The sequence below is a fragment of the Quercus lobata genome, chromosome 4 (genome assembly GCF_001633185.2).
Source record: "Quercus lobata isolate SW786 chromosome 4, ValleyOak3.0 Primary Assembly, whole genome shotgun sequence".
Lineage (NCBI taxonomy): Eukaryota > Viridiplantae > Streptophyta > Magnoliopsida > Fagales > Fagaceae > Quercus > Quercus lobata.
In genome coordinates, this window is record NC_044907.1 from 31,338,365 (window position 1) to 31,410,453 (window position 72,089).

General features: G+C 35.0%; 4 protein-coding genes and 2 long non-coding RNA genes across 20 annotated transcripts in view; 4 read left to right on the top strand and 2 right to left on the bottom strand.

Moving 5' to 3' along the window:
* LOC115987668 overlaps positions 1-7,218 on the top strand; it is a 10,684-nt gene extending 3,466 nt beyond the window's left edge. For both annotated transcript variants that reach the window (XR_004091182.1, XR_004091181.1), the window contains one exon: positions 6,002-7,218. This is a non-coding gene — a long non-coding RNA (uncharacterized LOC115987668). The remainder of the gene's footprint in view (positions 1-6,001) is intronic.
* Positions 7,219-20,439: 13,221 nt separating this feature from the next.
* On the top strand, positions 20,440-31,584 carry LOC115983821. 14 transcript variants are annotated; one of them, XR_004090254.1, is made up of 11 exons: positions 20,441-20,697; positions 20,813-20,893; positions 20,977-21,050; positions 21,158-21,231; positions 23,520-23,591; positions 23,719-23,772; positions 23,861-24,153; positions 25,753-25,829; positions 27,326-27,449; positions 29,333-29,399; positions 31,211-31,584. XR_004090254.1 is itself a non-coding variant. In XM_031106645.1 (5 exons), the coding sequence occupies exons 1-5, from the start codon at positions 20,647-20,649 to the stop codon at positions 22,407-22,409; spliced, it is 312 nt and encodes a 103-aa protein (XP_030962505.1). In that variant the 5' UTR covers positions 20,461-20,646; the 3' UTR covers positions 22,410-22,659. The 14 variants fall into 14 exon arrangements, 1 of the variants encoding a protein (XP_030962505.1); XR_004090251.1 differs by having other exon boundaries at positions 20,442-20,893; positions 23,861-23,968; positions 24,047-24,153; XR_004090257.1 differs by having other exon boundaries at positions 20,442-20,893; positions 23,861-23,906; positions 24,047-24,153.
* A 4,940-nt stretch (positions 31,585-36,524) lies between these two features.
* On the top strand, positions 36,525-38,847 carry LOC115985028 (UPF0481 protein At3g47200-like). The gene is made up of 2 exons (XM_031108005.1): positions 36,525-37,724; positions 38,791-38,847. Exons 1-2 carry the CDS (start codon positions 36,525-36,527, stop codon positions 38,845-38,847), a joined length of 1,257 nt encoding a protein of 418 aa, XP_030963865.1.
* Positions 38,122-55,179, top strand: LOC115987651. Its single transcript, XM_031111241.1, has 3 exons — positions 38,122-38,241; positions 38,848-38,901; positions 53,897-55,179. Exon 3 carries the CDS (start codon positions 53,957-53,959, stop codon positions 54,953-54,955), a length of 999 nt encoding a protein of 332 aa, XP_030967101.1. The 5' UTR covers positions 38,122-38,241; positions 38,848-38,901; positions 53,897-53,956; the 3' UTR covers positions 54,956-55,179.
* An 8,551-nt stretch (positions 55,180-63,730) lies between these two features.
* On the bottom strand, positions 63,731-65,609 carry LOC115987309. Its single transcript, XR_004091044.1, has 2 exons — positions 65,438-65,609; positions 63,731-63,911 (listed from the first exon to the last, which is right to left on the bottom strand). It is a non-coding gene; the product is annotated as an uncharacterized LOC115987309 (long non-coding RNA).
* A 1,620-nt stretch (positions 65,610-67,229) lies between these two features.
* On the bottom strand, positions 67,230-71,622 carry LOC115984223 (putative UPF0481 protein At3g02645). Its single transcript, XM_031107196.1, has 2 exons — positions 71,459-71,622; positions 67,230-68,801 (listed from the first exon to the last, which is right to left on the bottom strand). The coding sequence occupies exon 2, from the start codon at positions 68,702-68,704 to the stop codon at positions 67,310-67,312; it is 1,395 nt and encodes a 464-aa protein (XP_030963056.1). The 5' UTR covers positions 68,705-68,801; positions 71,459-71,622; the 3' UTR covers positions 67,230-67,309.
* Positions 71,623-72,089: the final 467 nt, after the last annotated feature.

Consider the following 72,089-nt stretch of genomic DNA (forward strand, 5'->3'; position numbering starts at 1 on the left):
AAAGTGGTTGATGTGGTATGACTAGCCTCATATTACACTATAAACAAATGCAAGTATACTATTTCATTTATTAATCCAACAAGACCAATACTAAATAAACTGATCAAATTAGGATTGATTTTCCTTAAATAAATTTTAAGTAAATTAGGTAAGTTATTTTTACAAGTAATCCAATTTCACAACTAGCCTGTGCATTGCACAGGTTAGCGACTAGTAAAATTTAAATAATGATTCTCATATATCATTATTAAAATTATGAGGGATTATCAAAATTTTGGGGGTTGAAGGTGATAATTTTAAACAGTCTAAACCCTTATATCAAATTATTAAAGAATATATATTTAAATTTTTATATATAAGATTGATAATAATAAATTTTTTATATGTTCTATATAAGGAAGTGTGTTCCAACCTTTGATTAGACTATTTCGCTTCATGTATTTAATTTTTACCAGCATCTCATTTTGAATTGATAATATGATTAATCAATTTAATATTTCTCATGAAATTGATGGTCTTGGGTAGGATGTATTAATTTTAATTTTGAAAATTTTCTTTATGTGTGGAAACAATTGTAACTATTGGACCATGAGCTGTGCCATTACACCTCAAAACCAATTGGTGATGAAGAAGACACACTCAAATATTTTATGACCTTCAAAATCACAACACGCGGGCTTGTATTTAGCAAAGTTTAGGGACCAAAATAGTATTTTACCATTTTTATCTCATCACTTTTCTCATCAAATTCCTATCTCTATTACTCTCTCTCACTTTATGAAGATAAGAAAGTATGAGAAATGATTATTTAAAAAAAAAAAAATAGAATGTAGAATAGATAATCTAATGTGAGTATTTTTGAAAAATAGTTATGTAAAATAGAAATAGTCAGTTCTTATACTAAAATAGAAAAAAAAAAATTGCACAAGTTAATGCAAATGCTCTTATGTTTAAGTAGTTAGTGTTAGAAACTGAATATAATATGGACAAACATCCAAATTGAGCATGTCCCTCTGTTTGCCTCAGAATGATTGTAACATCCAGGAGTTATAGAGTAATGGTATTGGACTGTTACTTTACTCCACTAAGTCCACTATGCCACCCAATATTAATGGAGTGGTGTGTATATAAACACCAAGAATGGTACCCATTGAATAGTGAATGAATTCTGCATTTCTCAAAATGTTTACATAGTGTTGTGAGGCTCTTAGGTTGTGGGTTATGTTTGCATCACTCTTGTAGTGTACAACACCATCAAAGAAACGTTTTTGGTTTGTGGGTTACACAAACTGGAATTCAAAATGTGTTTGGATAGCTGGTCTACGTGGAGGTTGGTTTTAGACAGCATAGAACAACCTCAAAACTCCTGTGTGATCATCGGTTTAGGTCAAGAGAGGTATGCCCAAAAACCGATTACTTATATTCCACTGCAAGTTTCTATTTCTTACATTGGTATCAGAGCATTTATAGGTTGTTCTCGATGTCATATGCATATATGATTAGTTCTTAATGCGTTTTATGCTTCTAAGATATGTTATGAATTTCTATGCACCTCACATGGCCTTCAATGGTAAGTTTTGATTCTGAGCATTTCATGCCTTCAAATTAATATATGTTGTTTATATTACATGTATTAATATCTTCCCTAAGTTTCGTAGCAAATCTCTAAGTGTGCCATGAGATATAGTTTAACAAAACTTAGAACACCGAAACTTTAAGGACAAAACTGCTCTTATATGATTTCTGTTTACAAAATATGATTTCTTATTATGAATCTATATGTTATAAGCTTTAAATCGGTATATGGCACATTAAAAATGGACTTGAAATGAAGAAGATATAAAACTTTGAAGCTCATGTCTGAAATATGTTTTTTTTTTGCTGAAAAAAATTTGAGAGGAGCGGATGAAGGTTAAGACAACCTACACATCACGTGTATCACTTGCCAAAAGGGCTAGAAAAAAAAAAAAAAAAAGGGGTCCCACAAATAGTGTTTTTTTTCCTCAATATTTTTTGTACTCAGGTAACTTTTAGCATGTACACAGTGGGCCCTTGTGCCACATTTAGGATCCTTGTTTCCTATGAGATTCTTTTGTTTTATGCATATTAAGCCTATTGCATTTGTTTCACCATTATTTAAAAAGGCGTAATTGCATAAGTACATAACCAACTCTATATAATGGCAAGTGATATATTTGCAATAATTTCTTTGGATTAAAACTATATTAAATCCATCCAATTATTTCATTGAAATGTATACTATATAAGTCTAATATTTATTTCTCATGAAACGTAAAAGATATATGCATAAATGATATGGAATTAATTTAATTTTGTAAATTATTTAATTCCATTATTATTTCTTATTGAAACATGGTATATTTACACAACGTTAAATATTATATTTAACGCGACAGAGAAATAATTATTTCTTAGTAAAATAATGAGATGCCTATATGAATTGTTCTCATGAGTTTAAATTGTGATAGCATGTTTGGCTTAATAGTTAATTGATAAAATTGGTGAATTGTTTTTAATACATATTTTTTGTAAATATGAAATATAGAATAGTGGGAGTATGGTTGAGTTGCGTTATCTCCCATACATAATTTTGCACGAATATATTAAAATTAAGCTTAGTAATAAACACTAATGGTGAAAGAGATGATTAAAAAGCTTAGCAAAATTTTCGATCTTGCGACATGTGTTGATTATCTAAGTTTATTTTAGATTGAACGTAAAAAAATTTTGAAATGTATGTGTAATGTCCCATTTGTGAAATTTTGTAGCGAAATGGCTTCCAAAAGTATAGTTGCTGATCTCAATAAATGAGAGAAACTGGATGGTGAAAATTACAATATTTAGCACCGCAAAATCCAGTTTGTGCTGAATGAGCAAGAAGTCCTAGAGACTCTAACTCATTCGTTAAGTAAACCCGATGAGGGAAGCACTGAGCAATACCAACGTGATCTTGCTGCCTATGAAAGTTGGTGCAAAAAGGATTTGTGTGCACGCTTTACAATGTTAAGCAGCATGCATGATGACTTGATTGGTGAATTTGAGCAATATACAATTGCACAAGACATGTGGAAAGCTCTAAAGTTAAGATATGGAGGGACATTAGCTACTAGACTGCATGGCTTAACTATGAAATTTGATTCATATAAGATGCGCTCTGAACATACGATGAAGTAGCATCTTAGGACAATGTCCTCCATGATTCGAGAGCTCAAATCAGCTGGAAACAATCTTACTAACGAACAACAAGTCCAGGCAGTGATTCGTTCACTACCAAGTTCATGGGAGACGATGTGTCAAAACTTGACACATAATGAGAACATCAAAACATTTGATGATGTGACTCGTCACTTGGAACTTGAAGCTGAGCACCTTGAAGCAACCAAGCTGATTAGTTCTGTGCATATGGTTGAAACTAGCTTGCGTAAGGCATCTAGGCCTAAACGCAAGCAACTTGATTATGCTCTTGGACAGGAGAGACCTAATGGGCCACCATCTAAGAAGGCTAAGTTTGTCAAGTGCAATACTAGAGGAAAGCGTGCAAAGAAAGACAAGTCTAAGTTGACTTGTTATAATTGCAGAAAGAAAGGACATTTGCTTGTGATTGCACTGAGCCAGAAAAGACTTATCAGCAACAGAGCATGTAGCGAGAGATAGAGTGAGATTTGTGGAGTACCGCCGGATTCCTGTTGGGAGTAGAGACATCAAGGTGGGAAACGAAGCTAGCGTGGAGGTACTTGGAATTGGTACCTACAAGCTAGAGTTGCTAGGTGGTCGCACACTGTTACTCCATGACGTATTGTATGCTCCAGAGATCCGAAGGAACTTACTTTACATAGTTACTTTGTTAAGACTTGGTTTCCAGTTTATTTTTTAGAATAATTATGTTTTATTGCATTTAGGAATAGTTTATCATGGCCATGGTTTTATTTCAAATGGTTTTTTAAATTTGGATATTGAATATCTAATACTATATATAATAGCAGAAGCCTTTAAGGAGGTGCTGCTACGTTAGGAAAAAAGTCCCCTTAAAATACTGCCACGTATAAGTTAAAAAGCGATAAATTATATTGGTTAGCAATTTTCACACCGTTTAAAAGCTCCTCATTATAAATAACAAAAAAAATAACCGGTTAAAATGAAAGGACACACGGAAATAGAAATAGAGAGGCGATGAAAAAGAGAGAGAGAGGTGACGAGGAAACGAGGAAAGAAGTAGAGGAGAAAAAAAAAAAAAAGAGAAAAAAGCTTGCGATACAGAGATGAGAAGGAGACAGAGTTTGTACGGTCGGGAGGCAATGAGGCCTGGGACACGGAGAGAGAAACAGAGAAGAGAAAGAGGCAGAACGGTAATGAGGACATCGATTCGGCATAAGAAATCAAAACACAATTACTGTCAGTTTTTCCACCGCCATTCGTTCCCTTACCAAACTCAGAACACCGGAACCGCAGGCACACACAAGAATTGATATTGAGGGAGAGAAATCTAAGTGCCATTAACTCCGTTGATCAGATCACCGAAACTGCCATCGGTTATTTTTTTTTTTTCCCTTTCTTATATCTGGGTATTTAATATGACTTAGTTTTTGGGTATTTTGGTTGGATAGGTATAGATTTAGATATTTTCTTTGATATTTTGGGATTTTCTATTGCGGTTTGTAGATTTCAGATTTTGATGTTGTTTGTTTGGTTCTTTCCTTCTTGCCCTAACTCACTTTTTCTCTCTTGCTTTCCATCTCTGTTTCTTTCCCAAGAAAGTTTTGATTATATATGCTTTGTTATTTGTTTCTGGCTCTGTCACTCAAAACACAAATCTTTAATAATCAAAACCAAACCAAAGTTTTATTTTAAAATTTTATTTCTTTTCGGTCTGTTGTTTTTGAATGGTCCCTTTTTAAAAGCCAATGGAAATCTACGGTGAAATTTTATACAAATTAGATTTACTATGATTGCCCTGTTTTTTAAATTCCTCTCACTTGGATATCCCTGCCAACAAAACAAAAAAAAAAGTAGTATCAGTGTATGTTCTATTAGTCCTCTCAATTGTGTTCTTTGTGTAGGGTATGTTAGTGCTCGCAATTATGTTATGAAACTAGAATCATAACAGATTGCAATATAGAAAACCAGAAAACCATAATTTCACTTAGAAAACATCATAAATTATTATACACTCTAAACTTTCAGATTTTAGAAAATAATGTTGCAGAGAAGAGACGGGGCAGAGTAGCAAAGCAGTATATCATTATTCTTTCATTGTATGTTGTTCTTAATTATCTTAAGAGTTATATCTTTTTTATTGTTTGATTGGAGGAATTTGAATGTTAACGTTGATTATAATTTCCCAGTACTGATTCTGATGTTGGGTTTCTCCCAATTATGAATATTCATTGGTTAGAAAAGTAAGTGAACATGACTGGAAACGTTTTTGGCATATATCACTAAATCAGTTATATTAGTTTTGTAAATGGAGGATCTTGGTCCATTAAATGTAGTACACAGTAGCTCAAAAAGCACTTTTTGGATTTCTTAGCTTTCTTTTAGTTTGAATTTTTAAGCATGGATTGAGGTTGCAAATTCTTTTTAGTTAGATTGCTTTATGGTAATTACCTCTTTCTAAAAAGCTTCTCTCAAATAAAGAATAAGATATTAGGGGTGAGAAAATTGGATGGGTTAGATTTTTTGTAGGTCATGTGACCAAAGTTTTTGGAGATTGTAGAAGAATTAAGAGTATTTAAATTGATTAGGTGACTGTATGCATTTAAGAACATGATTTATATCAATAGGTTACCTATTTGGATAATCTTAATTTTTTGGCAAGTTTTTAAATTCTTGCTAATTCATGTTGACAATGACACTTATTTTGGATTTTTCCTCATTTAATTAGATGCTAATATGATCCTATCTTAGCAGCTCAATTCATGATTCTTATGGTCTTAAAAATAGAAAAATGACTTATTTAATTCTGTTTATGCTCCCCATACAGGGTCAAAACTTTTTAGAATTATGGTTAATGAATGGTGGTGTGTTGGTGATGAAGATGCCTATGTGAGTCAGTAAGGAGTTCAATAGGCCCATTTGATTGGTGAGAAAATTTGGAGACTATTTTGTTTTATGGCCATGACAGTGAAATCTAATACCGTAATTTATCTATACTGACTCAACTTTTAAGGTATCTTGCAATGAGTTATAGAATGAGCAATGGGTTATAGAGTTAATGAGATTTCATTCATTAGTATCTTTATGAGACAGTGTTTTGAGGAAGATCAAATTTAACAATGGTGGATGATATTTGTTACTTTTTGAGGAAGTTAATAAGAATGCGTCATATCTTCCTTATTCTCCTGAAACGATGACACCCATGGTCATGGACGTATATAGAGTTTGAATTGTGAGACTAAGATTCAAGGCCAGATTGTTGGATGAACTGGTCATCCTAATTTAAATGTACATGGTATTAGATAGAGCAATCTACTCTAATGAATTCAATTTTCTCTATACTCTCAGACTGCTAAAAGCTAAAGCCTGATGAATAATAAGAGGACAGTGAAGTTCTAAGATTGTAATTATTGTAATTCATTTTTTGCCTTTGTGTTTGTTGTGGAAGACTTGAAGCCATTTGATGCGATTATATATGTATGGTTAGGATGGTCCTTATTCATAAGGCACTACAATCATGTGGCTAATATACTCCAAATTAGGTTCCAGACTATGACTAATGTACATTTGCAGAAATTGTTGTAATGTATAAACGTGTTCCTTTTTTAATATTATTTTATTCACATTTAAGCCTCAAAGTTGGATGCTGATATTACTTATATATAAAAAAAAATGTTGTATGCTGATATTGATTTTGCTACTTCATACAGGTACTAGAAATAGCGTTAATTGTGTTGATGGCTCTATAGTTAAAGACATCGAATGCTCTAATTTAGCTGGTGTTACTCTTGAAAGGTCTTTTGATGGTTCACAAGATAATGAATCTTCTAAGTGCTTCAAATGCCCTCTACAGAAGGCAATTCTTTCATTCCTTTGGCTTAGAGCGTCTATAAAGATGTGCATCATTGTGGTTTCTAGCAACTCCAGTATGTAAATGATCTTAAAACTTTCAATAGTATCAAGTTTTCAACATAGTGGTTCACCAAGTAATATTGCTACAATAATTTGATGCTTTTTAGCTATTAATTTTTAAATTCTAAAGGATACGACTAACTAAATCTTCTAAAAATATCATAACTCTTTCACATATTGGCTCTCCTTTTTTTAGTAACTATGACAGCCAAAATCGAATCAGTATTTGACCTTGGCAAACATAGATCAAATGTTATTACTTTATTACTGCTGAAAGGTCTAAATTGTTTTTTAATATACTTTCAGGTTTTTAATTTTGACCTTCACAATGACTTCCACTCATGATTTGCATGTTCTAAAATCTAAATTGCAAGGGATGATGAAGTCTTTGATGTATACTGTGTTGCTTTTGAAATGGTGTGCTTAATGGCGCTATGCATGCTTCTTACATGGAGTTTAATGTACAATCTCTGTTTCAGTATAGGATTACTGTATGTGAAGTCTTAGGTTGTCTTAAACGATTCGCAAGTCACATTCTAATTAAATGAAATCATATTGAGGTCAAGCCTGAGGCTGAGCTGGTATAGTATGAAAATTGAGGAAGAAAAATAGAAGATTGTGTGTGACTAAAATAATCTTCTAACTCATAAATTCTCAATAAATACCATTATCATTTTGTTAAAAAAAAAAAAAAAAAGATTTGCAAAAGACTAATGTTTAAAATTTTTAGGGGATATTAGATACTATGTGCTTAAATATACTAAATTATGTAGGTTTGAATGAACATAGTGGAAGTATGAGAACTAAGTTTATGTTGGATGCAAAGATCATTAATATGTAAAATGATCCCGCGCATTGCGTGGGTTAAAATCTAGTTATAATAATGATAGTTCAGTTTTTTTGACTTCATCTGATAATGCTTCTGATAATTCAATTATATGGCATGCTAGGCTTGGCCATATAGGGCAAGAGAGGATGACTAGGTTAATTAAAGAAGGCCTTATGGGCAATCTCGTTAAGGTCACTTTGTCCACATGTGAACATTGTCTTGTGGCAAAGTAAAAAAGAAAGCCGTTTGGAAAAGCCACAAGGGCGTCTTTTCCATTGCAATTAATCCATTCTGATATATGTGGTCCAATGAATGTGAGGGCAAGGCATAGAGGTTTTTACTTCATCACATTTATAGATGACTATACACATTACGGTCATGTCTATTTGATTTCTCATAAGTTGGAGGCTTTAGATTGCTTTAGACGATACATGAGATTGGTTGAGAATCAATTAGACCAGAGCATTAAGGCTCTCAGAACTGATCGTGGGCATAAGTATTGTAAGGTTGAATTTATTCAACCATTTAATTGGCTTTATTCCGTGCCAAATTTGCTTGTAATTCAGCATTTAGTAACCCTGTATTTAGGTGGGTTTGATGTAAGGGTAGTGAGTGAGATAGAGTGAAGTTTGCTCAAGAGTGTGCAAGAAAACAGAGACTCGCGGCTGGGACTCGCGGGTGACTCGCGGGTGACTCGCGGCTGCAAGCCGCCAGAAGCAGCACACGTGCCAAGCATGCTAGAAGATGAACAGTCATGCTAGCTGGAGCACTACAGGACAAAACAGGACAACTGGCCATACGGTTATCTCGCGACTGGATCTCGCGACTTAGTCAAGCCGCGAGGTCAAGCCGCGAGCCACCCCTATTTTGTAAAACCTGACGTTTCACATTCCTCTCCCACTCTAGTATAAATACCCTTATTACCCACGATTGAAAGAGAGCTTCCAGAGAGAATTTTGAGAGAGAAACCTTAAAGAAAAACCAGATTGTTTCACCCACAATCTCTACCTTAGAGTCTCTTCAAATTCCTCAACTCTCTCCCTCTCCATTGTCAAAACCTTGAGAGGCATTATACCAAACCAGGTTCTCACCATCATCATCATTGTGAGACTGCTGTTTGGATTTCTGGGAAGCAGTTAGGAAGGAACCAATCTTCATTGGTTGATACTACGGTCTAGTAGCGGAATCCGGGAAGCTAGAAAAGAAAAAGGTTCGGCGCAATCTCGTTGGAGCAAGAAGCTTGGAGGGCTTAGGTGCACTGGGTAGATTAGGCTTGGAGGGTCTATTGCTGTCCTTGTATCCCAACTGTATTTTCTAGTGGATTGTTTACCGCTTGGAGGGCGGTGGAGAGGTTTTACGCCGAGGGCTTCGGTTTCCTCTTCGATAACACATCGCGTGTTGTCTTTGTGTTTGCATCTTCCTTCCTCTCTATCTTTGTCTTTTTATTATCTGCTGTGGTTTTATTCTGTTATGGCTTAGATAGTTTTTAACCAATTTCGTATTATAGCATATGTTAAGTTTCCGCACACTAGTTGTTTGACATATTGCTTGAATTGGTTAAGTTGTATTTTGGGGGTCTAAACGTTCAAAGGTGTTTTGTACACGTTTTTGAACTTTCAAGTATCTATCTGAGCAATTTAAGGAGCTCTATGATGAAAAAGGAATTGTAAGGCAGTTATCGATGCCTTATACACTGCAACAAAATGGTGTGGCGGAAAGGAGAAATCGAACACTGCTAGAGATGATTAGGTCAATGATGGCGCAAGCTAACCTACTGATTTCATATTAGGGGGATGCACTTTTGACTGTAGCCTATATACATAACCTAGTGCCCTCTAAATCAGTATCTTCCACACCTTATGAACTATGGACCAGCAAGAAACCTGACTTGAATGACTTGCGGCCATGGGGTTCAACAGGTTATGTTCACAATACTTCTCATAGATATGGGAAGTTAGGGCCTAGAGGAAAGAAGTATATCTTTATAAGATATTCTGAGAATTCCAAAGGCTATGTGTTGATAAGTGAACAACCAGATGGAAGTGTGATTGAATTGAAGTCATGTGATGTTGATTTCATTGAAAGTGAATTCCCTAACATAGGTGAGGTTGAAAAGAACTTAACTCTTTATGAAATCATGGATCAAGAAGGAGGCGCCCCAAGTAGACTAGTAGAGGACGAGGAAAAAATTCCTGAAACTCCTAGCGACAGTGGGAGCGACTCATAACCTAGTGGGAACACACCACTAGAAGTTGATCCATAACAACCTCAGCCACATAGAAGCAACCGTGGTAATGTTCCTCGTCGTCATTTTGAGATTGAGGGGGAAGCTTTCATGATTGCTTCACAGGATGATGATGAGCCAAGAACTGTGCAAGAGGCTCTTTAATCTCTTGTTAGTGATGAGTGGATGAAAGCAATGAATGATAAAATGGAGTATATGAGGACTAATCAAGTCTGAGATTTGGTAGACCTACCGTCAGGGCATAAAGCAATTGAGAACAAATGGATTCTTAAAATCAAACGCAGGGCAGATGGGTCAATAGAAAGGTATAAAGCTTGATTAGTGGCAAAAGGATACACTAAAAAAAAGGGTGTTGACTACAAGGAAACCTTTTCTCCAGTTGTGAGGTTTGCCTCTGTTCGACTCATTCTGGCCATTGTTGTAAACTTGAATTTGGAATTATACCAAACGGACGTTAAGATGGCCTTGCTCAATAGAGAACTAGATGAAGAAATCTATACGGATCAACCTATTGGCTATTTGACCAAAGGTCAAAAGCACAAAATGGAAACTTAAGCAATCCATATATGGTTTAAAGCAGCATCTAGACAGTGGTATCTGAGATTTCATCGAGCCGTTCTATCAAATGGGTTTACAATGATCGAAGAAGATCATTGTGTCTACGTAAAATGATCCAAGGGAAGTTTTATTATTTTGTCATTGTATGTTGATGACATATTATTGGCTGGTAATGACATGGAGATGATTATCACCACAAAAGGGTGGTTATCCTCTAACTTTGAGATGAAAGACATGGGTGAGGCAGATTATATTCTGGGGGTTAAAATCCTCAGGGATCGCTCAAAGAAACTTTTAGGTTTATCACAACAAACTTACATTAAGAAAGTTCTTGAGCGTTTCCAAATGCATAATTGCAAACCCATACTCTAGTTGCAAAAAAAATGAGAGCTTAAGCCTTGATATGTGTCCTAAGACTCAATTTGAAAAAGAAAAGATGGTTTGTGTTCCTTATGCTAATGCAATTGGAATCTTGATGTATGCAATGATGTGTACTCAGCCTGATATATGTTATGCTGTTAGATTAGTTAGCAGATTTCAATCTAATCTAGGACTTGCTCATTGGAAAGCTGTCAAGATGATATTAAGGTATCTTAAAGGGATAGTGGACTACATCCTTTGTTATCAGGGTTCAGATTTGCGTATGATTGGCTATAGTGATGTTGATTGGGGTAGTGACCTAAATGAACGCAAATCTACATCTGGATATGCTTTCTTGCTAAATAATGGTGTCATCACTTGGAGTAGCAAGAAACAACCCTGTATAGCATTATCAACTATGGAAGCAGAATATGTAGTATGTTCAGCAATTGTTCATGAAGCAGTTTGGTTGAGGAGGTTCTTTCAGAATCTTGAGGTTGTCAAGGATGCCTCAGATCCCGTTACGGTACATTGTGATAGCATGACAACACTTGCCTATGCTAAAGACTCTAAGTATCATGGTAGAACCAAACACATTGATATACGATATCACTACATTCGAGACATGGTTGCTCACAATGAAGTGGTTCTAAAACACATTTCTACAAGTCTTTCAGGCTCATGTTAGGAGTTTAGGGCTACATAGAATATGATGATATGTTGTTTTTAGTTACCATTTATTGTACTCTTTTGGGATATTTTGTTTTAAATGCATATGATGTTATTCAGTTAATAATATGTATGTTTACACACACATATACCATATGATGAGTTCTATGGTATGAAAGGTATGTCGGCAAACTTAGGTTGGCTCACTTACACGAGCGATCATCTCTGGCACTTAAGTAGTGAGCAAAGATGAGACATTGTGTCATTTAATGCTTATGTAGCATATATAGATGGTTGACACAAACGAATGTCACCATAGTTGGAACTAAGATGAGGTATATAATATATTTATCTTAATTAGACCGTACATGGATAGCCCATGATCCATGTAGCCTGTGGTTAGCCAGATGTGAGACCTTAATTTGACGCCTGAGGTGGCAAGCAAATAAAGGACTCGAGTTAGGCACTTGAGTAGCGACAAGACTAAGATTTGTATGGTATATTGAGTTAAGACATACGCTCTTACTTTAGAGAACTCCACCGTAGCATGTATTTCATACTACATGTGCTTGCTTGACCAAAAGCGAAGGTGAGAGAATAAATCCTTGCTTCTTCACCATGTGAGTCCCTTGGATCTTTCATTAAGATCCTACTTATGCCCTTATTACTTTTGACTATGTCATGAAGCTGAGATTTTGATGTCTACTACTTTGGCATGTACCTATGGCCATGTTGGATTCGGTCTAAGGGACATTGCTGGGAAAGTGATTGAACCAAAGTTAAAGGACATGAGTGCAAAGGGAAGACTATTTTTGTAACACATCCTCATATTTATACTCATTGTCGATAGGTTATAAAGCTTATGGTAGCGAAATAATTGTGAGTACATCTAATAGTTATGATGGATCAAGCATAAGTTTGAGTATTAAACTCAAGAAGGGTTAGAGATGCTTGATTCGATGTGTTAATATATGTCTAGGGCATAAAAAGACACTTTAGGGATGTTGCTATGTTGGTCTTGGCATGAGATTTAGTATAGTGCTCCCAAATATGTTTTTCAAGTGTGCTCGGCAGTCGCACAACCTATACGCACTGAGAAACACATTGAGAGATGGATAATAGGGCCATGCCCACAGTGGATGAGTGGGAGATGTTAGAAACTGAAAAGAATATAGACAAACACCCAAAGTGAGCATGTCTCTTTGTTTGCCTCAGAATGATTGTAACATCCAGGAGTTATGGAGTAATGGTATTGGACCGTTACTCTACACCACTAAGTCCACTATGCCACTCAATATTAATGGAGTGGTGTGTATATAAACAACAAGAATGGTACCCATTGAATAGTGAACGAATTCTGCATTTCTCAAAGTGTTTACATAATGTTGTGAGGCTCTTAGGTTGTGGGTTATGTTTGCATCACTCTAGTAGTGTCCAACACCATCGGAAAAATGTTTTTGGTTTGTGGGTTACACAAACTGGAATTCAAAATGTGTTTGGATAGCTAGTCTACGTGGAGGCTGGCTCTAGACAGCGTAAAACAATCTCAAAGCTCCTGCGTGATCATCGGCTTAGGCTAAGAGTGGTATGTTGAAAAACCGATCACTTATATTCCGCTGCAAGTTTCTATTTCTTATAGGTAGGTTTGTAGATCTTATAAAAATCGTAATACCTTTATATTGATGACTAAAACATATTATTTTTTTGTTTCTATTATTCTTATATCTTATGTGACTCATTAAATTAACATGAATTCAAAGTATATTTTTCTAAAAATGGATAAGTTTACATAAATGATTAATACATCATTTTTTCCCCCTTATTATTCTTATACCATAGGTAACTCATTAAACCAAAACATATTTAAAATATGTGTTCTTAGAAATAGGTAACTCTTTTTATTTCAAGCATATATTCTTTGTTTCCAAAAGCAAACCTCTTTATTTTATTTTGCACTTGAAAAATTAGAGATATCGGCACCATGTTTTTATTCTTTATTTTATATTTAGAAGAAAATAAAATTGAGAATTTGTGGTTAGAAGTTAGATATTTTTATTGTATATTAATAAATGAAAAATAAGATTTTACTTTTTGTTTTTATTACGTGTATATGTATATTTAGGCATGTTACATTGACATTTATTATCTAGATTATATATAAAGTCGATTACATTTTATATATTTCATAATTCTTAAATCTATTAATTAGTATCTTCGGATTGTGTGATCTCTAAATTATTCAACAACAAAAATTATAATCTAAGACGTTTAAAAAATTGAGTTTGACTTACCTCCAGTACTTTTTTTAATTGGATTTTTTCTTTAATTTTAAATAACAATGGCAAGTGGTAGTGCGTTTTAATCTCTATCTTTTATTTAGTTAATGGGTGGCAGTTTTTTATTAAAACAAAAGGAGATTCCAGTTGAAAAAGTACTGGAGGTAAGTTAAACCTTAAAAAATTAATGGTTCTCAATATGATTTAAAAGTTAGTTCATAGTTTATAAAATCACTAGATGAAAAAAGAAACTATTTGGAGTTATGTAAAAGCTAATTGAATGTTAATTATTTTTTATACATGAGAAAATAATATATGATAAATCATATTACATAAATACTTTATATATATAAGTAGCATATATGATTAACAAGTTATTCCTAAATTTTTGTAAGTGTGTAAAGCATAGTTATTTGTAACAGCCTAGCCTAATAGATTTAAAAAAGAAAAAAAAAGGGAAGTTAGATTTTTTTTAGGCCCACACGTGCCCTACCTAACCCATCCTCCCCCACCCTCCCCCACCACATATCTCACAATTCTCTCTTTTCTCTATTTGGCCAACACTCTCATTCTTGTCCTTAGGGGTGTCCAGACCCGACCCACACCCGCTGGACTGACCAAACTGCCCGATCTCCACCTGATTTCAGCCTGAACTGACGCTCCTGTCCGTTGGTTACGGGTTTCCGCACCCAAGACCCGACGCTAGTGGGTCGAGTGGCAGTTTTCTTCTCCAAAACCTGAGCCACCCGACCCAACCAATGTTATATACAAATCTGGCCAACTCCGACGAGATCAAGCTTAGATTCGGGGAGATCTGGTGAGATCTCAACCGTATTTGGTAAGATCGAGCTTAGATTCGAGGAGATCCGGCAATATCAAGCTTAGATTCAAGGGGATTTGGCGATATCAAGCTTAGATTCGAGTAGATTCGACGAGGTCAAGCTTAGATTTGAGGAGATTCGGCCAAATTCCCACAATTTTTAGCCAAAAAATGCAGAATCAGGCGAGAAAATGGAAAATCCGGCGAATGTTTCCAGAATCTGGCGAGTTTTTCCAGATTCCGGCGAGTTTTTTATTATTTTTTATTTTTTATAGATTTTGATGCTTTCTTTATTCCGACGACCTGCCCGACCTGACCGACGTTCACCCCCACTCGAAACTGACTCGACCAATTTCCGGCAGGTCGAGTCTGGGTTCCTCCACCCTCCACTCGATGCCGGCAGGTCGAGTCCGGGTTGGGTCCAAAACCGACCCGACCCGTGGACAGCCCTACTTGTCCTTCTTTTCTTTTTCATTTTCACTCAACACAACACACATACACACACTCCTCTCCCTCACTCTCCCACCGGTACACTCCTCATCACCTCCACCATTTTTCTGGCAAGATCACTAGAAAAGCCTTAAGAACATCACACCTTCACATAAGTTATTTGAGGTAAAAGTTCTAATCTTTTTTTGATGGGTATTATGTTCTTGTTTGAGGTTATTTTACCCAAGCTTTAATAATGATGTTCTTGAGATTTATGAGCTTCTTGGGTGATAGTCTTGTAATTTTGTATATGGATTTTTGATTTGGTGGACTAATTGATGAGTGAGTTTATGGTTTTACTAGTGGTGGCTAACTAAGGTTTTATGAATGGTGGAAATTTAGGGGTTTTGAGGTATATCAAGTGAAATAAATGGTGAATGTAATTTTTATGGTTTATTTGGAACTAGTAAATATTTAAACTATTTGTTTTGAAGGATATTGTGATTTTGGTGTCATGGGTCTCTTGATGATATTGTGAAAATCTTGTGGAAACTACTCATAAATTATTGAGGTTTTGATGTTAGAGATAATGCCTTGAATGATTCATAAGTATAACGAGAGTCTATGCCTTGTAAAGTAATTGGTTGAGAAACTTTGGAAGTGGAAAATATTATTTGTGAGGCTAAATCTAGCCTTGCCTAATTTAGTGCTTATTTGGCAATTCCTAATATGTAACTAGATACAATTTCAAGCTTTATGCTTATTGTGATAGGTTTGCTTGGTATTGTTTAGGTTTTAGCTAATCTTATTTGGAGCTTGGAAAATTAGGCATTTTTGCGGGTTATAAGGTAAGTAGCTTTTTAATGGGATTTTTTGAAAAATAATCATGTTGCATAAATGTTGTTTTTGGGTCAAACACAGTTTGGGAAATTATATATATGGATCTACATTTCCTTAAAAGTGTTGTATTGTGACCCTATTATATATTATTATATATATATAATACATCATATTTGGTATTGCATTTGGGAAAATGCATGGATTGTTGACATGGAAAATATGAGCAACTTTGACTTAATCCTATGATAAGGAATTCATGGACTTTATGGTATATTGGAAATTTAAAGGTGCTTATTTATCTTATCTTGTATTATTTGGGAAATGTTGATGCAAAACATTTTTTACAAGAAATACTTTTGAGAATATTGTGGATATTTGGTTGTTGTAATACCTTATGAAACTACTTGGAAGTAAACGATGTATTTTGAATGCATTGAACTTGTGAGCTTTTGATGTGGCTTTGCCCTTGTGCTATGATGTTGGTGATTACCCTGTCTTGGAGACAAGAAGCCAAGTTGGAGACTCACACTTTGTATGACACGGGTAAATCCTTGAGTGTGTGGGTGAGGCTGCTGCCTATAGGGCCAAAAGACCACATGCTAAAGGGGGAAAGAGGCGGGGAGAGTGGGGGGAGAGGGGGAGACGGTACTGTTGCCGACATGTCATTCCCCTACTACCCATTTTGAGGTGGGGTGGGGGGGGGGGAAGTGTAAAATCCTTAAGTGTGTGGGTGAGGCTAGGCAGGGTCAAAAGACCACATGCAAAAGAGGTACTACATGACGTGTTATCCCCTGCTGCCCATGGAGGGGATAGGTAAATCCTTGAGGGTGTGGGTGAGGCTTGGTAGGGCCAATAGACCACATGCCAAAAGAGGTAGATATCATGCTAGTGTGTTTGGGCTCTAACTTGTTTGTGGCGATATGATGTCTGGGTGATATCTTTGTCCTTCTTGGTCCTTGTTGCATCTTGGATGAGGTTTTCTAGTTTGGAAATGGTATTGGATATATTTATAGCTCACAGTTAATGGAATGTAGTTTTATAGTTATTTTTGGAAGCTTGGTACTAAACTATTCCTATCATTCTTGTCATGTTGTTAATGAAATTGTTTTTGCATAAATTAAATGGAAATTCCCAAATTATAACATGTTTCGCAAAATGTTCATTATCATGAAACTTACATTTCCCCCACCTCCATTAATTATGCAACTTACTGGGCTCTGTCTCATTCCATTATTTTACAAACATTTTCAGAGTAGGCAACTATCGTTTTGAGACAGCTTTTTGGTAGCTAGCAATAATTAGACTAAGTGCTGATGGTGGCCAACTTTTGTGATAGAGATATTAGATGATGTACATCATAGTGTAGACTTGACTCATTCTTTCGTATGTTATAGTGCTTATGACTCTATTTCCACTAATGGGACAAGTTATTGATATGTAATTGTATTTATTCAAGCCTCTATTCTTTTGTGGCCAATGGTCCTTGTAATTAATGCATGGAGCTCTGATTTGCTTTGGGAGTATATTTAATGGAATTATTATAATAATTCTTAAGGTTGGTACTTGATATGATTTAATTGGATTGAATTGTCAAAAAGGAAAAATCTACAGGTACCCTTGGGATGTCTTTCTCATGCTTTGGACCCTTTTGGGTTCGGGGCGTGACATTATCCATTTTGTTTCCTTAGTCTGTATCTTGTCTTAAAATTTCAGGTTATTTTGATCGGTTTAGACTGTTTAGAATATGTTTGTTCAATATTAATATTTTGGTCTAGTTATGTTTTTCCATGATATTTTTAAATCTCATATTACATTTTTTTTAATCTATATGATAATATAAAATAAAAATCGTTGATTTTTGGTTAAATTCGTCTAATTAGATTGCAACATAAGTTTTTGAAAATTTAGATTTTTTTTCCAAGTCACACACACACATATGGTTTGAAGTTACAAATAGTATTAAAATATATATGTTTAAACTATTTAGAGCTCATCATATTTTTGTATAGATCACTACAACAATAAAATATATATATATATATATATATATATATATATATATTGGAATAAATTAGATATTATGGTGTCTAAATAATTTTTATTGTGTTAGATAAGGTATTAATTTTCTAAAAATTCTCTAATTTGACTTTTATTTATTAATAGTTATTAATTAATGAATATTATCTATAGATATATTTTTTTCAAACTTTCAATAAAAGACATGATAGATGTCCGAGCTTTCAAGAAAATACAAATGTTACATCGGGTAAGGAATTTTTCAAAAAGCTTGATATACTATATTATTGATTTTCTCTCACATTAAAATTTTTAAGAGCTGAATGATTCTCTTGCTCTAATTTGATATTGTAGCTTCCTAATATCAAGTGGATTAATTATTGAATACTTTTGTAATGAGCTTGATTCTTTTGCATTTCTTGGCTTAAGATAATGTACACATCATCATGTAGTAATTATTATGTGTCAAATTTAACATAGAAGTACTCAATTGAAAATTGATTCTAAAAAAAAAAAAAAAGGTACCCTATTGAAAATTGTGATGCCAACATTAAAAACTTTAGTCATTCTATATAACAAATCGTATTTGCTATAAAATCCGAAAAAGATTGAGGTTTCTCTGTCACTAAGAAAGTCCTCTGACTTCTCTTAGGCAGTAGAATTGTTGTCCCTTCACTTTGAAGGCTTGTTGTTCTTCCATGTTTTTAACAGTGTTAATTCGTGGACTAGTTGGGTTTTTTTCAAGGGTTATTGGGAAGCAGTTTATCTTTTTCTCTCTTACACTTCTGATCTGCATTCATAAGTTTACCATGTCTGCAATGGATGAACTAACAAACGATTGGACCAAATTCACGCTTTCAGAGAGGGAGGGGCTTGGGTGTTGCTTAGAGAGTGATCTTAGCTCTCAAGACCATATCATTGTAGCCAAGTTTCTGACAAAGCAAGCCCTCAATATCGATGCAATAGCAAGAACTTTTACTCCTCTTTGGCGATTGCGAAATGGCTTTCAGGCTCGCAAAGTTGGAGAACATAAAATGTTGTTCATCTTCGAATCGACAGCTGATAGAGATAAGGTCCTTAATGCCGAACCTTGGAGTTTCGACAAACACCTCGTGATCATGCAGCGATATGGTAAAAGTAAGGTAGTGAAGGAATTAAGTTTTGACAGGACTTTGTTTTGGGTGCAAGTCCACGGGCTGCCATACCGTTACATGAATGTAAAAGTCATTGAAAAAATCTGCAATGTCCTTGGCCAGGTATTTCATTCTGTGGATCCAATAGAAACAGAGGGGGGTAATTTTATAAGGATTAGGGTGTTGATGGATGTTACCCTGCTCTTTGCCGTGGTCGGATAATTTCTATGGAGAATGGTAAAACCATGTGGATAACTTTCAAATACGAGTGCCTCCTAAATATTTGCTATTGGTGTGGTTGTTTTGAAAATGATGATAGGGATTGCGACCTATGGCTAGAGAGCGAAGGTTGCTTAACTGCCGATTAAAAGCAACACGGACCCACTCTTTGAGCCTCACCTTTTGTTTTTTCACGGAAGGCTGTTGTCTCTGTTCCAGGTTTTTCGAATCGAAACAATACTCGTCTTCGAAACCTACTGATCGTGACACTGGTGTTGAGGCTGAACTGGTGGTGATGAATGATGTGAATCCAATGCCTGTTTAGTGTCCAACGGCGGTGAGCAAGTCAGGAACTCCAAGGGACGTCTTGCAGAAGCATTTAAAAGATGAAAACGTTACTCTGGACTCTCCAATTTTAACGCAAAACGTACAGGAACCAAAAGATTCCATAATCAATAATACCATTGAAAGCTCACAATTTTTGGAAAGTCATAACTCCAATATTCATGGGACAGCTGCCTTCCCCGATTTGTTTGAAGTTCAAATTAATGAGATTGATTCGGAGCTGACCAAATTTGATCACATTAAACTCATGAACCAATCAGCTACTATTGCCAAAAATACTTCTAGTCAGTCACGTGAGGAGCAAGAAGCAGCAAAGTCACTAACACTACAAGAAAATCGAGCAGTTGCGGCGGACCTATTGCGGCGGGTGCCAAAACCGCCGCTATAGATAGCCTTATTGCGGCGCGAATTGGGCCAGCCGCTGTACAGGAGATCTATTGCGGCGGGCCAATAGCCCGCCGCAATAGTTATAGCTATTGCAGCGCGCTATAGCAGCGGGTCAATGACCCGCCGTAATATACCTGTTTCAGCGGCCCCAAGCATATATATAGCGGCAGGTCAATGACCCGCCGCAATAGGCCCTTACATTTCCCCCACCCGGCCTAAATTTTCCCTCTGTTTTTTTTGTCCCTGTTCATTTTTAGCGCCTTTTCGTTTTTAGCTAGTCTCCCACACTCTCTCTCTTTCTCTCAGACATCGAAAATCTCCTCAGTGTCTCATCTCTACCCCTACCCACAAACCCACAGCCATAGCCACCACCACCACCACCACCTCCCGACCCCCGACCACAGCCACCACTACCTAGTTAGGTCCAAAAACAAATGGGTCAGGTCTAGCCCGACCCATTTCTCTTATCATTTCTAACCCTAACGGTTCATCCCCTCTAATCCTATTTCGTTACGCACAACTCTTTTGTATTCATCGATTCCTATTTCTTTTTTCTGTTTATTGTTATCAAACCCTAATTTCTTGTTTGGTACACCGCAGGACCGAAAGACTGGTCAAGGTTCATCTTGGCACCGATTGACGCTTCGCGAGAAATTCATCGCTTTGTCTATCTCTCACTTGGTCTGATTCTCTATTTCTCTCTGATTCTTTTCTGTTATTATTATTATTATCTTGGTTTGATTATTTGTTTGGTTTTTGAATAGCGGCTAGGGATTTAGAGGAAATTCAAGAGCTGTTGAGGTTGGTCGATGGCACTGTAAACCCTTCACTTTCTCAGGTAAAGATGTGTTTTTTTTTTTTTGGTTAATTAAGTAATTTTAATTAATGGGTGGGTAAGGGCTTTCTCAGGTATGCTTATTATTTTTTTGTTGCTGACGATTTCAGAGATTGCAAAGCCAGTGTCTCTGCAAACAGCAAGTTCTAAATACCCATCAACGATTCCAGTCTCTGCTAAACAGGTAAAGGAAAAACTCTCTCTGTGTTTGTGATTTATTTATTTATTTATTTTTGTGTGAAAAAATTGTTCTATGATGGTGTGACTCTACTGGGTCTATTCAGTTTCTCTGTTGTTGTTCTTAAATGCCTCTGGAATGCTGTTGTACTTGTGTGTGTGTGTGTGTGTGTGTGTTTTTGTCTCCTCTGCTTTGTAAAATTTAGATTGTCATGATCCCAAAACAAAATACATAGTTCTTACAAACTGGATTATTGTATTTTAAACAGAACACAACAAATAAATTAAGAAAGTTATTAAGTTGTTGATCTGATAATTTGTATAGTAGCTTTAGCATTCTCCTAATTCTTTTTAAACGTGTCTAAGTTATGAGCATTCTAGTTTAGTTGACTTAGTTCTATATTATAATTTTCCCCAGTAAAATTATGATTTTGGAGTGAAAATCATATTTTTGAAGTTTCAACTGTTTTAATGTAAAGAATGGATGGGAAAAGAATTGAAAATCACATTTTAATTATTTAGGCCCTGAGAAAGCAAGGAACCTCAAGCCTTATACAATTACTTAGCTTCGATAAGGTTTTTTTTTTATTTTTTATTTTTTATTTTTTTTGAGAAAAGCTTGGATAAGGTGAGTTCCCATTTTTATGCCAAAAGAAAATGTAGAACGTTAGGTTCAATATATTAATTTCTATTCTTTTCCTACATATACTCACTAACTAGAACTTACTATGATTAATGCTAACATGATTGGATTGTATTATAGACTTTTTTACTTATGCTGTGAAAATTTTATTGCCAGAGTTAGGGTGCTTACAAATTCGCTGCTTTGGGTGTTAAAGTGGCTAACTGATGCACATGATCTTCTATTTACATATATGTGCTTAAACAAATCCATTGGGACTCTATTTTTATTTATTTATTTATTTTATTATTATTATTATATATAAGTCAAATTTGTTGGGACCCTCTCAGTATATAAATTTTGGTGGTAGTAGGTCATGTATGTTTGTGGTCCCTTGGCCTAAGTTTTGTTTTTGGGAAGTTCTAATGAATATTATAATTGTTGGATTAAATATTAACATAATGAATAAAATAATGAAATAGAGGTGGAAAATGGAGGCCATAGAGACATGTGACGTGATGTTGTACACAAAAATTGTCTTGCTAATGCAATGGGCTTCATGAAGGAGAAGGCATTGTCTGGCTGTGCTCAGGTTCTCAAGCAGTACCAGGAGTACGACGAGTAGATATGATTTTGTGATTTGAGTTCCCCTTTTATGTGCCTAGTTATTAAGTTATATATGCTTGGTTTATTCTAGTATCTATTTACTTATGTCTTTATGGATTGTTACCTCAACATTTAGAGGAAGATGATTTCTTTGTGAATTGGACTTTACTAATTAAATTAAACTTGGGTCTTTTTAATCTCTAGAAACTGTAGTGATTCGCTGCTGGTTTCAATAAACTAGTATTCCTTATTATGGTTCTGATTACATGCTACTACATTGCATAGACAAGTAATTCAACCACATTTCACTAGCAATGTTACTTCTCACACATTATAGTAGGCTTCATAGATTAAGTTCATCCACCATTTATGTGAGAAGAATGCTCTTTTCCTTGCATAAACATCTTTTCTGGAGGGAACCTCGACGAACTATATTTAAGAACCTTGCTCCCTGGCGGTGGGGGATCCTTAAGTGATATTTGTGAGGGTGAGCTCAGTCTGAGCAAGTTTTTGTGTTAACTTGTTACTTAGTTTTGACCTTTTCATTCTTTTCCTCACTCAGTAATGAAAGGACATGGGAGCTCTTTGCAACCTTGACTAAAATGACTTAGAACACTACATTTTCATTTATAATGAAATATTGTGGATGAAGAACTCTTGATCTATTGGTGATGGTTGTTTGAAAAAGAAATACTTAAACCTTTTTGGAGTAAAGGACTAGCCTGGGTTTTGTTGGATTTTCTGTTTTTTCCTTTGTAAAATTCTAATAGTTTAATTTTCTTTTACAATGGGACGTCCAAATGATAAAGGCAGTTTTGAAATGAATTGTTCGAAGCTTGGATAAAAAAATAATAGCTGCTTTGTTGGTCAAACACCACATATGATGAGATAACTGTTACTTCATTTTTCTAATTTGCAAGTATTCAATTTTTTCATTTTAGATATTTCTTCCCTATAAATTTTATTGTCTGACTGGCCTATTTTTATGCCGCCTTTGATATTTCTTCCTGGATTTTTAGGGAGTGGCTTCAAACTAGTTCTTTTTGTGTGTTATTGCTTCTTTGCAGGTTTAACGAATTTGGAAAGTTTGAACTTGGATTCCTGTGGGATAGGTGATGAAGGGCTTGCTAATCTGACAGGTTTATTATTATGTTTCACTAATTCATTTTATATGACAGTTATGATTGTTATGTGAGATGGTGTGTAATTTAATATCTTCTTTCTTTTGTTTCATATTATCTTCTGGAATTTCCCGTGCCTAATCAGTGTCAAATAAAAACTGCATCATCAAAAACCCTTACCGAGATCTCTCTAATCTAGGTACGCACAACTCTTTTGCATTCATCGATTCCTATTTCTTTTTTCTATTTATTGTTATTGAAACCCTAATTTCTTGTTTGGTACACAGCAGGACCGAAAGACTGGTTAAAAGAGCAAAAGAGGAAGTCCTCAAGGTTCATCTTGGCACTGATTGACACTTATTAAGAAATTCTTCGCTCTGTCTATCTCTCACTCGGTCTGATTCTCTATTTCTCTCTGATTCTTTGCTGTAATTATTATTATTTTGGTTTGATTTGTTTTGGTTTTTGAATAGCGGCATCCCATTTCCCCCACCAACACAAGAGTAAATTAACACGGTTGAATTTGAAGGAACGAAATTGAAAAATCTTGGCCCCATTTCGTGGTTTCATTGCCAGAGAGGTGTGTATAAATATTCATAATCATATCTGTAATCTGTGTTGATTTTTTCAATGACATTTGGGCTGTGGTTTTTGGGTTTTTCTTCTTGGCTATTAAAATTGAATTCATATTATTTGGGAAGATGTTTTTTGTTTATATGGGCGGTAAATTATCTAAAAATTTAGTACTTTCTGTGATAGTTTATAGTTATGCACGGTAGGTGTTTGTGAAAATGTTTGTTCTGGTCTGTAGTGATAACTGTACAGTCAAAGCAATATTAATTGCTTTGGTTTTATTGCAAAATTAACTTGAAGAAAGATAGAAAATTGAGTTTAATTTTATCTTCATTGCTGAATGATATCTTGGAACCATCATAAACTGAAAAAAAAAAAAAAAATTTGAACTAGTATAAAAATTATTTGTGCAGAATATTTGTACCCTTTTTATAGCTCCAGTTTACCACGGGTTTTGTAAACTACAGGAATAAATTTAAGGGATCAACTATTATGTACTAGGTAAACTTATAGTTATGGAACTAGCTAGAGTCTTAGGATCACATTATCTATTGATTGCATTCTAACTACATACCAACACCTTTTTTTATTGAAATGTCTGTTGGCATTGCATGGAAAATGTAGACAACCCCTACCTTCTTTCTCTACCACACATGGCTACATTTGTGTCGAGTTATGGTTGTTGATTTACCAACTTTGAATTACTATTGTATATTGTCTTATGATTGTGTTGGGTTGGTTGTTATTTATTTATATTTGGGCATTAAACACTATTGTTTATGCTGTTCTATTGATTTTCTGAAATCAAACAATGGAAACATGGTGGTTTTTTTGTCTGAATTTGATTGGTTTATGAATATTCAAATTTAAGGTGCAGAATATAATGCTAAGAAGTAGCTTTCATTTTCCTTAACTGAATTTGCGCTCATGTTTCTCTGAAGTTTAAATGAATGTAATCTGTTTGTTGCGTCATTGGAAATTAATTTCTTCTTCAATTGTAGCAGAGGCTAGACTTATTTTAAATCAGTTATAGTTTTCTATTGCTTCGGAAGTAGTTTTGTCACATTGTGGAGAGAGAGAGAGAGAGAGAACTGTCAATCACAATAAAAACATGAGATATGATAGTGTTCATAGTGATTTGAAGATATTAATACTAACCATGTGTCTTTTCCCACAGTCATCATCCCAAATAAATAGCCTAGTCAAAACTTGCATATGATATTGATAGTTGATGGGGAATTATATGTTGCTGGCTTGAACGTGTTATTCTCTCAAGTGGTTTAGAATGATTCTTCCAGTTTGAGAGACCAATAATGTGTTGCTTCAGCTATAGCTTTGCATTTCAGTGTAGGATTGAATGACTGGAAGTATGCTGCATAATGCATATACCCTTTTTTTTTAAAATGTGTAATGCTATGTTTGATTTAATTGGCCCTATGCTTAACTTAGGAGTGAAATATTTATAGGAAATTCTAATAGCAGAGGATAACATGCCTCATCATATTACTATTTGTGTTTCCTAATATTTCATTTTTGTTGTATTTAGAATTACATTTTGCATGTCAAGGAATTATGAGTAGCTGAGTGCTGTCTTTTATGCTTTAAGGTTTCTCAGAATTGCCAAAGTCAAATGGTTTCCTAATTATTGAATCAAATGGTGGGTTGAACCAACAGCGCTTATTGGTATGTTTTGTTTCTTCAAATGTTATTTCTCTTTGTTTTCCTAGAAAGATTGGTTGAATATGGTAATACTGCCTTAGATCATAGATGGAAATGAATTTTGTGGGTTAGACATGATGATTTGGTGACCTTGATGTCTTTTGGTCTTTGGCTGATGGTAAATCTGTTCCGATTCAGATTTTGTTGGAAGACATTAGAGCATTTTGCTGAAATATATCTTTGATCAGTCAGATATTGAATGATGATGGGATGAATGTAATGAATTTGTCAAGTATATGTTACACTCCGCATTAAAATTTATTTGGTAATTTACACGTGATTCTAGATGATGCCTGGCAGGGTAATTAGGGTAAGATAAGGATAAGCACATTGATTCATCTTCTGTTTCTTCTTTGTCTTATTACTATTATTATTATTATTTCACCCAGAAGGCGTTGTATTAAAGATGTGACAGTGCTAGTTGTTCCAGTTATATTAGCCCTTCCTTCCTATAATTGCCCTCTATATATATCTGTTTTTGGTAGACCCCAAGTTTAGTACTGACAGGAAAACTCCAAGTTTTACACCTTAGAAGTTAGAAGTGATAGACATTTTTCTATCTCTTATCTAAAAAAAAAAAAAAAAAAGACATTTTGGTAATTAATGGCAATGAATATACTGAAATAGTGACATCAAAGTATCTGTTTACCCCCTTTTTTTTTCCCTATCTGTTTACCCCTTTTTTTTCCCTTCCTTATCACATAATTGGAAAGGCATGGATTGAGTTAAGATATAAACTTGTGCATTAATTCTAATTAAGTCAATTTAAGTTATTTAGACTATTAAAAAAGGCTCTAATTATAACTAATTTTTTTGGATATCATACAAGTTGTGACAAATAGTATTACATTACAATACTAATTTAGCACTTGCTTTACCTTTTTCTAGTTTTTGTTTTGTTTTGTTTTTAAATCCCCAATATACCTACTGCATAATATGGTTCAGTAACTAGGGAAAAAGAATCTTATCTCATAAAATAAAATAAAATAAAACAAAAAAAGAAACTCAAAAATTTTTTTTGGGTTAGTCATAGAAAACCACCCTAAACTTCGTGTGCCTACACTTTGCAGCCAAACTACGTATACTTATAATCATAACCCCAATTGTCACAATTTTTAAATTGCATCTCACATGTGATTAACTGTTCAAATTAACGATCACATATAGTCCATAAAATTGACTACAAGAGCAAAACAATGTGACTTGCATTGTTATCATTAATTTCAAAAATCAATCAAGGGGGATGCAGTTTACAAAGTTTCTGTCTTGCAGCTCTTCATTATAGCTGTGTTTCTTTGTTTTAATTTGTGTTTTGTTTTTTTGTTTTTTTAATTTATTATATTTTTTTTATATTGGTTATCTGCGAGAGTTATATTATCTTAAATGATTTTTGTTTTCTCTTTTTCTCAGCTCTAAATTATACTATTTGGAGGTAATATATGTTACTGATTTAATTACAGCTTGATTTAAGAATGCTGTCTACAAAGCACTGAAGCGGGCAACTGAAAAGGAGATTTCTCAAAGTGCTGATGTCATCTGTTGCACATGTGTTGGTGCTGGAGATCCTTGATTGGCAAATTTTAGGTTCTGCCAGGTTGAAATGCATCTAACATGTGGAAGTTTGTCTAGGATTCACTTGTTTAAAAGTTTACTCTTTTTAACTTTTTGTTTTTTGTTTTGCTGCTATTGGTATAGTGCATTTGGATCATTCACAGTGGTTTTATTTTTTTTGGATTTTTCTATTCACTGATTTTTTTGGATCAAAATTCTTCCCATTTTTTTTCTTTCTTTCTTTTATAAATAAAATAATAGACCATTAAGTCAGTCTTACATCAACTGTTATTATGAGAAAAAGGCTTGTATCTTGCACTTTAAAGTTCTATGGTAGTATTTCCCTATTCAAAAAAAGTTCTGTGGTAGTATGAAAATCTCAATAGAAAATATATATATATATATTTAAAACAATCATTAATAAGAAATATTAAGAATATTTGTATAGATTCATATCAAAAATCATACAATGAAATAATTATAAAATATAAGGACACCAGTTCACCCATTAAGCTATGGGTGTGGGCTCAGTTATGTTTTGTGATTCTCATTATGTCATTCATTCAGCTTATGTCTGAATTTTCTGTGAAAATTGAATCATTCCTTTGTAATTTTGTGTTGTACATGACATTTCAACTTGGTTTATCATGCTTTACAGAGCAGTGGAAATGGTAACTTTGATTAAATAAGAAAAATAGAAGCCGATAACCTCATGATCATTCTAGAGATGTGTTGCCCCTTATAGGCCTATGTTTTTGACCGATTCAAGTTTACTTTTATCACTGCTGGAAATGCTTTGAATTGAGGTAGTTGAGTGTCTCATGCAATGGAAATTTCCGCCAGGAAAATGGGAATCATTGATCCCATGTTTAGCTCACTAGAAATCAAATAATTTATTGAAAACAAATTCTTGCCTTTTCCAATAAGATTGACTTCCTTTTGGTTTATGTTCCTTTCTAAAGGGCATGCTCGCAGATTGATGTGTTTTCCTTAATAAACAGGAGAATCTACCATGACCATTTCAAATACATATTAAGAAATTAAGATGCTTGACATGATTTTTGTCTATCATCAAAAAACTTCCTCTCTCTTGCAATTTGTTCATTTGTCTTATCTTTAAATTCAAAGAATGCATTCCTATTATTTGATGTAAAATTCATTTCTTGGTATTTATATATTTCTTTGAAAGTTAGAATCATAGAATGTGAATGAAATTATGTATTTGGTTTAGAATTCTACCAGATCTTGTCAATGAAATGGGCTTCAAAAATATAACTGTGTAATAAAATAAAATGAGTCTCTGTCTCTGACTCTATTTGCTGCTTCCAATTCAAGTCTGACTCATCACTCGTGCCCCTCTTCTTATGTGTTTTCTGTTTTTACCCTCATCCTCTATACTTCTTCAATTTTGTCTTACATTTTAACCCCGCATGAAATAAGAAATAAAATTTTTGATTTCTTGTTTTATTACTAAGATACTATTATCAAATAAATAAATAAAAATATTATGAGTACTTCTTCTCAAAAAAAAAAAAATATATATATATATATATATATATATACACACACACATACACACACATACTATTAGTAGTTTAGTACTACTTAATGTCATGAATCTTGTGATTTGTATTTTTTTTTTCCCTTTACTACTTAGTCATACAAAATAGATATGATTTCAATTTAAAAACTAAAATATTTGTATTGTGTATAATAGTCAGTACGTAATAGATATTGTTCATACTTTATATTATATACTTCTTTACAATATTCACATTATTAAATTAGCTTTACATATCACAGGTTCTATGGTCTGGATATGATTCCTTTGTGACTCACTCTCAACTAAATTGCTTTGAAGTGAGTCTTGTTTGAAAATTAACTTAGGTTTATATGTATTCTTTTCTTGTTGGCAGATTGCAAAAAGAAGAGGCACTATAAGTTTGTGTGATCAAAGCAAGTGAAGTTGGTGAAAGACTTAAGGTTTGCTCTCTCTCTCTCTCTCTCTCTCTCTCTCTCTCTCTCTGTTTGTGGTGGGTTGTTGAATTGGGGCAAGCAGGTGGCTTGCATGGAGTAATAAGGTGGTTTTAGCTGATATTGGGAGTGTTGACTGTTTTGTGTAATATTGGATGATTGTTGTTGAGTTGTTTTTATTTGATTAATTCATTTTAAACGCTTCTCTCTATCTTTTTCACACATATGGAACGCTAAAATGGAATTGCATATTTAAAGAGATGTCCATTCTTAAAGAATATTGCTAGTAATGATGTTATATTTACCAAATGTATTGATAACTTCTCTATTCATTTAAATTCATTGTTTGATTAGGAACATAGCTAAAAGTGAATGAGTAAAGATGATTGTTGTTGAGTTGTTTTTATTTGATTAATTCATTTTAAGGGCTTCTCTCTATCTTTTTCACACATATGGAATGCTAAAATGGAATTGCATATTTAAAGAGATGTCCATTCCTAAAGAATATTGCTAGTAATGATGTTATAATTAACAAATGTATTGATAACTTTTCTATGCATTTAAATTCATTGTTTGATTAGGAACATAGCTAAAAGTGAATGATTAAAGATGATTTGTTTCTTAAATTAAAGAGAAATTGTGTAAATGAAATGTATGTTAACTCTTGATTTGTGTTTTCATGAAATCACATTATAGGTATTTCTTGCAAATCACTTTATAGCAATGGATAAGAGTTGGATGAAAATTACCAATAGAAGGTCACAAGAATATTTAGATGGAGTTCAACAGTTTCTGAATTTCGCATCTAACCATGCATACTCGGATGGAACAATTTCATGTCCATGTAAAAAATGCGTGCATACGAATTCATGGCCTATAGATGTTGTACAGGCTCACTTAGTGTCAAAAGGGATTTGTAGGGGTTATAACCCTTGGGTTTTTAATGGGGAAATATCGTCTGCGAAGACTTCTACTGAAATTCCTAGTAGTCATGTCCAAGAAAACCCAATAGAGTCCACCTATTTAGGCCACGTTCGTGGGGTCCACACTAAGTCTATAAAAAACAAATCAATACAGTCACCAATCCAACGTGCTTCTTGAGGTCGCGTGGGAGTTGGGTTGAGTTGAGTTTGTATTTTGTTTTTGTCACAGTTTTGTTTGTTTGTTTATTTAGTATCCAAACTCTTGATTTTGGGTTTGATTCGCAGCTACGTTAGCTGAAGGATGAGGACCAGGTTGTGCCCTCATCCATATGGAGTTTCGTGGTGTTTGAGTTTGACCTTTTTTTTATATATAAAAAGTACTAACAATTAACTAATTCCTTTTTCGTAAAGTGTTTTTGAATGGGACTGACTACACACATACCAACTGTAGCTATCACTAGCTTCGTTCTAGGATTCTTCGTTCTGTCTGGAAAGATATTTATTGATTTAATAATTAGTATTTACTTGTGAATTGTGACGGTATGAATCTATTGATCTGTAACATTGATAAAGGGTGGTGAAGGAAAAAGATTTCTAGAAGCACCATGTTATTAATAGATGTTTATGGAATTATGTGGTGACAGCTTTGCATCCTTTGAATTCTATATCAAGGGACCTCCCAACACCAATCATTTTGATTTGATCCCATTAGTTGTCTTGTTGTGCCTTTGCTTTGTAATTTCAAAACTAGGAAGTTGCAAAGAGAGGTGGTCCTCCCATAAAAGATCAAGAAACATGTCTTCATTTAACTTGTTCCCATTTTTTACCTTCATAATATTTTCTTGTCATTCTATTTCATTTATACGCACTTATTAAGTAATCATACTTTGTATGTAGGATGCGCCTCTGATCGAACAATCTCCACCTCTCCCTAAATCATCAGCCGCATCTCATCAACCAAAAAGCTTATAAGTTTTATCTTGGAGTTCTTGGACTTTTTTGTGTGCAGAGAACTATGGAAGAACAAACGCATTTCTTGCAAGTGTTGAAAGATATTTTTAAACACTTTAGAATTTTGATTATGGTATTAGATTAATTTTAGCGGTTGTTTTATTCAAATGACCACATCTCTTTTTTGTTAATTTAAAGATGGTGGTTATAGTATTTCATAATATATTTCTATGTTAATATTACGTTAGTTTCAAGACATTTGTGGTATTTTGTTAGTAGAGCAAAACTATTACAAGTCCTTTGTAACAGGTGTTAACTTATTTACTAGCAAACAACAATTTTAAAACTCACTGGAAAAAAAAAACAAAAAAAGACCTATAGCGGCGGTCACAAAGCGCCGCTAAAGGTTCACATTTTACGTTATAAATAAATACCTATAGCGGCGCTGTTTGCTCACCGCTAAAGGTAGGGACCATGCCCGCCGCTACAAGTACAATCTGCTGCTTTCAATGATTGACCTATAGCGGCGCTCTTTACCCGCCGCTAAAGGTCGACACCAATAGCGGCGGGCATTACCCCGCCGCTAAAAGTCAATCCCACGTATTCTATAGACGTATTGCGGCGGTTTTATGCCCGCCGCAATAAACCTTCACCCGCCACTAAAGGGTGCATCTATAGCGGCACTTGTACGGACCGCCGCAATATACCTATAGTGGCACTGCAGCACCGACGGGACCGCCCGCCGCAATAGCACCCACCGCTATAGGTCGAATGTACCTTTAGTGGCGGTTTTTGGGGCTTTAGCAGCGGTTCTGGACCGTCGCAATAGCCCGTTTTTCTTGTAGTGTAAATACTCAGCGCATGTGGACCCGATTAGCAAGGAAAAACACTGAAGGCAGTGCTCAGGAAAATGCAGGAAACACAGGGAGAGACAAAGGTTAATACATTGGTGGAGAAAAGAGAATTATTTCATAGGTTGAAGGTTCTGCTGAATTACCTCGCAAGAAAAAGCAGGTTTTAAGGGAGGATGGGGTCTTACATTCTATATTGGTGGAGGTTGGTAATCAACCTTGCCAAGAATCATGAATCTCAGAGTATGGAATTGTCGTGGGCTTGGGTTCCTACGTACAGGGAAGAAGCTTGGAGATATTATCCAAGCAAAAGATCCATCTGTAGTAGTCATAGCCGAAACACTTGCAAATGAAGCAAGGCTAGATCGAGTAGTGTAGGAAATTGAGGTACAAAACAAAAGCCTTTGGATGGGGATTTGGTCACTCTACGTTCTAAATAAGATAAAAAGTTTTATTTGGCTTGCTTGTCGAAAATCCCTACCGACAAAGCAGAATTTGGTGCGAAGGACCATCATTAATGACCCTCACTGCAATAGATGCTGTGAAACGAGCATTCCCTCCATGCAATTTGGTCGTGTCCTTTGCTTGACACAGTGTGGCTAAACACTAATTTCTGGGCTTGCCAAATATCCAAACAGTTTCTGGACTTTAGGCAGTTGCTGTCTTGGATTATGCAGAATCACCAACATCTAGTTTTGTTTGCATTCACGGTGTAGGGTCTCGTTTTTCAGCCCAATACCACATGGTGGGTGGGATCTTGGACCAACGGGCTCAATACAATGAATTTGTAGAGAGTGGGCTAAAAGGCTAGGCCTTGGTGAACGGATAGTCGTTAGTCATGGTATTCATGATGATCGCACATAGGTGAACTGAGCTTATCCAAGAAGGCTTTCTCCTCGGCACGGCCTGGGTGGCTCCGATTCTTGGACCTGGACCCAGTCCCCTTTCTGGACTGCTTCTTCCTCCTTTTATACTAGCTTTTTCCCCTCCTACGAACGTCCACGTGTAGGTTCGGCTTTATAGGGCTGATACTTGTCCCATTAGCCCATACCCAAAGTGGTTGGGGGTGGTTGTAAAAACTGAAAAGTATGGCTCTATCAGGTGCAGAGTACTTAATTGTAGTTAATTGTAGTAATAGCAGTCTTTCCCTTTTTCTTTATCGTTTTAGTACTTTTCTTGTTCGGCGAAATGACCCGGAATGTCATCACCAGGACTGAGTTGCTCTCTTTCCCCTCGGCTACATTTATGGCCGAGGAGGGTCCTTCCCATGGCCGAGGAGGATCCTTCCCATGGCCAAGGGGTGGGCCTTTCTTGGATCGGGCCCTGGGCCTAGTGCAGACATTGACATGGGCTTCCCGGTTTTATACCCCCCCACAATAGCCCCTTAAAATCCTACTGTCCGGCTCCTCGAACGGAGAGGAGGATTTTGGTGACGTTGGACCTATGTCATGGCTTGCCAAGTCTTGTCCTTCATCAATGCCGGAGCCTCTTCGTTTGCTTGGGGCACGTTCTTGGTTATGAGACATTCTTTTAGTTTACCCATGCCGCCTTCCTGCTGTTTCAGTACATGAGGCGCGCCTTCATTAAGGTCTCTTTACGAGGGGACGCAAATTCAACGGCTGAAGATTGCTTTGGGAATTGAGCGAGACTTATCTCATTTGTAGTTTTTCTTGGAGATTTGTACAGATTAAATGCCACCAAGCTTGCCCCTCATATAAGAAGCACGGTGGGAGGTCATTCCCTTTATTTGCAGACCCTTTAAGCTTTTCAAATTCCTAACCCTCCAATTGTGCCCAAAGTCCCCATTACCAGTGTGACTGAGCCTTAGGGGGTGACATGGTCAAGGCCAGGATGAGGGTGAAGGGACCACACCATCTTCAGAAGCCTTGGGTATCTTCGAGATTTAAAATGGCCCGGTCAGGGCAAGGGAGACAAAGACTCAAGACATTTCTTCCCCTCAATAAGGCAAGAGAGGAGCCTCTTCTTCCTTCAGCCAAAATCCGAAGCAGGTGGAGGTCGTATAAGATTTTTGGTGCGATAGCACTGAGATTTCCCATCGCCAGTACCATTCGTTCTCGCTCGATTACTGCTAATACGATATTTACTCGATTGCTATTAGAGCTGGTATGGGGATTTGGCATCCCTGCTTCTTCCTTTCTTCCATCACTGATGCCATCCAGACTTGCTTAGTCGCTGCTAGAGCAAGGTTGTGGACCAGGTGCCTCTACTTCTTCTTCTCTTCTATCACTGGTGCCATCTAGACTTGCTTAGTCGCTGCTAGAGCAAAATTGAAGGATTTATCGTTCCCGTGTATCTCTTTTTTTTTTCTTTTTTTTTTTTATTCTGTAGTTAGCTTCTGGTATAGGCTTGTCTAAGCCCCTTTTTTGTATGCTGTACTACTTCTTTGTCTAATAAAAGATGACTTTATCCCATTTTGTGTGTTCTTTCTTTTCTGCAATAATTATTTTGTGAATGGATGTGCTGGTGTCCTTTTCTTTCGAACAGTACTTAGGGCCGATGCCCTTGTTAGCAAAGAGTTATCACTTTGAACTTATTAAAACTGATGAGTACAACAATGCCGACTTCAAGTAGGTTAACCATATGAGACTAACCGGGATAACAGTTGAATGTTTAGTATTGCGTATGGGGTGATCACCCGAGGACGTGTAACCTAAAATGAACTGTCTGAGGGGGTCGCCAGGCACTAGGGCACTAGGCCTTGGTGAACGGACAGTCGTTAGTCATGGTGTTCATGATGATCGCATAGAGGTGAATTGAACTTATCCAATAAGACTTTCTCCTCGGCACGGCCTGGGTGGCTCCAGTTCTTGGACCTGATCCCAGTTCCCTTTTTGGACTGCTTCTTCCTCCTTTTATACTAGTTTTTTCCCCTCCTACGAATGTCCACATGTAGGTTCAGCTTTATAGGGCTGATACTTGTTCCATCAAGCCCATACCCAAAGTGGTTGAGGGTGGTTGTAAAAGCTGAAAAGCATGGCTCTGTCAGGTACAGAATACTTAATTGCAGTAATGGCAGTCTTTCCCTTGTTCTTTATCGTTTTAGTACTTTTCCTGTTCGGCGAAATGACCCGAAATGTCATCACCAGGACCAAGTTGCTTCCTTTGCCCTTGGCTACATTTATGGCCGAGGAGGGTCCTTCACATGGCCGAGGAGGATCTTTCCCTTGGCTAAAGGGTGGGCCTTCCTTGGATCGGACCCTGGGCCCTACGCAGACATTGACATGGGTTTCCCAGTTTTATACCCCCCACACACGGCATTGGCGATATGGACCAACTGGAGTTAGATCCGCTTGCATTTGCCGTTTTGCAACCTGCAACAGATGATTCAAGAGTGTGAACAACAACTGGCAGAGTTCCTCAATATCAACCAACATCCTCAACTCAATCGTCCACAACCTCGAGCTCTTTGGCATCGTCCACCGACAACTTTGGTGAAGGTAAACTTCGATGGTAGAATTTTTTCAGGGTTGAACTATTCAGGAGTTATTTGTGGTTGTTCGTGACAGTGATGGATCGGTTATCACTTCTTTGTCACAACTAATTTCGCAAGCTTATATACTGGATGAGATTGAAACTATGCTGTCCTTTTGTGGTTCACCGCTAGATGATGTACATCGATGCTTTTGTTTTTTTAATCAATTACGTTATTCTCATGTTGAGAGAGAAGGTAATAGGGTTGCTAACAGTCTGGTCAAATGTGTTGTATATTTGCTATAGTGTTGTGCTTTTAATGGTATAATATACGATATTGCAATTGGAAATTTTTTCTATAAACACAAATACCCATTTTCTTAAGGTATTAAATGTTTGTCTATATCCTATATAAAAAAAAAAAAAAAAATGTTTGTCTATTAATTTTCCTTTTCTTCAAATGAAAGTGATAATAACTACAAAATTAAAGAATGTACGACGTATGTGGCCTAACAAAAGGTTCAAAACTTTATTTCCCTCTCACCAGGGTTTGTGATTATTGTCCTAAGGGTTTGTATACTGAGACTAACTTCTTTTTTAAAATGGTCATGTATTAGTCTCGTATTTTGTCTTGTACGGTGTATAGGACTGTAGCCTCATCACCCATTGCCGAAATTATTTTGTTTTCTGTTTACTTTGAGTGGGTCTCACTCTAGTGGGTTTTAAAAAATTCTTAAGAAAGGCAAAAGATGGCATAATAATTGAAGCTATTGTAAAAGGATTCCATTTTAGTGGTTAAGAATTTTGTAACTTAATGGCATTATGTGGTTTTCTTTATAAGGAGAATAAAAGTTTGAATCTGCAGGTCTCCCCATTTATTATAAAAATTGAGTTATAAGAAAAGAAAAGGATGATTCCATTATATTGCTTGTGATTATTGTTTGTACATCTTTAGGAGAAACGGCTATTGACAATCAATGGAGATGGTGCCTATTGCTGCTACTGATTCACATGAAAATGATCATATGTGCAAAGAGCTGGGCATTGACATTACAATAGTCATGGATAATGATCTTATTTGCGACGAGTCGATCATTGATGTTTCAGCTGCCATGGAGCCAGCCCGGTGGTCTGAGTGCTGCATCTATAGGGCTCCCGGGAAAATTCGCAAAATAAATAAAGAAGCCTACACTCCAAAGGTAATCTCCATAGGCCCTTTTCACCACGGTGGAAATGAAGTAAGGGATGAGGACAGTCAAAAAGAATTGAGGGATATGGAAACGTTGAAAGTGAGAAAATTAAAGGAATTTTGTGATCGGACTGGGAAATGCCAGAAGGAAATAGCAGGGATCATTGAAAAAAACCAAGATAAGATTCGTCGTTGTTATTCAGAGAGCTTTGATATCAGCAAGGAAGATTTCGTGAAGATGGTTCTATTGGATTCCACCTTTATCATGGAGGTTTTATTGAGGGCTGATGATAGAGAAAAATATAAAGACGATTTTATTGTAAGTAATCCAATGGTGAACGACAATATACGACTAGACTTGATATTACTTGAGAATCAACTTCCGTTCTTTATTCTGAAGGAGTTATATGAGAAATCTTATGAAAGACACAGTGAAAGGCCCATTTTTCAGCTTGCCTGCAAATATTTTAGTCGCTATATCGAGAAAAACCCAGAAGGGGAGAAGGTGGAGAAAGTAAAACATTTCACTGATTTGATCAGACTTTCATATTGTCCAGATAATCTCGAATTCAATGTAAGAAAGAAAAATCCATGTACTGCAACAAAGCTGTACGAGACAGGAGTGATATTCAAATTGCATGAAGATTCACTTGACATACACTTCCACAAGTCGCTTTCCACTAAAACAAGTCCATGCTTCAATTTCTCATGGCTCTTAAAATGCCTGCTGGGTTTGACAGGCTTTGGGTGCTTGGAACATACACAACCTTTGTTGAAGATCCCACGCTTCATAATAGATGACGATACTGAAGGCCTTCTCCGAAAGATCATGCTATTGGAGCAATGTCATTATCCATTCGAAGCTTTCGCATGCAATCATATGTGGATATTGGATTATCTTATCAACAGTAAAGAAGATGTGGAGTTGCTCATTGAAAAAAATATTATATATAACGATTTAGGTAGCAATGAAGTAATTGCCGAAATGGTAAATAAACTTTGCATTGAAATTTCGGAGAGAAAGTCCTGTTACGCTGATCTCGCTGAAGACCTTTGTGATCACTATGCGCAACATTGCAATGTAGTATGTAGGGGTGTCAAATGGGTGGGTTTGGGGTGAGCATAATTGGGTTGGGTATTTAAAACTCATTTACCCATTAAAGTCCCATTTAACTAGTTGCTTCTAACCCAAATGTAACATCCCGTCAGTTTTTAAAAAAAAAAAAAAATGTAGAGTCAGCATTTTTTTGTGGACCACATGTGCCCCTACCTAACCCCACTACCCATCATTCTCATCCACTCATTTTCACCCACTTCTCTTCTCTCTTTTGGCTGGCTCTCTCTTTTCTTTCTTTCATTTTCTCTCTTTTCATTTTATTGAAACACACACACACACTCACCCGCCGGCCTCCACTCCAAACCACACCATCTCACCATCATTTTTCCGGCAAGATCACCGGAAAAATACTTAAGAACTCCAAAGCATCTTCATCATTTTATTTGAGGTAAAAGTTCAAATCTTTTTTTATGGGTATTATGTTCTTGTTTGAGGTTATTTTACCCAAGCTTTAATAATGTTATTCATGTGATTTAAGAGCTTTGGAAATGATATTCATGTGTTTATATGTATGAGTTTTGGTCTTGGTGGATGTATTTGATGAGTGAGTTCATGATTTTTACAATGATGGCTATCTGAGGCTTGTTATGGTGAAAATTTAGAGGTTTTGAGTTATAATATGTGATAGATGATGAATATAATTTTATTAATTATTTGGGGCTAGTTAAAGATTTAAATTGTTTGTCTTGGAGAAAATTATGATTTTGGTGTCATGGGTCACTTGATGATGTTATAAAAATCTTGTGGGAAGCACTTGTAAAGTGTGGAGGTTTTGATGTTAGATATGACACCTTGAAAGATTTATAAGTATAAATGGGAGTCTATGCCTTGCAAACTAAAGTGTTTTGATAAACTTTGGAAGTAGAATACATTACATGTGAGGTTGAATACTAGGCTTGCCTAATTAAGTTCTTACTTGGCAATTCCTAATTTGTAGTTAGATACAATTTCAAGCATTGTGCTCATTGTGATAGGTTTGCTTGACATTGTTTAGGTTCTAGCTAATCTCCCTTTGGAGCTTGGAGAATTAGGATTTTGCGGTTGCGAGGTAAGTAGCTTTTTAATGGGATTTTTGAAAATAACCATGTTGCATAAATGTTGTTTTTGGGTCAAACACATTTTGGAAAATTATATATGGATATATGTTTTCTTAAAAGTATTTTGTTGTGACCCTATTATATATTATTATATATGAAAATACATCATATTTGGTATTACATTTGGGGAAATGCATGAATTGTTGAAAGCCTTACAAACTTTATGGAAGTTAGATTATTTAAGGTTTTTCTGAAACTACTTGGATATGAACTATGTGTTTCAAAGTAATGTAACCTGTGAGTTGTTTTAACACCATGCTATGTGTGATTTCTCGATAATCACCCGATTTGGTTTCTGTAATCTTTGTGACAATGGAATCAAATCTAGGACAGTGTCCTTTCACTTTGGATGACGCGTTCTTCCCTGCTGTCCATGGGGGGAAGAGGTTCCTTGATTGTGTGTGGGTGAGGCTGCTGTCCATGGGGCCAAGAGACCACATGCAAGAGAGGTCCTATTTGATGCGCTCTCTTTGCTGCCCATGGTGGGAGAGAAAAACCTTGAGGGTATGGGTGAGGCTGCTATCCATGGGGCCAAGAGTCTACATACCAGAGAGGACAATATCATGCCAGTTGTGAATGGGTGGATCCCCTGACCGGTTTATGTGGTAGTATGGTATATTTATGATAAATTACCGTATGTTAGATTTTATGGCTTTGGAAATTATATTGTTAGTGCTCACAGATTATAGTATATAGTTTCAAGGTATTTACTTTGAGAAACTTTGTGTTTTATCATTTGATCATTCTTGTCATATTATTATTATTGAAGATGAAACTTGCATTTCCCCCACCCTCATTAAATGTGCTACTTACTGGATTCTGCCATTATTTTATAAACTTTTTAGAGTAGACAACAATCTTTTGAGACAGCTTTTTGGTGGCTAATAGTAGTTAGACTAACTACTGATGGAGGCTGAATTTTTGTAATGGATATATTAGATGGTGTACATCTTAGACTAGGCTTGACTCATTCTTTTGTATATTATAGTGGTTATGACTATATTCTTACTGATGGGACAAGTTGTTGGTATGTAATTGTTTATTCAAACCTCTATTCTTTTGTGGCCAATGGTCCTTGTAATTAATGCTTAGAGCTCTGACTTACTCTGAGAGTATATTCTATGAGATTATTATGATAATTCTTGATGTTGGCACTTGATAGGATTTATGTGGATTGAATTGTCAAAAAGGAAAAAAATTTACAGATACTTGAGACGTCTTTCTCATGCTTTGGACCCTTTGGGGTTTGGGGCGTGACACCAAATCCAACCCAACCCAACCCAACCCAACCCAATTATTATGGGTAAACCCCAACCCACCCAATTACCCAATTATCAAAATTACCAAAATGCCCAAAATGCCCATAAAGTGAAAAACTCAAATCTCACGGCTCCATCTCTTATCCTTCTCTGGTTCAAAAAGTGAGGTTGGAAAATTTCATCAAATCTCCAACAAAAAAAAAAAAAAAAAAAAAAAATTGCCACCATCCACTAAATAAATAATCTAAAATCCAACAAATTTAAACCCCTCTGCTCATTTTTTGCAACCCCGTATCTTCCCTCCGCATTTAATTGCTAAGAAAATGTAGGAAAAACAAAACTCTAATTTTCTCAGCAACCAAACACTCCCCAAGAAATAGGAAAAAAAAAAAAAAAACACATTCATAACCCAAACAGACAACTTTATTTATATTTAACTGAAAATGCTTTCTCTCACTCTGCGTACACAAAGCAAAGTGGCCAAGTCAGTGAAATGGCACTCTCGAAAAAATGGCCACAGAGTTGGAAGAGAAGTTGATAGAAGAACTCGGGTACCCGATTCGACTCTCGGAGCAAGTTCGAGTCGCGGTGGACGAAGCCAATTGGTTCAAACTTGAGTGTTTTGAAGTGGGCAAGCAAGTGGACCGGGTCTCCCAAATGCTTTGAACCATGACCCGATTCGCTTCCACAGCATAGTTTCTATACAACCGTCCGATTCGGCAAGTGACCGCTGAGGTGTCTAAGAACCTAGAGCGTGCCGTAACCCTAGTCCGGAAGTGCAAGCACCAGAGTGTTTTGCGATGCGTCGTAACAATCATGAGCGCTGCCACCACTGCCAACCAATGTGTCTTGCGCCTACATAGCTGAGCCATGGCGACTCTTGTTAGTCACTGACTCTGCCATTGTTGAGAGAGTGAAGCAAGAGTTTGGGGTTTCTCTGAGTTGGTTTGCTTAGGTGGGTTTAGGAATCTAAATACATGATTGGAGGCTAAGAAAATGAAGGAAAATTTTAAAATTTGAAAACCTAGTGAAACGATTAGAGAGGTTGAAAGAGGGGTAGGGCTGGGTTGAATTTGGGTTAATTGTTTTTTGGTTCAATAGGGTTCATTGGGTTCTTAGTTAAAACCCAATAATTATTGGGTCTAATTGGGTTGATGCCCATTTAACCCAAATAATAATTGGGTGGGTTTGTGTTCAATTAGAGTGGGTGGGTTTGAGTAGGCAAATGGGTTTGGGCTTATTTTGCCACCCTTAGTAGTATGGGATACTTGAGACGTACTTATTTTCCCAATCTTTGGAGAACCACTGTAACTGTTGTTGGTCTTATAGTCTTTGGATTTACTTTCTAGAGTATAATTAGACCTTATGTAGCTCCAAAAATAGATTCAGTCCATTGTGTCTGATCTTGTGATACCCTCTTGTTCCTATTAGGGTTGTTTATTTTAGATTTGGGCAAATGGTTATTTAGCAACACTGTTTATGCTTTCATGGAGAGTTTGTATTTAAGCCAATAACAATAATGGTCTATCTTCTGTTATTTTGCTTTACCCCTGAATGCTATTAATAATATCAATGTTTTTTATGTGGGTAATGAATGTTCAATAAGTGTATAAAACACTATGAATGTTTAGACCCCCAATATCCAATTATCAATTCAAGCTTATTATCAAACAATTAATGTGCGGAATATGAACATAAGCATATGACAGAATTAATAAACAATCTCAACCAAATAAAATCACATCCACAACAAAAATTAAATGGCAAAGATTAAGGGAAGATGCAAACACAAGGACAACACAACAATGTGTTATCGAAGAGGAAACCGAAACCCTCGGCGTAAAACCTCTCCGCCGCCCTCCAAGAGGTAAATAATCCACTAAAGAATGTAGTTGGGATACATGAATAGCAGAAGACCCTCCAAGCCTAATCTACACAGTGTACCTAAGCCCTCCAAGCTGCTACTCCAATGAGGTTACACCAAACCTATTTCTTCTTTAGCTTACCGGATTCCGCTATGGCCTATAACATCAACCAATATGAAATTGGTTCCTTCCTAACTGCTTCCTAAACACCAAATGGCCTTCTCACAGATGTGGGTATGGTGAAAAAAGGTTTTGGTAATGTACTTCTCAAGGATGTAACAATGGAGAGGGTGAAAGTAGAGGAATTTGAAGAGTCACTATGTGAAGATTGGGGATGAGTCAATTTTGTTTTTCTCTAGGGTTTTTCTCTCAAAATTCTCTCTGGAAGCTCTACTCATTTCGTGGGTATAAGGGCTATATATACTAGGGTGAGAGTGGAATGCGAAAAGTCGGTTTTTTTTAAAACAGAGCTGGTTGGTGGCTTGGCCTTGCGACTTGATTAAGCTGCGAGTTCCAGCCGCGAGGTAATTGAATGGCTAGACTGGACTTTTTGTCCTGTAGTGCTACAGTTGGCATGACAGTTCAGCTACTCTACATACTTGGCACGTGTGCAACTTTTGGCGGCTTGCAAGCTGCGAGCTACCCGCGAGATCCAGTCGCGAGGAATGGCCATAAAAGCCTACAAACCACAAGGAAACAAACCCTAAAAGCTTACAAAAGCAACATGGGTACAAAATGTACCATAAACAAGTACCATAAGATTCAAAAGTTTTAATAAAAACAACCATGAGTTTAAACCAAACTATTAACCAAAGTGTAGCAAACTCATAATATAGACAACATTATCCAAAGCATAAAACTAACACCAACAACAAAAACATAAAGTAAAAACTGAGGTAAAAACTGCTAAATGTAAGTTTTATGCAGGCTCCCCCTCAAACAGGCACTCCCCCTCAAGATCTGCCCTTCAAAAATTCTCCCCCTTTTTGACCGGAATGGCCAAAGGGTCACTGATGAGTGGAAAAGCTATTAAACTTTGCTGAGAGAATGTTCATTTGGTCTTGTATTGTAGCTAGCCTATCAGAATGCTCATTCTGGACATCTCTAAGTCCATCAATCCTCTCTAGGATGATTTGGAATGCATCTAGAGGTACAGCTGATGAAGATGAAGCTCTGCTCCTCTTGCCTTGGCCTCTTGAGCTTGAAGCTTGTCTTGCAGCCTCTATCTCAGTGTCCATGGGTTCACCTTTAGCTTGGTCACCTTCTTCCTTTTCATCACCTGGGAGACGAACTTGTATCCTTGTGATGGTTAGTTTGTTGATGGCTGAGGGTGTAGGCATGAGATTGATATCTTGAGGGATGGCAACTCCTTTTAGTCTAAAAAGCCTCATCAGAAGGCTGGGAAAAATCAGTTTAGCCCTAGAGGTTGTTCTAGTCTCATCCACAATTGTGTCAAAGATGTGAGAGCTGATGTCAATGAAGGTGTTTTCCTTGAGCTCCATGAGAAATATAGCTCTGGCATTATTGATTGTAGTTAGCTTCCTAACTGGGTACAAGTTGAACATCATGATGGTGGTTAGACAACTGATGTCAGCTAGGAAGGCAGTAGTGTTGAGGCATCTCCCCTCTTTTGCTCCACCAATGCGAGATTGGACAATTTCTATGGATAGCATCCTGTCCTTGTAGTTGGTGAAGTCATGGTCATCTAGTCCTTCAAGACCCAGCACCTTATCTATATCAGCAGCATCTATAGTGAATTCCTTTCCTCTAATCCAACAGTTTAACTCATCTTCTCTCAGCACAGCATTTGCATAAAATTCTTTGATAAGAGGCTTACACACTCTAGGCAAATCACTCAGCAACCTTTCCCAACCTCTGCCCTCAAAACAACTTGGAATGAAGGTGTCCTTCAAATCCATCAAGTCTACAAATCTTTCTTGAATGATGGTTGCCCTCAAGTAGAAATCTCTGTATCTTTCAAAATGTTGAAGAGAACCTAAACTTGGTGTTGTCCATTTTTAGCCTTTTATCACTCTTCTTGGCAGTAGTCTTCTTCTTTGTAGGAGAAGGAGTCATCTGTAAACACAGCAGACAATGCCACAAAACAAAGCACAATATATGTACACTCAGAACATTAGTAACATGTTAGTATAACTGAAAAGAATATAGAACCATTCAGTCCATATTCAATTGAGAGTCAAGCATTGAAAGAGATAGATCAAATAAGATAAGGATAGAACAACCTATCAAACAAAACTAATGCCTAACACAATAAGATAGTGAGAACAAAAGCTCAATCATGAACATTTCTAGGACACATATCCAAGCACAAACATCAACATGCATTAATCAACTGTAAAGAAGCATATGTCAATGAGACATATCTTAATGAGTATGAGATGTTCAAATCAACACAGAACAGACAATATCCTCAAGGCAGAAGCAACATACATGATATCAATAATCAATAGCAACAATAAAGAAAAAAATAGAACCCAACCACTTAAGCTCAACCATTTTGAACCAATCATACCCACAAATAGAGTATATCATAAAAAACCCAAACAAATAGCATATGACAATGAGACCTATTAATATGGGTATGAGATTTACCAACTAGCATAGATTAGTTTACAAACTCTAACAGTGAAATTAATCATGATAACAACCATATTTAGCATCCTAGAAACAAGATCAACCAAGCCCAAACACCCAAACTTTAACAAACATGAACCCAACCCATATCCGACACTACAGAAAACACAAATCAAAACCACAACTCACAAATCTAAGAAATCAAGGTCATAATCATGAAATACTTAGAAAAAATAGGAAAACCCATACCTTTTCTTTGAAGATTTGAGGTTGGAATGATGCAAAAATGGAGGTTTTTCGAGAGTGATACGGTGAGTTTGAGAGAGGGATAAACGGGGAAGACAATGAACAGTCAGAAATGTTCGAGGGAAAACTGAAAAGTTTTAAAAACTACCCTTAAAATGCAAAACACACAATTTTTGTGACTAAATCAAGTCGCGCGCAAGTCGACAAGGCCAGCCGCCAGAAAACTTAAAAACAAAAAAAATTTGAAATATTTTCTAAGTGTTTTTCATGACTGGAAAGTCTACCCGCGAGAGAGTTGCGATGTGAGCCGCGAAATTCTCTGTGTACCACTCGCGATTGTACCTTCCACCTGCGAACAAGTCGCCATACTGAGCCACGAGAAACATAAAGACCCAAATTTTTGAAAAATATGAACATAAGCATATAACAAAATTGATAAACAATCTCAACCAAATATAATCACATCCACAACAAAAATTAAATGGCAAAGATTAAGGGAAAAGAGATGCAAACACAAGGACAACACAACGATGTGTTATCAAAGAGGAAACCGAAGCCCTCGGTGTAAAACCTCTCCGCTGCCTTCCATGCGGTAAATAATCTACTAAAGAATGTAGTTGGGATACATGAACAGCAGAAGATCCTCCAAGCCTAATCTACCCAGTGTACCTGAGTCTTCCAAGCTACTACTCCAACGAGGTTACGTCGAACCTATTTCTTCTTTAGCTTACCAGATTTCGCTATAACCCATAGCATCAACCAATATGAAATTGGTCCCTTCCTAATTGCTTCCCAAACACCAAATGACCTTCTAACAAATGTGGGTATGGTGAGAAAAGGTTTTGGTAATATACCTCTCAAGGATGTAACAATGGAGAGGGTGAGAGTAGAGGAATTTGAAGAGTCACAATATGAAGATTAGGGATGAGTCAATTTTGTTTTTCTCTAGGGTTTTTCTCTTAAAATTCTCTCTGGAAGCTCTACTTATTTCGTGGGTATAAGAGGTATATATACTAGGGTGAGAGTGGAATGCGAAGAGTCAGTTTTTTTAAAATAAAGCTGGCTGACGGCTTAGCTTCACGACGTGACTGAGCCGCGAGTTCCAGCCGTGAGGTAACTGAATGGCTAGACTGGACTTTTTGTCCTGTAGTGCTACAACTGGCATGATGGATCAGCTTCTTTGCATGCTTGGCACGTGTGCAACTTCTGGCGGCTTGCAAGCCGCAAGCTACCCGCGAGATCTAGTTGTGAGTCCCTACTTCTTTGCACAATCTTGAGCATTTCTTCACACTCTCTCACACACTACCCTTACATGATTTCCACCTAAATACAGGGTTACTAATTGCTAAAATACAAGCAAATTTGGCATGGAATAAAACCAACAAGATGGTTGATAAAATTCAACCTTACAGGTAATGCCCACTATGGATTGTTCTTTTTAAGAGTAATTCCTACTAATTAATCACAAGAGCCTTACACTGACATTTCTCATATATATAATTATGCAATATCTAACTGTTGGAGATAGATTTTGCTAGAGGCAAAGAACAAAAATTTTCTTAATGCAATTACAAATACTAATAGTTGTCAAAGTTGAGTTGAATTGTTAAATAAAATAATTGTAAAGTGTAAAAAAATTAAACTAATAGATAAAAGTATTCTAAGTAATAATAATTAAAGTTTACTTAATAACAATAATTAATATGTTTATTGTATTTAGAAAAAAATAAATGATTTTCAAAATTTAATCTTAGTGACAATAATTAAATAGTATGTTCATTGTATTAAGAAACTATTTGCCAAATGAATTTATAGTTTATCTTTTGTTCTCTTGCCAGTACTATGAATAGGTTTGTAATAGAGAAACCACATAGACCATAAAAAATTCATTTTCTATCCAAAATTCATCTTCTTGCTGAACCTCCTAAATATCTTGGAACTGCCACTAACCAAACTAACCCTTTATTATAAGAGTGAACTACAAATCCTATATTATAGTAAACCCAGCATGGTATTAGAGCTAATATGTAGCATGGTATTATAGTCAAACATTTTTCTTAGCCTCTAGCAAAATCTATCTCTAACACTAAAAAATTTAAGATATGATTGTTGTTTCCTATTGTCGCAAAAACAATCTGATTGAACAGGGAAGAAAATAGTCAATGTATTGTTTGATTTCTGATTGGCATGCATCCCAATCCTTTTTAATCTAATAGCTTTGAGAGAGAGAAAGAGTTTGTAGATGATGATGATGTCCAGAGAGCATTGTTTTAATAGCCTTGTTCTTCTTCAAAAGTCATTTTTAAAAAAAAAAAAAATTTATGATTAATAGTAACACTCTAACAGGGATATGGGACATGATAACTATAAACTTTCATTTTGAAAACAATTCACAAGAGCAATCGGAAGCTTGTGAGTGAACTATGGACATGAAATGCCATCAAGTAATATCCCATTAGCATAGACCTAAGTCTAATTCTACTTTGTGTGTAAGTCAAATCTCCTACTTATACTAAAATTTTATTGATCTAGGGTTTAGTTTACTACATATGCCCTTGTTAGGGTTTATTATAACACAGGTTTTGTACTACCCTCTTATATAATAAAAATGTAGTCCTTAAGGGTTTTCTCTGTGGACGTAGGCCATTAGTTTGAATCACGTAACCCTTGTGTTCTTGTGTTCCTATTTTATACTTAAGCATAATCAACATGAAATATATCATAGTTAATATTTAACATGGTATTAGAGTCACCTTCTTGTGGCCATGGTTTTTTGTCTTTATGGTGTGTTTAAGAGTAATCTTTGTCTTTCTTTGTGTTTCTTTGCGGCATTCATCTTCTTTGGCTTCTTACTGCTGTCATCAAAACTCTCCGGTATAGTCATATCACCATTAAAAGTTGAATCAAAATTGCAAGACCATTGCCTTCTACAAACCACCGTCATAAAGCTAAACTCCATTCAAGGGATCATTTCAACCTTATCCAATCTCAAGGTTTCATCAAGCTTCTAATCTTGAATTTGAAAGGGGGTGTTAGAGATATATCAGCTTATTAGTATAGGCCCAAGTCAAATTCTACTTTGTGTGCAAGTCAAGTCTTCTACTTGTACTAGAAGTCTATTAGTCTAGAACTCTACTAGAAGTCTAATAGGATAATATATTTCTAACATTTAAATTATGATTAATAGAAACACTCTAATAGGGATATGGGACAGGATAACTATAAGCTTTCATTTCCAAAACAATCCAAAAGAGCAATCGGAAGCTTGTGAGTGAACAATGGACACGAAATGCCATCAAGTAATAGTGCCCAACCGGCTTTTTGTGTTCTCACAAAAATTATAAGGGAAAAATGCAAAACATGTTAATGTGAGGTGTTAATAGGAATTAATTAGAACAACCTAGTTTTTATGGAGTTATAGGATGACCCTAATTATGTGTAAAATTATTTGATATGCCGGCTCACAAATATGTGGGCCTCATAGGCGTGGGATACACATGCTTATTTATCCTATTTGTAACTGTAAGGTTGAATTTTATCAACCATCTTGTTGGCTTTATTCCGTGCCTAATTTGCTTGTATTTTAACAATTAATAACCCTGTATTTAGGTGGGAATCATGTAAGGGTAGTATGTGAGAGAGTGTGAAGAAATGCTCAAGATTGTGCAAAGTAGCAGGGACTCATGACTGGATCTTGCGGGTGGCTCGCGGCTTGCAAGCCACCAAAAAGTTGCACACGTGCCAAGCATGCCAGAAACTGAAGAGTCGCACTAGCTGTTGCACTACAGGACAAAAGTCCCAGGTTGGCTAGGCCGTTAGCTCGCGGCTTGAACTCGCGACTCAATCCAGTCACGAGGTCAAGTCACCAGAACACCCTGTTTGGGAAAAACTGACTTTTCACATTCCTTCTCACCCTACTATATATATACCCTTATACCCATGATATCGAGAGAGCTTCCAGAGAGAATTTTGAGAGAGAAATCCTAGAGAAAAACAAGATTGATTCATCCACAATCTTCACGTAAAGACTCTTCAAATTCTTCTACTCTCTTCCTTTCGATTGTCAAATCTTTGAGAGGTACATTACCAAAACCTTTTCTCACCATACTCATATCTGTGAGAAGACCATTTGGTGTTTGAGAAGCAGTTAAGAAGGGACCAATTTCATATTGGTAGATGCTATGGTCAAGTAGCGGAATCTGGCAAGTTAAAGAAGAAATAGGTTCGGCGTAACCTCATTAGAGTAGGAGCTTAGAGGGTTTAGGTACATTGGGTAGATTAGGCTTGGAGGGTCTTCTGCTGTTCATGTATCCCAACTACATTCTTTAGTGGACTGTTTACCGCTTGGAGGGCGGAGGAGAGGTTTTACGCCGAGGGCTTCGATTTCCTCTTCGACAACACATCGAGTGTTGTCCTTGTGTTTGCATCTATTTTCCCTTAATTTTTTCCACTTAATTTCTCCTGTGGATGTGATTTTATTTGGTTTAGATTGTTTATCAATTTTGTATTAAGCTTATGTTCATTTTCTGCACATTAATTGTTTGATATTAAGCTTGAATTAGTAATTTGTAAATTGGGGGTCTAAACGTTCAAGGTGCTTTATACACTTATTGAACTCTCAATTGGTATCAAAGCGCGTACACTCTTATTGGTTTCATTACCATTGTGTGATCCTTGACCCCATATTGAGATGGACTAGTCTCAATCTTTAAATGCTCCACCATATTTTGATGGTAGCAACTATGCCTTTTGGAAGGTAAGGATGAGAGCATTTCTGTGTTCTATAGGTGAAGCTGTTTAGGATGTTGTTGAAATAGGTTGGACAAAGCCAGAGGCAGCCAAATCCACTTGGGATAAGGCAACCCTCGCGACGTCAAATGCTAATAGTAAAGCACTTAACGCAATTTTTTGTGGTGTGTCCCCAGATGAATTCCATCGGATTTCTCATATCACTGTTGCCAAGGAAGCAGGGTAGATTTTGGAAACCACTTATAAGGGTACAAAGAAAGTCAAGGACATAAAGCTACAAATGTTGACTACCCGGTTTGAGGAGCTCAGGATAAGCGAGGATGAGTCCTTTGACTCTTTCTATAGTAAGCTAAATGAAGTGGTCATCGGCAAGTTTAAATTGGGAGAGAAAACGGAGGATTCAAAAGTTGTAAGAAAAATTCTTCATTCATTGCTGGAGAGCTTCCATGCAAAGGTGACTGCAATTGAGAAGAGCAAAGACCTTGATGAAATCAAAGTCCAAGAGCTGATTGATTCTCTCTAAACATATGAACTTTCATTACCAAATCAAAGAAAGAGAAAATCACTGGCTCTTAAGACAATAAATGAAAGGGTAGAAGGTCATGGTTCATCGGATGAGAATGCAGTAGAAAAGGATGTTGCCTACCTTGCAAAGAATTTCCGCAAATTTCTAAAGTTCAAAAATAGTGAGAAATTTGGTGATAAAGGGAAATTTATGAGTTCTGGAAAGGAGAAGAAAGACTTCAAAAAGAGAGAAGGAAAGGAGTCCCAATCTACACAAGGAGTCACTTGTTTTGAGTAATGGATAGGGCCATTTCAAAAAGGAATGTCCTAATTATCTGAAATCGAAGGGCAAGGTGTATGCCACCACTCTTAATGACTTAGATTTCTCCACCTCTAATTTGGAGGATATCTGTGACAAAGAAGGGAATTTCTTAGCATTCATGATTGTTGCTCATGTTGAGTCTTCGGAGGACTTGAATTTGCTTGTGGAAGAACTTGAGGAGCATAGTGATGAGGAATTCATGGGAATTGTAGAAGAATCAGATGCTAAAGAAGATGAAGATACAACTGGTCTTAAAGAGAACTACAATTCTCTACTTGAGAAGTCAAGAGAATATGCAAGGGTGGCCAAAGCAGCTGTGAAAAAGATGAAGAAAGCTGAAGAGGACTATGAAAGTCTTCTAGTGAGATACAAGGAGGCCAAGTGTGAGATAGAGACGCTAAATGGCGAGTTAACCGAGGCTTACACCAAGGTAAAATTCCTTGAGTTTTAGGTGATTCAAGTAAATGCCAAGGTGGAGCGAGTCTTTACAAAGAAGCTTGATGATGTCCTTTTTTCTCAAAAGACCTTCTCCGACAAAACCGAATTAGGATACACCAGAGAAAGTAGTTCAGCTGTGAACATCTCCAAAGAAGTGAAGTTTGTGAAGGCCAAAGTGCTGGTTGTAGTTGCCCCTACTGTTGAAAAGGCAAATATTGAGAAGAAGAAGAATGTAACTGACTAGCAAGTGTTGAACAAGCCCCGTAATCAATCTGTGATCAGGTTTGAAGGCAGATCAAAATCTTTTCCTCGATCGCAAAGAGGTCCTAGAATGAATCATGTGTGCCATCACTGTGGACTTCAAGGGCATACCCGACCCAATTGTCATAAGCTGAGAGCATTGAGGAATGCTAGTGATCAAAGGCTAAGAAGGCCAAGAAATGACAAGAGGACTTGGGGTGTTGAGTTATCAAGAGATTGAAATGTTGATCTCGGAATGATGGACGTGATGAAGATGATTGGTGCATTCACCAACTGCTTGGAAAGCTTCACTAGAAGGTTTGAAAGTCCTAACTCTCGTACCCAATGCTATACGGATATCACCCCAAACTGACGTGTGGGTGATGAAGGATACTCATGCATAAGCATTACCACATGTCCATGCATTAATACTTCTTATGTTGTGTGACTGTTGGTTTGTTTATTGATTATGAAATTTGAAAATTATTTGTTTGTTTGTTTGTTTGTTTTTTTTGTTGTTGTTGTTGTTGTTGTTTGTTTTTACATTGTTGCTTCTAATCAATCTTTTCCTTCTTGCGTGTCAAAAATCCAAAAACCATATAAAAAGTAGAAAATCCAAAAAGATTGATCGACATTGTTGAGTTTTGTCTCAAAATATGTTTTACCTTGTACCGTTGTGCAAATGGCTTTATGCATCTATGAGCATAGCTTGTTCCCTATGCACTTATATCGTTGTGGGAGAAATTTTGAAATCTTTGTGATTGTTGTAAATAGATATTCAACCTTGACATGAATGATTAGTGAATGGTTTTGTTGATCTTGAGACATGCATAGACTTGTGTCTATATATCTTTCCACTCTATATTTTATTGCTTTTGCTAAAAGAGCTCACAAAATGTAAATCTCCAAATGAAAAGAGATATTAAGCTGCAAAAGCCTGTCGTACATATTAGTATTTGACTAGGAAAAAGGGAAAGCGACCAAAAATTAAAAGTATATGATGCCTAAAAAGCCAAAGGCTAACTCATCAAAGTGAAATATCAAAAATTTCAGGCATTGATCTCAAAATGAGATTTGTTGATTCAAATAGATCAAATTTTGTGTCAAACATGAAGCCAAATGAAAAGCTTCAAAGATATTGTACTTAAGCCTTTGTGGGAGGTCATATATGCATATTTCTATAATTGAGATGGATCACATTATCTAATGCTAGTTGTGTATGTCTTGATTGAATTGATCATTGAAGTTTCACATTAGACTAAGGACTATCTCATCTTTGATATTCACATACAACACACATGTCTATGTTCAATGAATGCCATATTCATTCGTGTGATTGTACTTGATTAAATGTGTTTTCACATGCTCTATCTTTGTTGATCTATCACAAAAAGATTTTTAAGTGTTTTAGTTGTTTTTGGAAAGTACTTTGTTTTTGCAAAAATTGTCAAAAAGTTCAAAAACTGTTTTGCCTTGTTCTGGCGACTCAGTCGCGGGTAGAACCAGTCACATACCCCAGTTGCGAGTCCATCACAAAGATTTTTTGCAACTCGCTGGTGACTCATTGGCCGGTAAATGCTTCAGTCACGAAAAAGACTTAATATTTTTCAAAAAATTGGATTTTCATGCTTTTCGTGGCTCAGGTTGACGACTTGTTCGCGGGTGGAAGGTCCAATTGCGAGGGGTACATAAAGATTTTCGCGGTTCAATTTGCGACTCTCTTGCGAGTGGAATTTCCAATTGCGAAAAACACTTAGAAATTTTTTTCAAAGTTTTCTTTTTAGTGTTCTGGTGGTTGGTCCTGGCGACTTGCATACGACTTGTCTCAGTTGCGAAAATCACATGTTTTGGGCAAACTTGGTTAGTTTTTAAACCTCTTCAGTTTTCCCTCGAACATTTCTAACTGTTCATCTTCTTCCTTTTTTGAAAAACTCTTAAACTCACTGTGTCACTCTCAAAAGAACTTCCATTTTGAATCATTTCTTTCTCAAATCTTCAAGAAAAAGGTATGGGTTTTCTCTCTCTCACTACATATTTCATGTTTTGAGCTTTATTTTCTTGGATTTGTGATTCGTTATTGAATTTTGTGATATCTGTGGTTTCATCTATGGGCTGGGTTCATGTTTGTTGAGTTTGAGTCTTTGGGCTTGATTGATCTTGTTTGGGCTAGGTTGCTATATCTCGTTACTTTCATTTTTTTCTTCACTATTAGAGTTTATTATCTGTTCTATGTTGTATGGTTAATCTCATACCCATGTTTATTGGTCACATTGTCATATGATATTGTTTTTTTGTGATATTCTCTATTTGTGAGTATTTTTGTTTCAATTTGGTTTAGTTCTGTTTGTTGGGTTATAATGTCTTGTCTGCTTGTTGCTATAGTTTCTTATTCTCATGAATGCTGCTATTGCCTAGAGGATACTGTTTGCTCAGTGTTGGTTTGATCATATCATAATCATTTAGATATGTCTCATAGACATATTGTTTGGCTAAATGTGGTATTCATTGTTTCTATACAATCGAGTAGTGTGTTGCATTTTGTGTGGTGACCTAGAATGTTTGTGTTTGAGTTGTTGTGTAAATAGGTTGTTCTATTTCTCTCTGCTTTAAGCTTTCTCATTCTACACCTGCCTCTGAACTGTATCTTGATTGAGTGATTTGGTGCTATATTTTTAACAATAACGTGTTACTAATGTTCTGTATTGTGGTCTTTTCTGCTTGTTCACAGATGGCACCTTCTCCTACAAAGTAGAAGACTCCTGCTAAGAAAGCTGACAAAAGGTTGAAAATGAACCATAACCTATTTAGGTCAATTCAAAACTTTGGTAGATATAGGGATTCTTTCTTGAGGGGTACCATCATTCAAGAAAGATTTGTTAACTTAGGAGATTTGAAGGACACCTTCATTCCAAGTTGCTTTGAGGGCAGAGGATGGGATAAATTATTGAGTGACCTACCTGTTGTTTGTGAGCCTTTAATTAGAGAATTCTATGCAAATGCTGTGATAAGGGAGGATGAATTGAGTCGTTGGGTTAGAAGAAAGGAATTCACCATAGATGCCCATGATATTGATGAGGTGCTAGGGCTTGAAGGACTAAAGGACTCTGACTTCACCAACTACAAGGACAGGATGCTCTCTATAGAAACTGTCCAAACTCGTATTGGTGGACAAAGAGAAGGGAGATGCCTCAACACTACCGCATTTCCAACTGACATGAGGTGTCTAACCACCATTATGATATTCAATCTGCATCCTGTGAGGAAGCTGACTACAATCAACAATGCCAGAGCTATCTTCCTCATGGAACTTAAGGAGAAAACCTTCATTGACATCAGCTCTCACATCTTTGACACTATTGTGGATGAGACTAAAACCACCTCTAGGCCCAAGCTGATCTTTCCTAGCCTTCTTATGAGGCTTTTCAGAGAAAAAGGTGTTGAAATTCCTCAAGATATCAGCCCCATGCCTACACCTTCAGCCATCAACAAGCTAACCATCATCAGGATTCAAGTTCATCTTCCAAGTGATGAAGAGGTAGGTGATCAAGATGAAGGTGGCCAAATGGAGACTGAGACAATGACTGTAGGACAAGCTTCAACACCCAGAAGCCATGGCAAGAGGAGCAGAGCTTCAACCTCATTAGAGGTACCTCCTGATGCATTCCAGATCATTCTGGAGAGGATTGATGGGCGCAGAGAGGTCCAAAATGACCATACTGATAGGATGACAGCACTTCAGGATCAGCTCAACATACTTTCCGCCAAGTTTGATAGCTTCAGCACCTAGCAGTGACCCTTTGGCCATTCCGGTCAAAAAGAGGGAGAACTTTTAAGGGACAGCTCTTGAGGGGGAGTGTCATTTTAAGGGGGAGCTGTTTATGCTTTGGTTTTACTTTATGTTTATTATAGTTTATGGGTTTGATATGCCAAAACACTTAGGTTAATGTTTTGGTTTAAAAACTCACGGATCTGTTTGAAAGCACTTATGTTACACTCATGGATCTGTTTGAAAGCACTTATGTTACACTCATGGATCTGTTTGAAAACATTTACATTACTTTGGTTTGTTAATATTTAAAGTTGTTATTCAATATGTTTATGGTGTTTTGTGCCCATGTTGCTTTTGTAAGCTTTTAGGGTTTGTTTCCATGATTTGTAGGGTTTTATGGTTTGTACCATGCTTATGCAGCCTTTATGTTCTGTTGCCAATTCTAGCTAAATGTTATGCATTTTCTTTAAGTATTCTCACTCTTGTGCCCTAGTAGGATTTTGTTCCTAGATGCATATACTTTAAGCATTGTGCATTGCTTGAGTGTTGGGTATGCAAGTGATTTGCATTGAGCTTATTAACTTGTATGCCCAGATGTTCATTCCAAGTGTGAATGAGCATTGTGGTCACTATTTTATAGTGATTGCCTGTTTGGTCAAGCCTTGGTTTATTTCTCATTCCATTTTGCTTGATCGCATTGTGCTTACCTCATATGCCTTACAAGTTTTCTACATACAATGATCAAATTGTGATGTTGTGTTTCAGGAGTTACTTGTTCATATGATTCAAGAGCTTATCAGATTCTAGAGTTAGGTGTGAGTGAGTTTTGTTCAACTGTTCCCAACTCACATATTAAGTCTAGAGTTTGTTTTAGGGTTTTGTCACGGAATAGCCAAAGGGAGAGATTGTAAGGTTGAATTTTATCAACTATCTTATTGACTTTATTCCGTGCCAAATTTGCTTGCATTTTAGCAATTAGTAACCCTGTATTTAGATGGGAATCATGTAAGAGTAGTGTGTAAGAGAGTGTGAAGAAATGCTCAAGATTGTGCAAAGTAGCAGGGACTCGCGATTGGATCTTGCAGGTGGCTCGTGGCTTGCAAGCTGCCAGAAAGTTGAACACGTGCCAAGCATGCCAAAAGCTGAAGAGTCGCGCCAGCTATTGCACTACAGGACAAAAGTCCCAGGTTGGCCAGGCCGTTAGTTCGCAGCTTGAACTCGCGACTCAACCTAGTCGTGAGGTCAAGTTGCCAGAACACCCTGTTTGGGAAAAACTGACTTTTCACATTCCTTCTCACCCTACTATATATATACCCTTATACCCACAATATTGAGAGAGCTTCCAGAGAGAATTTTGAGAGAAAAACCCTAGAGAAAAACAAGATTGATTCATCCATAATCTTCACATAGAGACTCTTCAAATTCCTCTACTCTCTTCCTCTCTATTGTCAAATCCTTGAGAGGTACATTACCAAAACCTTTTCTCACCATACCCATATCTGTAAGGAGGCCATTTGGTGTTTGGGAAGCAGTTAAGAAGGGACCAATTTCATATTGGTAGATGCTATGGTCAAGTAGCAGAATCCGGCAAGTTAAAGAAGAAATAGGTTCGGCGTAACCTCGTTGGAGTAGGAGCTTGGAGGGCTTAGATACATGGGATAGATTAGGCTTGGAGGGTCTTTTGCTGTTCATGTATCCCAACTACATTCTTTAGTGGATTGTTTACCGCTTGGAGGGCAACGGAGAGGTTTTTTGCCGAGGGTTTCGGTTTCCTCTTCGGTAACACATCGAGTGTTGTCCTTGTATTTGCATCTCTCTTCCCTTAATCTTTTCCATTTAATTTCTGCTGTGGATTTGAATTTATTTGGTTTAGATTGTTTATCAATTCTGTATTAAGCTTATGTTCATCTTCTGCACATTAATTGTCTGATATTAAGCTTGAATTGGTAATTTGTAAATTGGGGGTCTAAACCTTCAAGGTGTTTTATACACTTATTGAACTCTCAGTAACTATTAGATTCATAACCAATGATCTGCCGACATCCTTTAAAGAAGGGCTAGCCTGCCCTTTAGACTTATCGAATTACAAGACTTAGGTTTGCTCCTAATTGTTTGGACTCGTAATGGATGATCTGTCGACATCGTTTAAAGAAGATGGGCTAGCGTGCCCTTAATCTGATCTAGTTACAGGATTGATAGATTTACTCCCAAAAAAGTTTGGAGAAAAGTCCTGGAAAGTTTGGTTCCTCCCACAGGGGAGTTCGTAAATCAGGTTTGCTAAATAGAGTAATATGCCTAGTAGAGGTGTACAGAAAACCGGCCAACATGCCAAACTCGACCCGACCCAACCCAACCTACCGGGTTGGGTCAGTTTTTAGGGCTTGGTAGGTTAGGTTGGGTTACACAATTTTTATTTTTTATTTTTTATTTTTTTTTATTTATTTATTTTTATAGCAGGTTGGGTTGGGTTTGGGTCATAAAATTACAAACCTGCCAAACCCGACCCGACCCACCCATATTTTAATATTTTTTTTAAATATATTTTATATTTAATAATTTTTATAAAAAAAACTAGCTTTATAACACTTCCTCAGTTCCTACTATCATATATAATATAAAATCCTATTAGTTCTTTTAATATATATTTAAATGTATTATATAATTAATAAAAAAATTAAAAAATTTTAGATATATTTTGTTTATAACTGAGTTAGGAACTCATGTATATTTTGTTTATAAGTAAATTAGGATACTAGTTCATTTATATTTTGTTTATCAACTCAGTTGGATACTTAAACATATTTTGTTTACAACTAAGTTGGAATATTATTTTATATATTAATGTATATTTTGTATATCAACTCAGGTGGCAAGTGTAATATATTTTTTTCTGCTCGATTTAATAATAATAATAGTAATAAAAAAAATTGTCCAACCCACGGGTTCAACCTGACCCAACCCAACCCAACCCATGTGGGTTGGGTTGGACTTATGTGATGGGTTGGGTTAGGTTGAATTTTTTTTGACCCACCATGGTGGGTTAGGTCAAAAAATCCCCTCAACCCGACCCAACCCTACCTATGCACACCCCTAAATTGCCTAGGCCCAAACTTGAGGTCTAGACCCCCATTAGCTTTGGGTTTCGTGCATCTCTACCAGCTTACTAGACGCAACTTACTACTTTAGTAGTCAAACCCCATAGGGAGCCTTGAATTTTTTTTTTGGTAAAAATCCAAAACTGACCCTCTAACTTTCAGCGTTTTTCCTTTCAGTCCTTCAACTTTCAGTTTTGTCATTTGAGTCCTTTAACTTTCAATTTTTGTCAATGCAAGATTCCGTTAGAACTCAGTTAGGGGCTTCCGTTAAAGTCACTGAAACGACGCCGTTTTTCCTCCTTTTTTTTTATTAAAAAATTTTGGAACTAAAATTAAAAAAGAAAAATCTGAAAAAAAAAATGAGGGAGAGAGAGACCAAGTCCGTTTGAGAGAGAGAGAGACTGAATTTGTTTTCCGAAATAGACTGAGTGTGAGAGAGAGACCGAGATGAAGGTGATGGAGTTCTGATATTGAGACCGAGTTGCAGAGATTGAGACCGATTTGGAGGCAACAGGTATTCAATCATTGTTCTTATTAGCTTCTAACTAAATATTTGTTTTGTTTTCATAATTGAAAGATCAGGTATTAAAACTTACATTTATAGGAGCATCAATATCTAAAAGTTATCACTATTCGTTGTTGTTTTTGTTGTTGTTGTTGTGGGGTTTAATGTTCTCTGGATTTGGGTAAAATAGTTAAATGTCGTGTTTTTATGTTGTACTAGTTGTGGACCTGCGCGTTGCACGTGATAATTTTTTTTTTTTTTTTTTTTTTATGATTGTTTTATTATTTTAAATATTTTTGAATGTATTACTACTTAAGCTACGTTATATATGCATGACCAATATATTGTAGGATTCATGGTGATAGGAGGTATTGGTCTTGGAATTAGATGTTGAAAGGATACAACTATACTTGGCCTTGTAGTTAGTCTAAAGTTGATCAACTGTCTTCCCAAGTTAGTAAAATTTAATTAACTTAAAATTAGATAGAAAGGGATTTATAAATTTCAAGTTAGAGTCATGCTAGGTGAAAACTTGAGAGGACTGTAATTAAGTTCTTGCAAGTCTTTTTAAATAAATATTAATTAAAAAAAAAAAGATCTATTCCTTTGAAGATAGAGATTAGTATTATAAATAGATAATATGTAATCAACTGGTAGAAAATATGAATCACCTACACAACCAAAAATAAAAAAAATAAAAAATATTTTAGCATAGCCTTTTCATTTTATTTATAATTAAAAGTTACAAATACTTGAAGAACAATCCAGCTTAAAAACATGTAAATTACAAGTAACTTGTGAGCAACTGGTAGTTAAAATAGTAATCAAAACGAAGACAGGTGTCCACATCATTGAACACCAAGACCTTTTATGTGATATTTTTGCACCAGTCATGTTTTTCAATAGAAAATATCTAATCTCTGAACATATTACAATTTCATCTGACGATTATCTCAAAATCTGAACATCATGTGGTTCTAAAGAATTTGGAATTTTTAATGAATTATTTTACAATCTCATCTGATGGTTATCTCAAAATTTGAATATCATGTGGTTCTAAAGTATTTGGAAAATTTTTTATTTATAAAATTCCCTCACTTTTCCAACTTGTCTGGGTTCTTTATTTTTTTGTGCCGTGGGAATGTAATTTAGTAAAATTTCAAAGATAGACACCCTAGTTGCTAACATGACTCCATAGTACCTACCAACCATCATTTGCTAACCGTCATTATAGTAAAACATCATTTCAAATAACTGGTGGATAACATGTACACCCTACCAATAATATGAGGACTATTTTAGCAAAGCATTTCATTTTGGACAGACATGAAGAAATATTCCAGCTTGTGTGAAATTACAATTTAATAGATAATCCATTATAATTTGGTAGAAACCAAAAGATAATATAAAATTTATTTTAGCACACCAAAAGATTACATATTCTCAATTTTATAATAGCCTTTTCATTAATTGAGAGCTGGACATACTTTACAAAACAATCCAACTGTTGAACTTGCAATTTAATAGATAATCCGTAATCAACTAGTAAAAAATATGAATAACCTACACAACCAAAAGAAAATATAAAAAAAATATTTTAGCATAGCCTTTTCATTTTATAGTTGTTGAACTTGCAATTTAATAGATATTCTGTAATCAACTGGTAGAAAATATGAACAACCTACACAACCAAATAAAAATTTACAAAAATATTTTAGCATAGCCTTTTCATTTTATTTATAATTAAAAGTTACAAATACTTGAAGAAACAATCCAACTTAAAAACATGTAAATTAAAAGATAACTTATGAGCAACTAGTGGTTAAAATAGTAATCAAAATGATGACAGGTGTCCACATCATTCAACACCAAGACCTTTTATTTGATATTGTTGCACTAGTCATGTTTTTCAATAGAAAATATCTAATCTCTGAACATATTACAATCTCATCTGACGGTTATCTCAAAATTTGAACATCATGTGATTCTAAAGAATTTGGAATTTTTACTGAATTATTTTACAATCTCATCTGATGGTTATCTCAAAATTTGAATATCATGTGGTTCTAAATTATTTGGAAAATTTTTTATTTATAAAATTCCCCCAAGATAATCCATTATAATTTGGTAGACCAAAAGATAATATAATCTCAATTCTATAATAGCCTTTTCATTAATTGAGAGTTGGACATACTTCATGAAACAATCTAGTTGTTGAACTTGCAATTTAATAGATAATCCGTAATCAACTGGTAGAAAATATGAACAACCTATACAATCAAAAGAAAATATAAAAAATATTTTAGCATAGCCTTTTCATTTTATTTATAATTAAAAGTTACAAATACTTGAAGAATCAATCCATCTTTTGAACCGAACAGCCTACGCAACCAAAAGATAATATAAAATTATTCAAGAATACTAAAAGATAATATAAAATATTTTAGCATAGCCTTTTCATTTTATTTAAAATTGAGTGTTGGACATACTTGAAGAAACATTCCAGCTTTATTTACAATGGAATTTCCCAACAAAGTAACTCATTCAACAATGTCCTATTTTTTTTTGTTATTTTCTTTGGTTACACAAACTGTTCGGGCAACAGTGGGATTTCCCAACAAAGCAACTCATTAAACAATACACTACAGAAAAGTAGGAGTAATATGTTCTCCATAGTGGTAATAGCTCTAAATCTATCTGTGACACTTGTGGATTAAGGAGGCACATGGCTGATGTACTTCGGTTATTTATTGTGCGTTACAAAAGAGAATCTACAAAGTCATATCCGAAAAGGCATATGGGATACTATGGAAGGTGATGATGTGGTTCTTGCATCACAGCTTATGACAAGAGACAATGGTTCAGATGAAAGTTTAAAGGTATAAATGCTGTATTGGGAAATTTTCTTTAGCTGCTACAATAATGCCTGATTTTGCACTACATGAATGTCACACTATTTTTGGCTTATCTCAACCTAGAACTTCCCCACACGTTAACCAAACCAAATTGAATCAAATCAACAAATTAAGCTACAACTCAACTCAAGTTAATAAAACCAACATCAAGTTACTTAAAGCGGCTATACAATTAACTCTTAATCTATGACACTTGTGGATTAAGGAGGCACATGGCTGATGTACTTCGGTTATTTATTGTGCGTTACAAAAGAGAATCTGCAAAGTCATATCCCAAAAGGCATATGGGATACTATGGAAGGTGATGATGTGGCTCTTGCATCACAGCTTATGGCAAGAGACAATGGTTCAGATGAAAGTTTAAAGGTATAAATGCTATATTGGGAAATTTTCTTTAGATGCTACAATATTGCCTGATTTTGCACTACATGAATGTCACACTATTTTTGGCTTATCTCAACCTAGAACTTCCCCATACGTTAACCAAACCAAATTGAATCAAATCAACAAATTAAGCTACAACCCAACTCAAGTTAATAAAACCAACATCAAGTTACTTAAAGCGGCTATACAATTAACTCTTAACAATAAACTGTAATTAGTTCCAAAATAGCTAGCTACCAAAGTAGGAAAATGGTGTGCAACAGATTTTTACATGTACAAAATTACTTTAATGTCTTTGTAAATATATTATCATAAAAGTAAATATCTTTTCAGACATGGTCCAGGCATTACAATCCAGTCAAACATGCTAAGCACCTAGCAAATATGGGAATCGATGGGATCCACATCAATTAATTTTCTAATGCCTGCAACCACCAAGCTCTCTAAACAACTTGGATATCCAACCAACCTTATCACCTTCTGGACAACTTCAATTAGTACCACCACACTGAAAACTTAGTTTTCATAATCAATGAAGTTGCTCATTAAATGAGATTGAAATTGTAAGGGTAAGGGTAATTCAAAACTTACAAACCAATGTTGAGTAGCCTAGTTGTTTTCCTTGCAATTTCTAAAATAATTTGAATTATTTTTAACTGAGCTTCCTCTCCCTCCAATCACTTTTTAGGCATGCTATTCTATCCTTCCGAGTTGGGTTTCCAAAAAGTTTATGACTGGATGGTAATAAGCCTAGTCATTGCTTTTGAAGCACTAATTGCTTATTGTTTTCTTATCTCCAAGCCTAATGTTGCATTGAATTGTGAAATTCCAAAAGAACTTCAAAATATGAGCACCTGATGATGCAAAGAATCTTATTTGTGATGGCAAAATAAAGCCTTCACAAATACTTGGTAAAATGTGAAATATTTGTCACCAACAAAAAAGTTGTCACAATTATGTGTTATAGCCATCACAAATACTAATATTTTGGAGGGAAATTTTCCCTCCATATTATTTGCGAGGGACAATTAAAAATCTCTCACAAAAAGTGTATTATTTGTGATAGTTAAAAAAAACCATCACCAATACTAAATTATTTGCGAGGGCTAGGATCAGTGGCGGAGCCAAGATTTCAGTTTAGAGGGGGCAAGATTGAAAAAAAAAAATACTAAAAGCAAAAGTAATCTAAAAATATTAATAGATAATAAAAACAAAATAAATAGAGAATTGTAACTACAAGTATATATTTCATATTATTAAAACAAAGAACAAAAATGATCAATCATAGTTACTAACAATCAAAGTGAGAAATTAATTTAAATACATAAAATTTAGACATAATTTGATTGCTTAAAATAAATTAAAAAAATAAATCAATCTACAAAGGTTAACTATGGAACCTACTAATTGAATTGTCAAACAAAAATAACTTTTTCATAATAAATTTTACGATTGTTAAAATAGTAGACTGTGACTTGTGAAGGAAATAAAGTAGTGGGTTCATTAATATAAGTTGTTCATCCTTTACAGTTAACTATTTTCATAATTGTGAAATTTATTGTGAAAAATGTTGTGTATAGCGTTATAATTATAATAAGAAATGAAAAGAAAAATTAGAATAGGAAAGAAAAGTACTGTAAATAGTAGAATGGATGGGACAAGATCAAGACTACTTGAAATAAATACTACTTAAGAATAGTAAAATAGGTGAAAGTGTGATTGCATGAGAGAATTGAGGAGCTTTTTTTTTCTTTTCTTTCTTTCCAGTGTCAGGGCTGTTTCATAATGGTAGGAGTGATTTTTCTATTTTTTTTCACTGATAGAGAGCAAACTACTTAAATACACATCGTATAGCAGGCGAGAATTAGGCGAGAATTAAGCAAAATTAACTAACTAAAACAGAAAGTAATCTAATAGCTTAAAAGGGAAAACAAATAAAATTACAACATGTGTCCATCTAATTGCTTGAATCACGTGCCAGCAACTAAAATTTCATTTAACAATTCGACATCGCTTTTCCTCTGTAGTTGCTTCTTTCCTTTGACAGAAAACGATGTTGTTTTCTATAATTGCTTCTGCAGATGTCTTGCTTCAGTTTTAGCAACAATCTAACACCTTTACAAGTAAAAGCATAGGAGACGCAAATGACTTTTTTTTTTTGTTTTTTTTTTTTTTTTTTTTTTTAACAAGATTTTTTTTTTTTTTTTTTTTTTTAACAAGATAAAAATGTTACTCTAGTATAATCAAGTGGCTTTTTTTTTTTTTTTTTTTTTTTTTTTTTTTTTTTTAACAAGATAAAAATGTTACTCTAGTATAATCAAGTATATATATGTATAAAGCTCTCTCCTCGAGACTTTAACTCCGGCCCTTTTCTCCCACACCTCGCAAACACTTATACTTGTAGAGTAACCCTCGCACCAAGGGTGTGTAGTAGTACGCAAATGACTTCTTCAGCTATTTATAATGTAAGATAATAGAAAAATGGACACAACACGTGGCTTGTGTAAAGTTCCTCAAGACATGTTGCATAGATACTATGCTACTTGCCCTCACACGATGGAAAAAAAAAAAAAAGTTTGAACTCTGTTCATTTCAACATAGAATATTTTCCGCTAAAAAGTATTTTCAATTGAAAATATATTCTAGGAAACTACTTATTTTCAATTGGACAAATTTTCTTGATAATTCAAAAATCTTTTTGGTTTTTATCAAATCAAGGTGATATTTGGAGTTTCTATTTAATTCTTATCTAGTATTTTTCCTTCCTATATTCTAGGGTGTTATGTTCATATATTATATTAAAGGAAAAATTACACTTTACCCTATTTTATACTTACCTCCTAAATTACAAGAATGAATACTTTATCTCTTCTAAATTATTTTCTGTATAATACTTGCTCCCATAAATTATGAAAGTATCCATTTAGCCCTTAAATTATTACTCGTGTAACACTTAGCCCCCATCCTATGAGTAATAGTTTAGGGAAGTAAGCATGCATTCTCATATTTTAAGGGAATAAATGTAAAAGTGGTATAGTTTAGGGGAGTATAATGTGTATTTTCATAATTTATGATGGAAAGTATAAAAAAAAAAATGTATAGTTTAATAGGTGTGCATTCTCGTAGTATAAATAGTAAGTATAAAAAATGGTATAGTTTAAGAGTGTAAGTTGTAATTTCCTATATATTATATTAAATTATTGGGATACCCAAAAAAAATTAACATTTTTCTTTTCCTTAATTCTATTTATCATGTAAATTGAAGTCAATCCTTTTAGTAAATAATTGAAGTGACTGAACTAATTGATATCCACACAAATCTACGTCCAACGAAACAATAAAAAAGAAAATGGAAAAAAATACATCTCTTAAAACTTTTTTTGTGTGTGTGTGTGTGTGTGGAGAATAGCGTCTCCTAAACTAGAATTTTGAAATATGAACTCAATTACTTACTAAATTATAAAAAATAAAAAATAAACTAAATTATCAATTTTTGGCGAACTTTATATTGTAGACAAAATTAAAGTGAAACGGAGTAAAGAACCAGCCACAAGCAAATTTTATTTAAACAAAAATAAAGTGAAAGAATGGAGCAAAGAACCTGCAAATTGTATTTGAAAGAAAATGCTTGAGTCTTCTAAACTTAACTCCAAGAAACAGCAGAATATGATAGAGATAATGTCCAACGAAGCTATTTGATTCTCTCTCTTCTCACTCATAGCTTAAACTCACTCATCTGAGAAACAATCTTCTACTTCTGTATACTTCATAGCAATTCTCAAAACCTTCTTGCCCTTCTATTTATTGAGTGAATCCCCAACCCTTATTATCTCTACGTCATTACCATGACGTCTTTTCTGACAAACATACAACTGTCTCATTTACTTGTCATTATTGGTCACAACTAACAATTATTAAGGTTGTTATTATTCAACTTCACATGCTGGCCTGTGAAAGCAAACAGTCAAGATAAAGGGCCACACCCCATAAATGATTAACGTTGTCTTAACTTGTTTTTAGTCATTGTGACAAGAGAATCATGATCCACACACACATGACCTAATTCGCTTACATCTTAATCACACAGAATGGTAGCTAGAAGCAGGACCCGGGTGTGACCTATAAGAGAAATATACACGTTGCATTGTGGATGCATTTGGTTGGGTGTTAAAAATTTGGTGATTAAAAATATGAAGGAAAAAAAGTGAGTGATAGAAAAGATCTTAATTTTTACTCATTATGTTTTGTTTCTGGGATGAAAAGTTGAGGACTAGTAAATTCTTTTTCTTTTTTTTTAATTTTTTATTTTTTTATTGAGAAGAAAAATGAGATGATGAAAAATGTAGTTTGTGAAAATTTATTTGTATACCACTATTAGATTAAAAAAAAAGTAATGAAATATTTTTATTAGAAAATCGTGTGTGGATAAGCATTTCATTAACAAAAGAAAAAAAAAAGTATAAAAACCTACAAATGAGGAGGAAAAAAACCAAAATAGATGAACACAAATAAAAATAAAAATAAAAAACCCTAAATGAGTAGCAACAAAAAAGGACAAAAATGGAAGAAGAAAAAGACAAAAGCTAAAATAAAAGCAAGTTTATATTTTATGTATAATTTTAAATTACAAAAAATAGCAATTTAAATAATTGGTTGATGACATAGCTATTAATCTTTAATTTTCTAGAAATTTTGCAAACACGAAGGATATAAGAAAAATATGTAATACAATGGTGCAATTCTCAAAATTTATCTCTAATAAAAAGATATTGAGTAAAGTTGTAGCCTTAAGCTACAACCAATTTTGTAGTTAAACTTTGTCATTTTCTCTCCAATTTCCCCACCCCCTAAAATTATCCCAACTAAACAGATCCTAAGAGATGCATGCACACATGAAATATGCATCAAAAAGATTGCTCATATATTTCATATATTTCTTTACAGAGGCAAGTATGGTTATATAGCAATACAAAGAGAAGGATCTAGAAGCTAAACTAGGCTATATACAAATTACGGCACTATAATGTTTGACCCTTAAGAGAAGGGATTCTAAACAATCTGGCCTACGATTTCTCCAATCACTGACAGCTCACGCCAACGATACACTTCTAGTTTCACATGCTTGCAACATGAAAGGCTCTATTGTGAGTGAATATGTACCATAGGTGCACCAAGTTAGAATTATTGAAGTAATTAGGTACTCACTCCATCTCCCCTTCCTCTACTATTTTTATTTATCTAAAAAATCAACAAACGTAATTAGGTATACAAGTTGATGCAAAATTTATTGTGGCAACAAATTTTTTTTTTTTAATCCAATAGTTATAATAATGGGAGACGGGCACGAGGGAAACAAAAAATGGTGTGAGATTCCAACAAAAAACAAAAACTTAACATATTGGCAATTTCGAAACCAACTACAAGCAATGCCATGCAAACTTACAACTAGTTGACAATATCACAATAAAAATAATTAAATATTAATCTTGTAGAAAAAAGGCCTAAGGAAATTCAAGATAGTTACAAGCAGGACTATTGTCCCTATAAAAGTTGCAGTGCCTCTCCAAATATCACCAAAATATATTGTTCTCAAGGATCCCATATTACGATTGCAATCGTTGGCATAGTACCCATTAAGCTGTTGAGCGAGTTTTAGGTAACAGGATCCCTTTTGCTCTATTTCAAGGCCAAGTTTATTAACCATAATGGCAACTGCTTTATTGCTACCCAACTTGTTAACAATAATCCCTTTCTCAACAAGCAACTCCACGTCTTCTCTAGTGTTGGTAAGAAAATCCAATAGCACCATATAATTGCATATGTAAGCTTCAAATGGATAGTGGCACTGCTCCAAGGCCATGAGATTTCTGAAAATGCTTTCAGTTTCGTCATGTACCTCCAAGCGTGGGACTTCTAAGAAAGTTTGAGTATTCACCAAGCACGGAAAGCGTTTCAAGAACGGTAAGCAACGCAAGAGCCATGAGCAAGTGAAGCAAGGAAATATTTCCGTAAGGTTACTCTTCTTGAATCGTATATCAAGTAACATTCTCCCATCAGCCTTCTTGAATATCACTCCTGCCTCATCCAGCTTTTTTGCATTATGAAGGGTTTCAATAGGTTGTCCAGTGCTTTTAAAGTCCGAAGGATAGTAGAAATATCTCATAAAATCAGTAAAATGTTTTACATTCTTCTTATCAATCTTTGTTTTTTTCTCAAAAGATGAGAAAAAGTAACCACGGGCAAGCTTAAGAAAGGAAATACATTTGTTTTGTTCAGACTTGGAAAATTGTGTGTGTAACTCGTCGAGGATAAAAAATGGAAGCTGATTTTCAAGTAATAACAAGTCTTGTTGTATATGTTTCCTTAGCAATGGCTTACTTAATATGCAATCCTTTTCATCTCCTCTCGCATTGCAGCATCCATCTTCTTCACTTGCATAGCTTTCTTCTTCTCCACACGCAGGGCTCCTATTAAAAAGCCCATCACTCGCAGCAGACCTCAAGAAGTGCTCAATGATAAAGATTGAATCCAATACAACCATTTTCACAAAATCTTCGCTGCTGATATCGAAGATCTCTTCATAACAGCGACGAATCTTTAATTCGTTTGTTTCAATGACGCCTGCAATATCCTTGTGGCATGTCCTAGTTCGATAACAGAATTCCCTGAGATATCTTAGTTTCAACATTTCCATGGCATGAAGTTCACACACCCCATGATGAATAGGGCCTATTGAAATTAGCTTTGGAGTGTAGGCATCATTATTTACCTCACGAAGCTTCTTGGGGACCCGGTAGATGCAGCACTCAGGCCACTGGACTGGCTCCATGACTAGTGGTATGTCGATGGCTAACTCTTTGCAATCCATTTCTTTTTCTAATGTATCCAGCCAAAGAAATAAATTCTTTTCTAAATGATTGAGTAGATTGGCCGTTTTTTTCCAATAATAATCAAGTTTACTTTTCCTAGTCAGGCAAATAACAATCATAAGCACCGGGATAGAATCTTTAATTACAAAGGTAGTTTCACTTAAAGACATTTATTGATAATTACATGCAGTAACAAATGAGATTAAACCGGGCTACGTCCTATATGCAAAAAAATTGATGAATTCTTTTCTAAGTGATTCAGTACAGGGACGGACCTACACTATGCAAGAGGGGGGCCATTGCCCCCCCCCCCCCAATTAAAAAAAAACTGGTATAAAAAAAATAAGATTTGCCCTTATATATATATATATATATATATTTGTCTCTCTTCCTCTAAAATATTTAAATATTGGCCTACAAGAAAATAAATAAAATTCATGCCCCTTTAACTACAAAACCAAAATTAAAAAAAAAAAAAAAAAATACGAACTAAACAAAAATCGCACACAAAATAAGAAACACTTATTTTGTATATTATACTTTGTTGATGTGTTTTATAATATAAAATGTTTAAGAAATACATATTTTGTAGGTAGTATTTTGTTGAATATGAAATAGATGTTAGTTTTTATTTTCATAAAAAAAAATTTTGGTTTTAAGCTTTAGCCCCCCCTAGGTATGAATCCTGGTTCCGTCCCTGATTCAGTAGATTAGCAAATAATCAAGTTTACTTTTCCTAGCGTCAGACAAATAACAATCATAAGCACTGGGATAGAATCTTTGATTACAAAGGCAATTTCAATTAAAAACATTCATTGATAATTTACTTGCAGTTATCAATGAGATCAAACCCGTGGTCAATTGCCACCATTATGGATGGAATACCGGGCTACATCCTATGTGCAAAAATAAAAAATAAAATAATAATGATATCATTTTTCTCATACATTTTTATTTTATTTTATTTTTTGTAGTTATCATCGTTACCATCATCATCCCTGGGGCAAGATTGGAGGATAATTCGTAGGCAATTTAATTCAAAAAAATTAGTGAAGACAAAATTTAGTGTCTTTAAATAGTGTGAAATTTTAAGTTTTCTATATAATATGTGCTTATAGAAAAGTTATCCAATTGCATCAAATTGACATTTTATTAGTATTATATAAAAAAATAAAGCTAATTAAGGTTTTGTAGTAGAATGAATTTAATTCATGAGAAATTTACTGACTAACTATTACAGTTGCAATATGATGATATGATCATATGAACATTATCTTAAGCCGAGAGATGTAAACGTGTAAATGAATAAATTAACTTGACATTTGGAGTTTCCTCAAAAAAAAAAAAAAAAAAAAAAAAAAATTGACATTTGGAAGCTACAAGTCCAAGATCAAATTAGAGCAAATCAATTATTCACCTATTAAAACTTTAGTTTCATAATATGTCAATAATAGTATTTAATATAAATCTTTATAAATTGTAGAAATGAAAAAAAGAAAAAAGAAAAAAAAAAGAGTAAATTGATGTATAAATGGATATAAAATTAGAGAAAATTGGTATTATTTTTAAAAAAAATCTAGATAAATAATAGAAATGAAAAAAAGAAAAAAAGAAAAAGAAAAGAGTAAATAGACATATAAATGGATATAAAATAAATTTGAATGAAAAATATGGAATTAAAAGAATGGCTATATTTATCAAGTAGTTTCATTTATTATTTTGAAATTAACTTGTGTATGTTAGTATTCTTACCGTTTTTGGCCAATAGCACCATATGTGTTAGTGGATGTGTTGAGTCAAGGATATTAAACTACATGGATCAGTCCTAATATGTCTTATTTAATAATTTTTTCAAAATTTTTCAACCTTAACATGACATGTTTATTAAGTGACTTGACATGACATGATCCATGTAATATGTTGGGTTGATACAACCAAAACCTTCTTTAAACCCATTCTTTTAAAAACCAAAATGATTAATATATTTTTAATTAGAACATAATTATAATAATTGTAAGCAAATAAATTTTATACAAATTATATTTTAGAACAACATTGATTAAAGTATTAATAACTTATAATCTAAATTTTCTTATTGCAGCCCAATGATACCACCAAAAAAAAAATAAAAAATTTACTTTCTCATATAATTCAAACAATTTGATTTTTAATTATTTAAAATCTAATATACCTAATTTCATATAATATGATACTTAGATCTAATCCTTCGGATTATTAAAAAATAAAACTTATAGATTAAATAAATAATTCATGATCATGGGAAAAAAAAAAATGAAAGTGTTGCTGGTTAGTAATAAATAGTAAAACATGGAAATTGAAATAAGGATCTACTAATTTTATATCCCTATATATATAATAACACAAATTATCACTGTAAAGAATTATGTTGGCAATATGAGTACTATAGTTAGTCAAGGGGCTGGTCGACAATGTTGCAACAACATAGAAAGAGAATTGCATCGAGATTTGGTAAGAAGAGGAAGAAGAAGAAGAAGAAGAAGAGAGAGCAAGAGCCTGGTAAGTTAGTGAAAATTTCCAATTCTCCCATAGAAAAGAATGAGTTCGAATCTACCAAATTAAAAGAGGAAATTAGTTTAATTAGTATAAAAATATTTAGAGACCCAACATATGCAAGGTTATATTTTTAAATTAAAATCTCAAAGTTTATATGAACTCAATTAAATTAGTAAATGATCAGTTTTTGGATAAATTGAAAAGATGGAGTAAAGTACCTGCAAATTTTTATCTTGAAAAGAATTCTTGTATTCTAAACTCCAAGGGACAGTAGTGTCAGCTAGAGATTATGCCTGATGAAGCAAGCTTTGCTAATTTGGATCTTTCACTTTCTCTCTGCAGTGCTCATACCTAAAACTCAATTATAAAAGAAAATATATTGTGCACTTGATAGCACGTGCACTTCTTAATATCTTATTGGGCTCCTATTTATAGAGTGATCTCTCTCTCTCTCTCTCTCTCTCTGTGTGAAAGTTAAGAATACGTCATGCTCATGATGACACTATTCTAACAAGTCTATGGGAGTAATTATTTTACCTAATAAAGCACCAAAACTTTGGCCCCAATTATAAAATGTGCATGGTATGATATGACTAGTAATTTGTCACTTTCACATGGAATCATCATTTAAACTTTCACATTAAAAAATCATAATTTTTTTTCACTGCTCATAATCTTTTATGTGGACTGTCATAGTTTATTTAATATCAGCTTTAACTTTTAGCTTTTACATTTTATACATATAACTTTTTAAAATTACACTTTTTTCAATTTCTTTTTCACTTTTTTTTCAAGATACAAGTACAATTTAGTATATTTTTAATAAAAAGTTTTTAACAAAAAACTAAA

Coding starts and splice junctions, on each gene's coding strand:
- LOC115983821 (XM_031106645.1), top strand. Junction 20,894..20,983: donor CTTTGTCTATCTCTCACTTG/GTCTGATTCTCT, acceptor AATAGCGGCTAG/GGATTTAGAGGAAATTCAAG. Junction 21,051..21,157: donor TAAACCCTTCACTTTCTCAG/GTAAAGATGTGT, acceptor TGACGATTTCAG/AGATTGCAAAGCCAGTGTCT.
- LOC115985028 (XM_031108005.1), top strand. CDS start 36,525: ATGGAGATGGTGCCTATTGCTGCTACTGATTCACATGAAAATGATCAT. Junction 37,725..38,790: donor ATGAAGTAATTGCCGAAATG/GTAAATAAACTT, acceptor CCTAATTTGTAG/TTAGATACAATTTCAAGCAT.
- LOC115987651 (XM_031111241.1), top strand. CDS start 53,957: ATGAACCATAACCTATTTAGGTCAATTCAAAACTTTGGTAGATATAGG.
- LOC115984223 (XM_031107196.1), bottom strand. CDS start 68,704: ATGGATTGCAAAGAGTTAGCCATCGACATACCACTAGTCATGGAGCCA.